The following is a 60,948-nucleotide window of genomic DNA, read 5'->3' on the forward strand; positions in this document are numbered from 1 at the left end:
CATAGTACAGAATGAACGGTAGCAAATGCTGCTAACTCATGTAAATGACATAGAGGGTGAATATATACTAGGGGAGAGTTTCGATATGAGAGGAGCGCCAAGGTAAGAGAGTGATGGCAATAACCAGCGGATTAACTGATGAATAACAGCCAAACTAAGCACACACAGGTTTTATCTGCCAATAGGAAATGTGTCGTTAGAGGTGCCTATATGACATGGCATATGGGGTATGCAACAACCACGGAGGAAGGGGCAGAGAAGAGAGATAATTGCTGTATATAGGCAATGTGCTATGGTTTTTAATATTCTTAAAAAACAATCAAGCATATGGCGACAGTTGCCATCTGCTTTACGTTAGACTTAACTAGAGATGTAGAGCAATAACATAGATCAAGCAAAGATAGAATAGTGATTTTCAAGGGTATTTCGATTAATAAAGGATCATTCATGCCAATCTTTCCCTAGAGATCTTGCGATGTTACCATAGTACATTACACATATCTATCGAAACTAACAATGGGCCGGGCACAAGGATGAAATGAAGACTCGAGTCGATGAAGAAAACGCATATCTAAAACTAAGAGAAGACATCATTATAAGTTCATCACTAAGAACGTACGTAAATGCTCCAGTCGACCTGTTTAGTTGTTTGTCAGTCATACATACCGTTTTTAAACTAACGGCCATGCCCAAAACACCTATTTAATCGACATAAAACAAGTCCATTTACTACGTATGATCGGAACGCTCGTGTCACTCTCGTCGCTGTTTTACATCGTCCATCTTTATGAAACTAATGTTTCCAGTCTTAGATTTCTTATGTTAGCCCTCATAATGTGACAATATATGTCATGCTAGGTCCTAGAACCTCGAAGAAGCACACCCGAAAGGAGCAATACACACGTAAACACACCAAACCAGTCACATCAACATGGCATGATTGCACGTGACAACAAGTATGATGCATGTAGTTCGGGACTTTTAATGAAGCCATGGCAATGGAAAGTGCAATCTAACACCACAAAAAAAATTACACGAGGGCTCAAATATTGCCAACGAGTTGGTATTGACCCGGATATACATTAAGGTTTAAGAAGCGCGGCCAATATAACTAGTGAAGTTATTTAAGAATTTCGATTGAATCGTGCTCTACTGCTAAGTCATCCTCGTTTTTATTGTACCCCTGGGTTAGACACCATAAAATAGACTCGAATCTATTCATGCCCTCCAAATATTTAATTTTTTGTTGATTTTTAACATGTATTCGAACACACGGGTGAAGGTAAAAAGAAAACATAAAACCATATCCCTAGCAAGTTAAAATCAGGCCGTCTGGGAACAATCGAACACCACAATTTCTGCAGAAAATCCGGTAAAATCCCTCCGATTCTAATGTTCATAAATTTTAGGTGTAAGTACTGTCTGCCCTAAACCCACAAAATTTTTATGATCTAGAAGTTTTTAAACAATTTCTTAATGCAAAGCAAGTACAAAACCATAAGATAAAACAAGCACTCAAACGGATCCAATATCATAACTAAATTCCAAAAATCCCACTTTTTTCTTCTACTTCTTTCCCCTTTGGTTCTAAATCCAGCTCACGCCATTTCATTTTGAGCATAATAATTGGAGGTTATATTAGATTTAGGGAGAGCTAAGCGGTTAATCGTAGTTTATGAGAATTAAGAGCATTTTTAGGGCCATGCATTAGAATATTGATGCCAAAATTTATAAAAGTTGTGCAAACAATATTATTAAGAGTTTTAAACATACAACGAGATGAAAGAGTGGCATAATTATGGAGCCGTAACAAACAATAACAAAATCATCTAGGAAATCACCTTCTTTTCATTTTATTTAAAGTTTTTACAGTATGATCAGAAAGATAGTGCTAGCATAGTATGAGAGATATGATATGTATGAACACCACATATTATGGAGGTTTTCTGTAAAACTGGCAAAACTCCGCTGGAGAAATTAGCGTCAAATCAGTGTTCGGGGAAGCATATAGAAAACGTCCACTCCAAGGGGAGTCTGAACGAACTTGTATCGAGCTGGGCTGCTCTACAAAAACACGCAGGTATTGTAACTCTGCCCAAAGGACCCAAAGCAATCCAGATCCCGCGAATGTAAAACACAGGCTTGTTAACATTAAAACCCCAGCCAGGACCAGTCCGCACTTGTTCTTGCACGATGTGTAACCACGTCAACGATATTGCCTGTACCGCACTGGGCCGCCTTCGGTGGGCCAATCCAGTTGGAACGCAAAACTGGACCTGAACCGACGTCCAGGCTGGCTATACATCAGTAAGCGGCACAGGGAGCCTGGCATGGAACTTGATAGACCGCCGCCGCCTTTCGCGCCAGTAACGGTGAAATCGGGCCATGAAGCGCGAGGGCGACGAGTCAACATACCGTCCGACCCGCAGACGTGCGCACTCGAGCCAGAAGAAGTTGTCAGCTGTCCGGTCTTGAAGCAGTAAGACGCCCAATGCGGCGGGGCCAAGCGCGTAGGCGACAAGCACACCAGAGACGACGCGGCAACCCGGCGCAGGAGAGGCAGAGTTCCCGGATCAGTCTTCGTGCACAGAGTGGGGGAGGAGGTTCAAACGCGGCGGAGGCTGGTCAGCACCAAAAGCTCTGGTGGCCCCGGAGGAATTGCGGGCGAGGAGCACCTCTGATCTGATCCAAACCAGCGAAGGAGGACAAGAAATCGGGAGGAAGAACAGAACGTCATCAGGGCACCGCGCGATCATCGTGGGGTCGCTCGACCGGGCACCATATGGGTGAGGTCGGGCTGATGGGCGGCTTGCTCTCTGTGGCTGGCGCGTATCCGGCGATATGACAGACCATTCGGGAAGTAAGAGGGAGGCATGGAGGAAAGGGACGGGACCTGCTGTTATCTATTGCACGGCGGTCCCCGCGTTCGTACTGGAAGAAAGCTCAAACCGATGCGAAACCGACGGACAAGGAGGCCAGGCGTTAATAAGGGCTAATACATCGGTGTGCCAGTACCAAAGCAGAGAAGGACCTATCAAAACATGACTACTCCGGAAATGCCCAAGACTGTAACTCAACGCTAAGGAGGAACGTGGCGGTCCCTGTAGTTACCTAGTATGTCGCTGATAAGGTGCGCGAGAGAATCCGGTCGGGTGCAGACGAAATCATTTGTTTGCGAGTTGTGAGCGATACGGAGTTAAAGTGATTTTTCTTACATTCGTTAACGCGAGATGGACTGGGGGTGTTCGTGTTGTTCTACGCGGCACCAGGTACGTAGGGTCAGAATAAAACATGGTGTCTTAAGGTCTATGGAGCGTTCTGGTTCATTAACCTGCCCCCTCGCCGTTACTTGCGGTGACCTTAGGCAATGACATATATCATAGTTATTATAACCATCTATACATTATCATAGATAGTAACTAGCGAGTGGATTTGTCAATTTGAGAGAGGACTGGTTGCATTGAAAAGATGAGGTCCAACCAATGTGGCCGTCAGGACACGTGTAGGTGTAGTTTTCAAACCATAAAATAAGCAAAAAACCCGTGTTTTCTATTAACTGTTTGGACGATTGCATACGTCAGCTAAGGCGCGACTACAACTTAAAACCAATGGCACAACAGCAAACCTGTTTCTTTAACTGGTTTGCTGTATAACCTGCTCTATGTTGATTTCAGTTTCAATTGAATAAACAGTTATGTTCTCATGTCATGCACATTACAAGTGTTGTTATTGCTCTATAGTTACCCACACTTATATTCTGTCTATTCTGCTTTGTCTTGAACAAATATTATTTGAACTGTGTCTCTATCTTGATTTGGCAACAAAAACTAGAATGGTATAGACCATAAAGTGACCATGGTACATAGATATATGTTTGTTTCATGCTGTTATCCTGTCCACTTTACTACTGAACTCATTTACCAAAATGAGTTTCATATACAACATGGTAAACATGTGATGTGTCTGCTTGTTTCTCTTTTAGAATGCGGACAAAATATTGGAGAACAGTACCGCGTTATCCAATGGTAAAGGAAGTAATGCAGATAAGGTTCAAGATAGTGAGACATCCCTGTTGGTCTCCAAGAAAGCTGATAAAAACTATCTTGACGACAGTGAGGGAACCCAAAAGTCCTGTCTTGATGTAGTGTTCGAGTTACTGGCCACTACTGCTGGCACAAGCTCTTCGAACTCACTGCCTGAATCAGTTCGTCTTCTTGAGTCTCAACTTCAAGTTGAAAGACATCGATCAGATGTGCTGTGACAGGAAGCTGAAGGACTGAGGAAGTCCTGCAGAATTCAGATGCATATTTTCTGGTGCAACAGCAAGCGCTGGAGGATTTAAGCGCAAACAAGAGAAAGTTAATAAGCTTGCTAAGCATCTTGCCAGCATTATGGGTACCCAGGATATTGTTTCTTGAGATCTTCTGAAGTGGTTTCAGTTCTGGATTTGTTTTGCTGCGGCGTTTATTTGCGCTGGTCGCCAACTTTGACAACCAGTGTATATGATATGCTGCTTTGTTCCCTATATTTGCACTGGTGGCGAACTTTGATGCCCAGTGGATGTAATATGTGTAATAGCCGTGATAGCCTAGCGTTAGTTGCTTGCTTATTTATTTCCTTGTTGTCTTGTTTATTTGTTTGCTTGTAGTCATTGCAGTTCTTTTTCCGCGGTTAGCTAGTGGCTGCAATAACCTATTTTTTAAAACTAGGCCACAATAACCATGGGCTAATATTTACTGTAGTGACACTGGGCCTCCTACTGGCCGTAGAAACAGTGGGCCTTCTACGGGCCGTAGAAACAATGGGCCTTCTGGGCCGTAGAAACAATGGGCCTTCTGCGGGCCGTATTCAATGGGCCTTATACGGGCCGTATAATCGATTGGCCAAACATGGGCCAACAGACCGCATTATGGCCGTAAACGGGCTAGAGTTGGAATCGTCCGTTCATGGGCCGACCATAACGGGCCATCGTTAATAGGCCGTATTTGATGACGCTATGAAAACGGCCCAACGTATTAACGGACCACAAACGGGCCGACTGTAACCACGGGCTGAATTTGGCCCACAAGCAGAAAATGACAGTAACGGGCCATAAGTAAACGAATGCTGGAAATGAGCCCAAGAATAAATGGGCTCTGAGAAGGCCGAAAGATAACATGGGCTGGAAACGGCCCAACGGATAATGGGCCGTTAATGGGTATAAAGTGATACACTGTTCATTACGGGCCAGTTTCACCACGGCCGTTAATGGGTGTAAAGTGATACACTGTTCATTACGGGCCAGTTTCACCACGGGCCGTTAATAGGCCAGAGTTACATAGGGCCTCATATGGGCCGAAAGACGTCATGGGTCATACATGGGCCAGAAGTGAAAACGGGCTGGAATCATATTGGATGGCCCAGATGACGCTACTGGGCCTAATTCGGATAGGGCGTAACGGGCCTTGGGTTAGCGGGCTGTAAATGGGCTATATGCGAACAGGCCGTTAACAGGCTTTCCATGGGCCGGCCCGCCAGCTTTTGACCAAGTCAAATGGGCCGGCCTTTTCACAGGAATGGGCCACTGTTGGGCCGTGCCACGTGTCGACGTATCATAGGCGCCTTCTGTCCAGTGAGTGGATGACATCTGTCCCAACGATGAGCCGACACGTGTTTCCTCCAGCCAATGATGATTTTACACGTGGAAAATCCCCATTGGTCGGGGCTGTTAACGGGTTATCGGATCCACCGACCCGATAGCTTAACGGCGTTCCGTTACGGTGGATGCCACGTGTCGGTCACCCTTGACGAAAGCACTTCTGTGACGCGCGATTTATCGTCATGGAAGTGGACACTTCCGTGATGATAATTTTGGTAATGTCATGGAACACTTCTACGACAGCACAGGTATGACTATCTTGATTCTGTCATAAAATTTGTCATGGATGTACATGCATGACAGAAAACGCGACCTACTGTGACAAACACGTATCATCACGGAAGTGTATTTTTTTGTAGTGCCATCAATAACAGTATATCACATATACCTTTGTTCACCTTGCCATCCTTCTTATCCGCCAAATACTTGGGGCAGTTCCGCTTCCAGTGACCAGTCTGCTTGCAGTAGAAGCACTCAGTCTCAGGCTTAGGTCCAGACTTGGGTTTCTTCTCCTGAGCAGCAACTTGTTTGCTGTTCTTCTTGAAGTTCCCCTTCTTCTTCCCTTTACGCCTTTTTCTTGAAACTGGTGGTCTTATTGACCATCAACACTTGATGCTCCTTCTTGATTTCTACCTCCGCTGCCTTTAGCATTGCGAAGAGCTCGGGAATTGTCTTATTCATCCCTTGCATATTATAGTTCATCACGAAGCTCTTGTAGCTTGGTGGCAGTGATTGTAGAACTCTGTCAATGACACTATCAACACGGAAGATTAACTCCCAGCTGAGTCAAGTGATTATGGTACCCAGACATTCTGAGTATATGTTCACTGACAGAACTATTCTCCTCCATCTTGCAGCTGTAGAACTTATTGGAGACTTCATATCTCTCAATCCGGGCATTTGCTTGAAATATTAACTTCAACTCCTGGAACATCTCATATGCTCCATGACGTTCAAAACGTCGTTGAAGTCCCTGGTTCTAAGCCGTAAAGCATGGCACACTGAACTATCGAGTAGTCATCAGCTTTGCTCTGCCAGACGTTCATAACATCTGGTAGTTGCATCCAGCAGCAGGCCTGGCACCCAAGCGGTGCATCAAGGACATAATTCTTCTGTGCAGCAATGAGGATAAACCTCAGATCACGGATCCAATCCGCATCATTGCTATAACACCTTTCAACTTAGTTTTCTCTAGGAACATATCAAAAATAAAATAGAGGAGCTAAACGCGAGCTATTGATCTACAACAGAGATATGCAAATACTATCAGGACTAAGTTCATGATAAATTAAAGTTCAATTAATCATATTACTTAAGAACTCCCACTTAGAAAGACATCCCTCTAATCTTCTAAGTGATCACGTGATCCAAATCAACTAAACCATAACTGATCATCACGTGAAATGGAGTAGTTTTCAATGGTGAACATCACTATGTTGATCATATCTACTATATGATTCACGCTCGACCTTTCGGTCTCAGTGTTCCGAGGCCATATCTGCATATGCTAGGCTCGTCAAGTTTAACCTGAGTATTCTGCGTGTGCAAAACTGGCTTGCACCCGTTGTAGATAGACGTAGAGCTTATCACACCCGATCATCACGTGGTGTCTAGGCACGACGAACTTTGGCAACGGTGCATACTCAGGGAGAACACTTTTATCTTGAAATTTAGTGAGAGATCATCTTATAATGCTACTGTCATAACTAAGCAAAGTAAGATGTATAAAAGATAAGCATCGCATGCAATCAAAATATGTGATATGATATGGCCATCATCATCTTGTGCCTTTGATCTCTATCTCCAAAGCACCGTCATGATCTCCATCGTCACCGGCATGACACCATGATCTCCATCATCTTGATCTATATCAATGTGTTGTCACATGGTCGTCTCGCCAACTATTGCTCTTGCAACTATTGCTATCGCATAGCGATAAAGTAAAGCAATTATTTGGCGCTTGCATCTTATGCAATAGAGAGACAACGATAAGGCTTTTGCCAGTTGCCGATAACTTCAACAAAACATGATCATCTCATACAACAACTTATATCTCATCACGTCTTGACCATATCACATCACAACATGCCCTGCAAAAACAAGTTAGACGTCCTCTACTTTGTTGTTGCAAGTTTTACGTGGCTGCTACTGGGCTTAGCAAGAACCGTTCTTACCTACGCATCAAAACCACAACGATAGTTTATCAAGTTGGTGTTGTTTTAACCTTCGCAAGGACCGGGCGTAGCCACACTCGGTTCAACTAAAGTTGGAGAAACTGACACCCGCTAGTCACCTGTGTGCATAGCACGGCGGTAAAACCAGTCTCGCGTAAGCGTACGCGTAATGTCGGTCCGGGCTGCTTCATCCAACAATACCGCCGAACCAAAGTGTGACATGCTGGTAAGCAGTATGACTTATGTCGCCCACAACTCACTTGTGTTCTACTCGTGCATATGACATCTACGCATAAAACCTGGCTCGGATGCCACTTTTGGGGAACGTAGTAATTTCAAAAATTTCCTACGCACACGCAAGATCATGGTGCTGCATAGCAACAAGAGGGGAGAGTGTTGTCTACGTACCCTCATAGACCGAAAGCGGAAGCGTTAGCACAACGCAGTTGATGTAGTCGTACGTCTTCATGATCCGACCGATCAAGTACTGAACGCACGGCACCTCCCAGTTCTGCACACGTTCAACTCGATGACGTCCCTCGAACTCCGATCCAGCTGAGTGTTGAGGAAGAGTTTGGTCAGCACGACGGCGTGGTGACGATGATGATGTTCTACCGACGCAGGGCTTCGCCTAAGCACCGCTACGATATGATCGAGGTGGATGATGGTGGAGGGGGGCACCGCACATGGCTAAGAGATCAAGAGATCAATTTGTTGTGTCTTTGGGGTGCCCCCTGCCCCCGTATATAAAGGAGTGGAGGAGGGGGAGGGCCGGCCCTCTCTATGGCGCACCCTAGGGGAGTCCTACTCCCACCAGGAGTAGGATTCCCCCTTTCCTAGTAGAACTAGGAACCCTTCCAAGTAGTAGGAGTAGGAGGGAAGGAAAGGGAAGGGAAAAGGAGAAGGAAGGAAGGGGGCGCCCCCCCCTCCCTAGTCCAATTCGGACCAGCCCATGGGGAGGGGTGCAGCCACCCTTTGAGGCCTTTCTCTCCTTTCCCGTATGGCCCATTAAGGCCCAATACGAATTCCTGTAACTCCCAGGTACTCCTGAAAATACCTGAATCACTCGGAACCTTTCCGATGTCCGAATATAGTCGTCCAATATATCGATCTTTACGTCTCGACCATTTCGAGACTCCTCATCATGTCCCCGATCTCATCCGGGACTTCGAACTCCTTCGGTATATCAAAACACATAAACTCATAATATAACCGTCATCGAACTTTAAGCATGCGGACCCTACGGGTTCAAGAACTATGTAGACATGACCGAGACACGTCTCCGATCAATAACCAATAGCGGAACCTGGATTCTCATATTGGCTCCTACATATTCTACGAATATCTTTATCGGTCAAACCGCATAACAACATATGTTGTTCCCTTTGTCATCGGTATGTTACTTGCCCGAGATTCGATCGTCGGTATCTCAATACCTAGTTTAATCTCGTTACCGGCAAGTCTCTTTACTCATTCCGTAATACATCATCTCGCAACTAACTCATTAGTTGAAATGCTTGCAAGGCTTATAGTGATGTGCATTACCGAGTGGGCCCAGAGATACCTCTCCGACAATCGGAGTGACAAATCCTAATCTCGAAATACGCCAACCCAACATGTACCTTTGGAGACACCTGTAGAGCTCCTTTATAATCACCCAGTTACGTTGTGACGTTTGGTAGCACACAAAGTGTTTGTAACACCCTCGATGCGACTATATCTCCCACGTGTCGAGGCACGACTTAGAGGCATAATCGCATTGAAGGCATATGTCGCAAATTAGGCAATCTTCACAACATTCCATGTAATATATAGATAATAAAAGGGGAGATAACATAGTTGGCTTACACTCGCCACATCAATCAAGGTACATAAATAACATTACATCATTCAAACACTCATGGCCCGACTACGGCGCCAAAATAAAAGATAACCCAACAAGCGACACGGTCCTGATCACCCCAACTGGGCACCACTACTGATCATCAGGAAAGGAAACATAATATCGTTGAGAGTCCTCGTCGAACTCCCACTTGACCTCAAGCGCGTCACCTGGAGTGGAATCATCAGGCCCTGCATCTGGTGTAATAGTAATATGTGAGCCACAGGGACTCAGCAATCTCGCACCCTCGCGATCAAGACTATTTAAGCTTATAGGTAAAGCAAGGAAATATGTGGAGCTGCAGCAAGCGACTAGCATATATGGTGGCTAAACTGTTCGCAAAAGAGAGCGGGAAGAGGAGGCAAATCGCGAGCGAGAAACTAGAGAGCAACCTGCGGAAGCATTACTCCAACACCGTGTTCACTTCCCGGACTCCGCTGAGAAGAGACCATCACGGTAACACACTCAGTTGATTCATTTTAATTAAGTTAAGGTTAAAGTTATCTACAACCGGACATTAACAAATTCCCATCTGCCCATAACCGCGGGCACGGTTTTCGAAAGTTCAAATCCCTGCAGGGGAGTCCCAACTTAGCCCATGACAAGCTCTCACGGTCAACAAAGGAATAGACCTCCTCCCGAGACGTTCCGATCAGACTCGGTATCTCGGTAAACGGGAGTTGCATAATCTCATAGTCATAGGAACATGTATAAGTCATGAAGAAAGCAATAGCAACAAACTAAACGATCAAGTGCTAAGCTAACGGAATGGGTCAAGTCAATCACATCATTCTCCTAATGATGTGATCCCATTAATCAAATGACAACTCATGTCTATGGTTAGGAAACATAACCATCTTTGATCAACGAGCTAGTCAAGTAGAGGCATACTAGTGACACTATGTTTGTCTATGTATTCACACATGTATTATGTTTCCGGTTAATACAATTCTAGCATGAATAATAAACATTTATCATGAAATAAGGAAATAAATAATAACTTTATTATTGCCTCTAGGGCATATTTCCTTCAAGAAGAGCGGGATCTGACGGGCAAAACGTACCCATGATTGAAGGCGAAGCAAAGGTGGTGACTACCGGTTACCAGCCCTCGATGTGGTGTTTCAACGAAGTGAGCATCTGACCCATTGGTTGTTGCAGTTGGCGATGTAGAGCGGCGCACCTCTAGGCCATGGTAGCAAAGGAGGAAGATCCGTCAGCCTGAACATGAGAACAGGGTTCCTCGCGATGAGATCCAGCTCCCATCGCACGTTACCAAGCTCCTGCTCCAGACCCGCGATCGACTTCTGCAGCGTCGACCTCCACTTCGCCAGATGGATCACCGCAGGTTGGATCTCCTCGAAGAGAGTCGTGAACTGCTACTTGTAAACTGCTTTGGGATTTTCCTCGAAGAGGAGGGGTGAAGCAGTACAATAGAGATAAGTATTTCCTTTAGTGAGAACCAAGGTTATCGAACCAATAGGAAAACCAAGAAAAATCCCTTCAACAGCACCTACACACACAAAAGCAAGTACTTGCACCCAACGCGGGCAATAGGGTTGTTAATCCCCTTGAACTCGTTACTTGCAAGGATCAAATCTTCTATGGGTAGATAGATAGATAGATAAATTGACAAAATAAAAGTAAATAAATTACAGCAAGGTATTTTTGGTTTTAGTAATATGATAAAAGTAGACCCGGGGGCCATAGTTTTCACTAGAGGCTTCTCTCTCTCAAACACATAGCATATAGTGGGTAAACAAATTACTGTTGGGCAACTGATGAAAAAGTGCATAGTTATGATGTAATCATGGCAATGATCATGTATATGGGCATCACGTCCGTGACAAGTAGACCGACTCCTGCCTGCATCTGCTACTATTAATCCACCAATCGACCGCTATCTAGTATGCATCTATGGTACTAAGTTCATGACAAACACAGTAACGCCTTAAGCAAGTTGACATGATGTAGACAAAGTAAACCCAATCAATATGAATAAACCCCGTTGTTTTACCCTTAATGGCAACAATACTATACGTGCCTCGCTACCCCTATTGTCACTGGGTGAGTACACAGCAAGATTGAACCCATTACAAAGCACCTCTCCCGCTGAAGATAAATCAATCTAGTTGGCCAAACCAAACAGATAGATCGAACAAAAATACAAAGCTATAACAATCATGCATAATAAAGTTCAGGAAAAAAACCCAATTACTTTCAATGAATAATCTGATCATAACCCACAATTCATCGGATCCCAACAAACACATCGCTAAACAAGATTACATCGGATATAAATCCAAGAAGATCGAGGAGAACATGGTATCGAAGATTAAAGAGAGAGAGAGAAGAAGAAGCCATCTAGCTACTAGCTATGGACCCATAAGTCTGTGGTAAACTCACGTATCATCAGAAGGCGGCAAGGATGATGTAGAAGCCTTCCTTGATCGATTCCCCCTCCGACAGAGTACCGGAAAAGGCCTTCAGATGGGATCGCAGAAGAACAGAAGCTTGCGGCGGCGGAAAAAGTGTTTCGGGTGGCTCTCTATTGGTTTGGGAATATTTGTGAATTTATAGAGTTGGAATTAGGTCAAGGGATCTACATAGGGCCCATGAGCTCAAGGGGCGCGCCCTGTGAGCTCGTGGCTCTCTCGTAGCCCTTCTGGACTTCTCCCGAACCTTATAGGGTCCCTCCTGGTCAGGAAAAAATCATCATAATGTTTCATCGTGTTTGGACTTCATTTGGTATTGAATTTCTGAAAAGCCAAAAACTAGCAGAAAACAACAACTGGCACTGGGTTAATAGGTTAGCCCTCAAAAATGATATAAAGTAGCATAAAATGCATATAAAGCATCCAAGATTGATAATATAACAGCATGAAACAATCATAAATTATAGATACGTTGGAGACGTATCATGGACACCTTCACCGCTTTCTGGATAGATGCACTCTGCTCTTGGATAGCCTTGAGCGCCGCCACCAAGTCGTCGACTCGATGCTCCACTTTGCCAGTGTGACGCTACTGGCCCGTGGTGAAGGTGGTTCTCTTGAGATAATCTGGCGGCTCTTATACCATATGTCATGTCCCTCTTCTCAATTTGCACAGGCATAGGTTGAGAACAAGGATTTGTGGTAGGGTTTGGAGGAAGATGGAGGAGGAGATTCAGACGAGAGAGAGGAGGTTTCGGGAAAAGTGTTTGCCATTTACATTGTCGTGACTGACCCGTAGGTCCCACTCGCTCATAAGTAGCTCCTCACATTTCACGTGTGGCCAGGCCAAAGAAGTAGTTGGGCTTCCTGCTTCTCTTGGGCCTTGATGGGCTGAGCTAGGGCTCCTTGTCGTCTGCGGGCTCGATAGGGGGTTGGTGGTCGTTCCATTAATGACACGTTTGGTTACCTGCTTCGTTTTTCAGCACTTTGCATACTTGACCCATCTGGGCCTGGTTGAGCTAATGTAGGCAAAAAATCAACATCTGCATTTTGATTGGTTGTTTGTGTTGCATCAAGTCCTGGCTTGTGACATGTTGTTTGGTTGCCTGCGTTTGTGCATCAGAGGTGAGAAGATGCAAAGTACAGCAGTTTGGATGTGTGCAAGTAGATATTATGCTCACCCCTTTTAAATGTGGTGGTTGGCCTTACCACCCCTTTTGCAGCACGCCACAACAGTAGAACAGATCACACAAAAACAACAAGAATAGCAAGAACAACACATAATAACAAGTAGTTCATAATAATACTACCTCCGTCCTGGTTTATTGGTCTCCATTGTATTTTGTGCCAAATTTTGACCATAAATTTAACTAACAAAATTTTCATGCATGTTATAAAAAAGTATATCATTGAAAACTATGTTCAAATACAAATCCAATGATATAATTTGTGTTGACATGCATTAGCATTTTGTTAGTTAAATCTTTGATCAAAATTTGGCATAAATTACAAAGGGGGCCAATAAACCAGAACGAAGGTAGTACTACGCTTAAGTTTAAAACAACGGGGCATCCTGTTGACACCAGATTTTGGCGCGGTTAAGAACTTGATTAAGATGGCCTCAAATAGAGAAGTGATCTACATGAAAAAGTTTCATATTGTCGATATGAACATCTTTGAAGTTTGGATTATCGCCATCGGACCTAATCTCAAGGGCCGAAACTATGCTCAAAAATTTTATGATTTTGTGTTCAGAGTATTGTTCGGCCAATTAGGCCTTCAAGACGACATCCTATGGGAAAAGTTCCTACATGGATTGTCTTCATCTCGTCGAGACGATCGATTTCGATATAAAAACGTCCAAATCGGAGTTCGTATGCAAAATTTAGAGCCAAAACAGTGTGTTGCATAAGTTTGCCCCGGAAGTTCCGGGCAAAACTTCCGGGGAGGTTCCGGGCTAAACCGAAAGTTTGCACGCGGTGCACCCCGAAAACTGAAATTTTAACATTGTTTGCAGATTTGCGGGGCCGATTTCGACATCAACATGACCTCGGATGAAAAAGTGATCAACTGAAGAGTTTTTCTCCATTGCAATATCTACAACTTTGCTTTTGGGACCATCGTCATCCGAAGTAGTATGCGGCCTGCAGATTCAGTGCAAGAGGTCTACTTGATATAATTTCAGTCCGGAAGTTCCGGGCCAGAGCGGAAGTTCCGGCCCTCGTAGTCCGAGTTAGGGTAACTTTTGATGATTTGGATGTGATTTGAGTCCTTTTCTTATACGGGAAGTCCATCCGCCTCATATATATGTAAGGGGTGAAGGCCGATTGAACAACACACAATCGCAAAACACATCTACTTTTTACCCTAGTTTTACATCCCTCCTTTGTTCTTTCTCTCTCGTTCTTCGTTCGTTCTTCGTGTTGAAGGGCAGCGATCCTCAAGGCTCTAGGGGCGGGCGAACCAACCTAGGGCAGCCCATAGCCGCCGCACGCCCAGACGGGGTCCCTCCCGGGCGTGTGGGGTTTCGGATCCTGAAAAGCACTCACCGGATTGCTTGCGTACCATGCTTCCGGACGGGTCTCCTTCGGCGTGAGCTGTGGTGCATCACCCTCGGCGTTGGAGGTACACGGTGACGTGTTCGTGTGCGAACACACTTTTTGGCGACTCCGCTGGGGACGAAAGATCAAGAATCATCATCAACCATGTCTAATCTCCCCAAGCCCTCAGAAGTTGACGCCGATAACATCATTAAGCCTGGTCTTGATGAACTATCGAATGAACATCGCCAAGCCTATGAAGCACGCAAGAAGCAGCGTGAAGAGGCTTTTGAGGCGCTCAAGAAGAAGCGCGAGGAGGAGGATTTGGAAGTGTTTCTTTCAAGTTTCAAGAAGGACCGTCAAGGCAACATCACTCCGGCTGGAAATGCCAATTTTCCTCCCCTCATCGATGAACAAGATGTGATCACTGTGAGTAAAGTTTTTTCTCCAGAGCAAGTTGCTGTGATTGAAAGTCTTGTTAGTAAGGGTAATGTGATGGCATAAAATTCTTTTGTGGCTAGTGCCAATGCTCAGAAAAATATGCCTCCATCATCTAATGGTATTGTTGGTATATCCGAAAACCTTAGTCCAATTTTACCTATTTCATCGGCACCATCTATGCAACAACAATATAATATGTCGTTGAATTTTTACCCTACACAAACCAACCAGCTTGTGGCTACACCTACATACCCTAATCCTATTATGAGTGTGCCCAATTCGGCGTCAACGCCGAATCACTTTGTCACACCACCCATAGGCGCAAGATGTTTGGTCTTCCGCCGAATTATGGTTCGGCGCCCATCTCACAAGTAGCACCAATAGCTAGTACTCAGGTTGCTCCTATGTCATTGCCACAAACATTGTCATCTACCTCGGATCCAATTTTAGCTAAATTAAGGGAGGATTTGCATAAGATGTTTCTAGAAACTTTCAGAAACGAGCCAAAAGTAAAGAGTCGTGTGTACCAAAAGCCTTATCCTGAACACTTCGATGCAATTTCTTACCCTCAAGGTTATAAGGTTCCTGATTTTGTTAAATTTAGTGGTGAGGGTACGAAAACGACTTGGGAGCATGTGAGTCAGTATCTAGCACAGTTGGGTGAAGCGGGTTCCATAGAAGAGTTGAAAGTGCGTTTATTTCCCCTGTCTTTAACTGGCACCGCATTTTCATGGTTTGCTGCTTTACCACATGGTTCAATTCTCTTATGGTCGCAATTAGAGCAAAAGTTTCATGATCACTTTTATAGCGGCGATAATGAGCTTAAGTTGTCACATCTTACATCGGTTAGGCAAAAACATGATGAGTCGGTCACCGATTATGTCAAGAGATTTAGAGATATAAAAAACCGATGTTATAGCTTAGTGATAACTGAGAGAGACTTGGCGGATCTTGTTCTTAATGGTTTGAAAACTCACATTAAAGAGAGGCTAGAAAGTTATGAGTTTTTGAGCATTAATCAAGTCTTACAAAAAGCTTTGGCCCAAGAGAGTCGAAGTAAAGAGGTCCATAGGTCAACAACCGATCGTCCTAGAATGCATATGATTGAACACAATGATGATAATTAGGACGATGAGGTTGATGTCTATACTACTGAATTTGTTTGGTCTTCAAAGGCCAAACCCTATATGTGCAATGCTCTTAAGCCGATTCGCAAGAATCGTGATGAGGAGATGAGGTTTACTTTTGATATATCAAAGTGTGATAAAATATTTGATGCTCTCTTGCAAGATAAGATGATTAGAATATCACACACCACCGCCGTTTGAAGAGCTAAAACGGCGTGCTTATTGCAAGTACCATAATTCATTTTCTCATGCTACTGACGATTGCAATGTTTTTCGACGACAGATACAATCAGCCATTAATGACGGACGATTGAATTTTGCTGAGATGCAAGTTGATAAGCAGCCCTTCCCCATAAACACCATAGACTTGGAAGGGAAGCAAATGTTAATTCGGCCTAACATAGCCGAATCCGCTAATAAAGATAATGTTGTTATTGGTGAACCCAGGAATAGCAAGGAGGGCGACAAGGTCTTGGGAAGAAAGATTGTGCTTGAGAAGCAACCCGATGGTAAGGAAGTGTTGAAGATCACTATAAAAATGCTACACTCAAGGGGCAACCACAAGTACAAGAGGATGCTCATGTTAAATTGATCAAGCCCAAGAATTCAGAAGTTGGCAAGTGGAAAAATAATGAAACTAAGAACAAGAGAATCAAGCCAACTTTTAATATGTTGCTATCCAAATATGCAAGTCAAGCGGCCGGTTCTAGCTCTAATCGGCCATCACATTCAAAGTGTTCAAGATTGCCTCCGGAGCAAGAGTTTCGACGATATACAAGGCCATATGGGTCATGGGCACCGACACCATGGATGTCACAACCCTCCTATGCGCCATATTACATGAGAGGCTTCAGTGGAGGATGGGGGCAGCCCCCAATGTCTCCTTATGCTTTCCATATGGGGTGGGCAGCACCTAGAAGGCCTACTTGCGAGAGGCTTTATTATCCCACACAAGGCCATTTGAGCTATGGTGCTAATCGGCCAACAAAAATTTCTCCAAGTAAGGCCAATAAAAAAGTGTGGCGTGTTAAGTCATCTAATGCGGAAATTTCAGAATGCGACAAGCAAAAGGAGATCGAAAAGTCGGCTGTTGGTAATCTGGCTACTTCTAATGGTGATATTGTTATTGTTCAGCAGGGTTCCATGGTTAGTGATCATGAGGCGAGCACAAGCAAGGCCAAACCAAGGGATCCCAAATATACTCAACCTAAGTGGTGTCCTCCCGGTTTAACCAAGACCATGAAAAGGAGATTACAACGCATGAGGAACCACGAGAAAGTAGAGCACAAAGAGGAGAGGCAAAGGGACGAATTGTTAAGTGAAATTCGGCCCATGGCACTCACAAAACAAGTGTGGAGGCCTAAACAAAAACAAAACACGGATTCTTCTACATTAGCTGCAGCAACACCTTCACCACCATAAGAGGATGATGTGACCCCTATTACATCATCCACACCACCTGAAAAATCCCTTTCAATTGAGGAAACTTTGAGCCCAATATACACGTTGGGGATGAAGATGAGATGGTGGATTACGACTCTACGCCGGTTCGGGAAGGTATGGATATTAATATGGTGTATTACTTACCTGTCGAGTTTCGTGCTATAGGTGAAGAAGGGGAGGTGGCTCAACTAGATTTTGGTCCAAAGAACGCTATCTTCGAGAAGCCAAAAGAACCGGTGAAACACTTGAAGCCATTGTACCTCAAAGGTCATATTAACGGATCGCCGGTTGCTAGGATGCTCATTGATGGTGGTGTTGTGGTAAATCTTATGCCCTACTCGGTCTTCAAGAAGTTGGGATTAGATAATGATGCATTGATGAAGACCAATATGGTACTTAATGGATTTGAGGGTAAAGAAAAGACAGAGGCCAAAGGTGTGATGTGCATGGAACTCACCGTGGGAAGCAAAACTTTGGCCACCACATTCTTCATCGCCGAGGTGCAAGGTAACTATAATGTTATATTAGGCCGCGATTGGGTTCATGCTAACCAATGTGTGCCATCTACCATGCATCAATTCTTAATACAGTGGGTCGATGATGAGGTAGAAGTCATTCACGCGGATAATTCGGCTTGTGTTGCTTTGGCCGATGCATCGGTGGATTGGAATCATCTGGATGTTACTTGCTTAACAGGGCGTGACCTCTCAGAGTTTGATTTCCTTAGTGCTACGAGGAACGGGTTCATTCCCATCTCTTTAAAGCCGATTGGTGGTAATCGGTTCCAGGGTATGATGTAAACAAGAAGTTAAACATGGCCGATATAGAAATTATCGCCCTAAGCACATAAAATGGCCGATGGAGTGTTGACATCGTCCTTAGGAAAAGCATCGTGCAAGTTATTTTTCGGCACGCAAGTTTTGCCAAAAACAGGGGGGCATGTGTTGACACCAGATTTTGGCGCGGTTAAGAACTTGATTAAGATGGCCTCAAATACAGAAGTGTTCTACATGAAAAAGTTTCATATTGTCGATCTGAACATCTTTGAAGTTTGGGTTATTGCCATCCGACCTCATCTCAAGGCCGAAATTATGCTCAAAAATTTTATGATTTTGTGTTCAGAGTATTGTTCGGCCAATTAGGCCTTCAAGACGACGTCCTATTGGAAAAGTTCCTACACGGATTGTCTTCGTCTCGTCGAGACGATCGATATCGATATAAAAAACGTCCAAATCAGAGTTCGTATGCAAAAGTTAGAGCCAAAACAGTGTGTTGCATAAGTTTGCCCCGGAAGTTCCGGGCAAAACTTCCGGGGAGGTTCCGGGCTAAACCGAAAGTTTGCACGCGGTGCGTCCCGAAAACTGAAATTTTAACATTGTTTGCAGATTTGCGGGGCCGATTTCGACATCAAGATGACCTCGGATGAAAAAGTGATCAACTGAAGAGTTTTTCTCCATTGCAAGATCTACAACTTTACTTTTGGGACCATCGTCATCCGAAGTAGTATGCGGCCTGCATATTCAGTGCAAGGGGGCTACTTGATATAATTTCAGCCCGGAAGTTCCGGGCCAGACCGGAAGTTCTGGCCCTCGTTCTAACGCCCTCGATGCGGCTATATCTCCCACGTGTCGAAGCACGACTTAGAGGCATAACCGCATTGAAAGCAATGTCGCAAGTGAGGTAATCTTCGCAAACAACCCATGTGATACAATAGGGGAAAAGATACATAGTTGGCTTACACTCGCCACTTCACGCAATTACATGAATAAAGCATTACATCATCCAAATACAATCAAGGCCCGACTGCGGAGCCAAAATGAAAGAAGAACCCCAAATGCGACAAAGGTCCCCGATCGACCCCAACTGGGCTCCACTACTGATCAACTAGAACGAAACAACACAAAGGACAAGATCTTCATCGAGCTCCTCCTTGAGCTTGGTTGCGTCGGCTGCACGGACTCATCGGCACCTGCAAGCTGGTTTTGGAAGTATCTGTGAATCACGGGGACTCAGCAATCTCGCACCCTCGCGATCAAGACTATTTAAGCTCATAGGTAAGGCAAGATATGAGGTGGAGCTGCAGCAAGCGACTAGCATATATGGTGGCTAAACATACGCAAATGAGAGCGAGAAGAGAAGGCAAAGCACGGTCGATAAAAGTATGATCAAGAAGTGATCCTATAGCAACCTACGTCAAGCATAACTCCAACACCGTGTTCACTTCCTGGACTCCGCCGGAAAGAGACCATCACGGTTACACACGCAGTTGATGCATTTTAATTAAGGTCAACTTCAGGTTTTCTACAACCGGACATTAACAAATTCCCATCTGCCCATAACCGCGGGCACGGCTTTCGAAAGTTCAAATCCCTGCAGGGGTGTCCCAACTTAGCCCATGACAAGCTCTCACGGTCAACGAAGGAATAGACCTCCTCCCGAGACGTTCCGATCAGACTCGGTATCCCGGTACAACAAGACATTTCGACAGGGTAAAACTAAACCAGCAACACCGCCCGAATGTGCCGACAAATCCCGATAGGAGCTGCACATATCTCTTTCTCAGGGCACACCGGATTGTCTAAACTTCCGGTAGGCCAGCCCAGAGTTGCCCCTGGTGGCCACCGGCGGCTGACAAGTTGGACCAACACTCAGAGGAGCACTGGCCCGGGGGGGTTAAAATAATGATGAACCTCAGGAGCGCGACTCCCAAGGGAAAAGAAAAGGCTAGGTGGCAAATGGTAAAACCAATGTTGGGCATTGCTGGAAGAGCTTTACTTAAGGCGAACTGTCAAGGGGTTCCCATAATAGCCCAACCGCGTAAGGAACGCAAAATCCGGGAACATAACACCGATATGACGGAAACTAGGGCGGCAAGAGTGGAACAAAACACCAGGCATAAGGCCGAGCCTTCCACCCTTTACCAAGTATATAGATGCATTAATTAAATAAGATATATAGTGATATCCCAACAAGTAAACATGTTCCAACAAGGAACAACATCTCCATGTTCCAACAAGGAACAAACTTCAATCTTCACCTGCAACTAACAACGCTATAAGAGGGGCTGAGCAAAGCGGTAACATAGCCAAACAACGGTTTGGTAGGACAAGGTGGGTTAGAGGCTTGGTTCAACAATATGGGAGGCATGATAAGCAAGTGGTAGGTATCGCAGCATAGGCATAGCAAAAGAGCGAGCAACTAAGCAGACAAAGATAGAAGTGATTTCGAGGGTATGATCATCTTGCCTGAAATCCCGCAAGGAAGAAGAACGAGTCCATGAAGAAGACAAACAGACGTAGTCGAACGGTTCCTCACAAACGCGACGTTAACGGAACCAACCCGAAGAAGCAACACCGGAAAGAAGCACACAACATAGTAAACAACCAACACATAAGCATGGCATGATGCACAATCAAGTATGATGCATGTCCGATTTAATTAGGCATGGCATGGCAAAGTGCACAAGCAATCCTACAAATTAAGTGGAGCTCAATATGCAACGAGTTGCATATTGACGAAACACCACATGACTTATTTAGTTCTCTCTCGTTTAGGTACTCAAAAATATTCAATGTTGTTTAGCATGGCAAGGGGTGAAGCAAAACAAAACTACCTATCTAGGCAAGTTTAAATGAGGCCGGAAACAACGAACAACAATTCCGGTAAATCCCCATATGCATATTTTAGAGTTGGTGTTGTTCTGACCTAAACCATATTTTAGAGTTGTTAAACATGCAAAGCAATGTCACCATGTTAAACTAGGCATTTTTATACCTCATTTACATATAAAGTTTATTAGGTTTGGAGCTACGGTTATTTAGTTATGAATTAAACCATTTAAGCATGACATAGGAGAAAATTTAAACAAACAGCATTTTAAACATTTTAAACATGATTGAAAGTTGGATATAATTAACCTACACATAAATCTAAGCATTTTTCATATATAAGTTATTTACATGTAATGCACGGTTTGAGAGTTACAATATGCATGGAGCTTAGGGGTTAATCTGTAAAACTGCCAACTCTGGAATAAATAGGAAAATCGTCTTGTGGAAAAAAAAGGTGATATGGGCCAGAACAGCTAGCCTAGCCCAAATGGAGGGGGGAAGAAGGGGCGCAGGGCAACCCACCATGGGCCAAGGCCCAGTTGATGAAGCAGCAAGCCGCAGCAAGGAAGCTGGGCCGGCTTGAGTCAGTGCGCTGGCCCAGGCGAGAGGAGGCAGGGCGCGGAGGAGACTGGGCCTCTCCAGATCGAGGCGAGGCACTGGCGGATCGAGCAGTCTGTCGCGGTCAACACATGCGGCTGGACCGGGCGAGCTCCTCTGCTCGTCTCTGAAGAAAGACGGCAACGACAGGTACCGAGCGACAGAATTGGCGGCGGGAACGGCGGGGAGCAGAGCTCCGGCGAGCGGGCGAAGGGGCGGCGAGGTACATGGCGTTCGGATCTGGCTGGAAACAGGATTGGACGGCACCGGGCTTGAGGAGCTCAGCATCCATGGCGGCATCCATGACCGAGCGGCGCTGTTCGGAGCTCAGTTACCTGCGAGGACGGCCACGGCGGGAATTAGAGAGAGAGAGGGAGGAGATGACGACAGGGTGAAGGAAGAAGGAGAGGGGCGCGAGGGGCTGGCCTGTCGACGGCTTGCTCCGGTGGCCTCTGTCATGGCCACGTCGGCCGGTGGGGTTGAGGAGAAGCTCGGTAAGCTCCTCTTCTTCTGGAGCGAGAGGGTGCAGGCCTCAGGAGCGCGAGGCCCTTGCTCAGGAGGAGCCAGAGGCGCGGCGGATGAGTGATGCTCGCGAGGTGGATCGAGGAGGGGATGGATTCGAAGGAAGCCATGGGAGGCTCTGGTTGGTGGGGATCTATGGATTGGGCAGGGGAGAATGAGAGGATCCCGAGGTAGCTTGTGAGTTGGTGGCGGCGGCGGACACGGAATGGATGGGACAAGCGGCCTACCTACAACATAAAAACACCGCACGCCAACTTTCATCCCATTTCGAGAACATTTTCCGGCCACTTATAAAATAATATTTCGGACATGCCGCGGGCGCGTGCAAGTGTGTTTGGGCTCAGAACGGACAACGGAGAGAACGAGGAGGCCGGGACGGATGCAAGTTTTGAAAACATGAAGATGCAATGCACATGATGACATGACAAGATGCAACACGCAAGCGAATGACATGGCAAAGACAGCGAATAACTGGAAGACACCTGGCACATCGGTCTCGGGGCGTTACACTCGTAGTCCGAGTTAGGGTAACTTTTGATGATTTGGACGTGATTTGAGTCCTTTTCTTGTACGGGAAGTCCATCCGCCTCATATATATGTAAGGGGTAAAGGCCGATTGAACAACACACAATCGCAAAACACATCTACTTTTTACCCTAGTTTTACATCCCTCCTTTGTTCTTTCTCTCTCGTTCTTCGTTCGTTCTTCATGTTAAAGGGCAGCGATCCTCGAGGCTCTAGGGGCGGGCGAACCGACCTAGGGCAGCCCATAGCCGCCGCACGTCCAGACGGGGTCCCTCCCGGGCGCGTGGGGTTTCGGGTCCTGAAAAGCACCCGCCGGATTGCTTGCGTACCGCGCTTCCAGACGGGTCTCCTTCGGCGTGAGCTGCGGTGCATCACCCTTGGCGTTGGAGGTACACGGTGACGTGTTCATGTGAGAACACATCCCTGCTGGATCTCAGGGTGATCCCTGAGCAAAATATAGACAGGTTTTGCAGCAAAAGAGACGGCAGACTTAAGTTCAGATTTCAGACGATCTACAAAGAGAACCTAAAGGGCATGGCTGATGTCGCCGACACAGCTCTGCTTCGAGCATCGGACCTTGCAGATGTTCAAGGTGCTGGAGTTATAGATCCGCACCTTCATGCCGAGTCCGGAGAGCTATAGGAAGAGTAGGTCGTTGGGGACGATCCTGTGATGCCGGCAGAAGTACTCCTAGCCCCTCCCAAGCACCATCTGCACCTGGACCCATAACACGCATCACTTGTTGGCAGAGAGGCTGGCGACGTGATGAGGGGTGACGACCAGCCATTTCTTCATCACCGGCCTGAAGGCGGCCGGGATGACCAGCATGGCGGTGTCCTCATGGTCCTTGATCTGCACGTAGAACTTGATCGGCTCCCGTGCACCCTCCTTGTGGTTGATCCTCGGCCTCCTGCTAGCGCCTAGTGGCACTCTCATGGCGGCCACCCTGCCCGTAACCTCCACCCTCTTCAGCCAACGGTTTGTGGGGATGAGGTGTTCGGCATCCTCGACGCCGACGAAGACATGTGCTCCTTGGCTGGTCGTGTTCCACTTCATAATCTTGTCAGTTAAGTGGACGACAGTAAGCAAAGTAGTGATGATGATTGGCCGTTGCACTGATCATTTGCAACCGCTGCTGATTAGTGGCAATGATCAGTGCTACCATCAGATCTTGACAATGCACAACCTCAAATTTGTCCGGACAAGCGTACTGGTTGATAGCTTGGGGGTCCTTGCCCCAGCCAATGCTCGGGGGCTGATGTGATTAACACCCCCTATGTTTTTTTAGACAAGCTAACACCCACCTATGTAGGACACCATCAACTGGCTCGCAAAAAATGACCAATTCGACCGTTTCCCTGGGTACAGACCCAGAACAGCTTTAAGCTTTGTGTGGGCCGAGAAACATATGCAGTCCAGACAACCAAACAGGTCGAAAGCATCCTGCGCGGGCTTGGCCGATGGTAATGCAGCCTACCAAACGGGTCATAAACTTATTCGCCAGAATCACATACGCCGCCAAGCAGACGAATTTGCATACATTTTTGACGGGGAACGGAGAATACGGTACGATACACACGTAGGAACTTGCTAGCAGTAATCATCGGGTCTGTACTGTACCACAAAATGTTGGAGTTGTGTCGAATATAGTGTACAAGGTAGGTTACAGTTGGACTATGAGTTGTATTGTGTTTACATAGGGTGTGGAGTCGTGTTCAATTATGACACTTGTATCCTAGGCCTCTCATATATAGCGGGGTAGACACACGATGTAACCTATGCCAACATAATAGCACGGGCACGCGGGGGAGCCGGCGGCGTGTGCCGGTGCCCGGGCGGCCAGAGTGCGGTATTGTAGCGGTGTCATGGGGAGGAGCGCCCGTAGTCAGGCCCCGGGGACGTAGCCACGATGGCGAACCTCGTTAACAAATCTCGATGTCATGCTTGAGTGATTGTTTGGTCCTCGGTAGATCGACGGATGGCCTCGGATTTAATTCTAACAAGTGGTATCATGAGCTAGGTTGTCCAGAGGTGGATCGTTGATTGGAGCCGGAAGGTATCGTCTGCAGGGAGTGATCGCAGTTGTTAGAGCGGGAATCGACTTGAGGCGATCTAAGAAGCAGAATCAGCGGTTGTAATCTTCTTGAGGCGATCAGAGAGGCAGCGCATGCAGTGGCGGATCGGTTCGGCGGCGGCAGGCAGGCAGCAACGTGCAACATTCGAAATCAATTCGGTCTCGGTGAGATCGATCGTGATTGATGGAACGTATAGCAGACGCAGATTGGAGGCCCATCCGGCGAGCTGAGCTGAGCGGAAGCCGGCCGTGTGAAAGCCCAATCAGGCTGCAAGGTGAGCAACGGACGAGGCCATGGCAGGGGCGGCTGGGCCGAAGCCTGGTGAGGCCAACATGCGGGGCATGCTGTGCATGGAAGCATGGACAAGTGTGTGCAGGAAGCTGCAGAGCTGCAAAAGTAAGGACAAGTGATTTGTTTGAGACAAAAAGAAAGGCTACCAGGACCACGTGTGTGTGCACGAGAGCAGTTTGTGGGTGGGCCAAGTTCGGTCTTGTTCTGCTAAGGATGCAGGGGCGCGCGGACAAGCGCGTCATAAGGATCATGCAAACACATGGCGTCCAAGACATACACAGATGTGCGAGCGGTCATGGTGCAGGGGGGAGCACGGTTGCAGTCGAACGAGTTCGGCTGGGTCGGACTAGACAGTCTGACGGATCGACTTGGATGTCGGTTGGTACAGAAGACGGTGGTGGAATCAGCGGCGGCGACATAGGAGCGTGATGCTAATGGTGAACGACTTCTGGGGCGTGGAAACACGTGGCACAAGCCCGAGGCTTGTGTGACTTTGACAAGACTATGGCGCGGGGTTGATTCAAGACGGTGCACATGAGAGCTTTGAGTCGACGGGGCGCGGGGTGGCACGTACAACCACCATGGAGTCATGTTGAAGGTGGAGCTGAGGTCGGATGGAAGACTTCACTTGGTGCTGATTGAGGGGCTACGGCGTAAGAGCTCAGAGAGTCGAAGCCTATTCAGCGGAGAAAAGCGAGTGACACGTAGTTCGGACTGGAGCCCAGTGGTCTGATGGAAGCGTGAAACTCGTCACTGGTCGGTGATGATCGGTGGTACTCTGCAGTGGGGGTTGAGTGGTGTGGGTTCGCGACCCTTGAGACTCGACCGGGACAGCGGAGCCTCGACGCGGTAATAGCGGCGAGGCGTGCGGTATGCACGGGGCATGGAGACGGGCTAGGGCTCTGGTGGTCATACATGTGGTGAGACAACTGCGAATTTGACTCAGGATGACGACAAGGAACGGTGAAATTCCTTCAAGTTTCAGACAGGTGGTCAAGAAAGGAGCGGTGATGTTGAGTTCAGGTAACTCTTATGTGTGACACCCAATATGTGAGTTGTTCATTTTCACGCAGGTCAGTGATCAGTGTGTGATGGCGTTGGACGGATACTCTGAAAGTTGGAAGCACAAACTAGAGTAACAAGAAACTTAATTTTGCTCGAGTGTTGAATGTGGTCAAGAAAAGGAGGGACTACAAAGTTGCAGGTGGAGTCATATGGAGTCTTTGGAGTAGCAGCGGTACTCATGGGATAAACTTAAGTCCAATGTACATGGAAGTTTGACACATTGACGAATTCAAGGTGGTGGAGAATATTCGCCAAGATGGAGTTTGTTGGAGTTGTGTCGAATATAGTGTACAAGGTAGGTTACAGTTGGACTATGAGTTGTATTGTGTTTACATAGGGTGTGGAGTCGTGTTCAATTATGACACTTGTATCCTATGCCTCTCATATATAGCGGGGGTAGACACACAATGTAACCTATGCCAACATAATAGCACGGGCACGCGAGGGAGCCGGCGGCGTGTGCCGGCGCCCGGGCGACCGGAGTGCGGTATTGTAGCGGTGTCATGGGGAGGAGCGCCCGTAGTCAGGCCCCGGGGACGTAGCCACGATGGCGAACCTCGTTAACAAATCACGGTATCATGCTTGAGCGATTGTTTGATTCTCGATAGATCGACGGATGGCCTCGGATTTAATTCTAACACAAAAAGAGGTCCAGGAATCGAAGAAGGCGATGTCCGACCAGTCGGCCAGGCTTGCCATGGGTCACGGTTTGGCACGACGGCTCCGAGGACACCACCGAAGCAGAGCATCGAACAAAACCTAGTGCACGTTCACGGCCGCTTTTCGAGGTTTTAGTCGGGAACCTTGAGCCCCCTGGAAGAAGGCGTGACCGCCCAGGGCCACGTGCACTGCGTTTCCGTTCACCAACCAGCGCTGCGAAGTGGGCGTCGATTGGCTTCGTTTCGGCGCACCCAAAGGCGAGTCTCCTCTCCTCTCGTCTCCGCCACATGCTGCCCACCAGTGCGAGGGCGCGCTGTACAGATCACAGAGCCAGCGGCCTCTCTCTCGTGTGCATCGGATGAGGTGCGTTGCGCCAACTGCTCGCCCCGCAGTGGCCAGGCCGTTCCTTCACCCAAACAAAAGCCTTTCCACAACAATAATTAATTAATATCATCATGCGTGAAGAAACCAGCTTTGGACCGCTACTCGCCGCGGTCGAAAAGAAAAGGATAAAACCGCCCGAGGCAGCATATCCAAGCATCGGCCCGCAGCTGGAGGCGTCGCCGTCCCGAACCCAAAGACGGCAATAAAAGCGCCTGTGAGTGAGTGAATTATTGCCCTACGCCACGCTAAACGAGTGGAGCGTGATCCAGCCTAGCCATATCCTATCCGGTCGCAGTGTCACCACACAAACAATGGTTTATCTCTTAGTATCAACTCACCAAACCATGTTTTCCTAAACTAAAATAAATAAATAAACGGATGGCCGATGCCGATGCCGATGACGCCGACGGATAATACCTGGATACTCGCGCAGCTGTGCCACACGGCACGGCCTCGTGGGCGACACAGTGGTGGGCGCAGCACGGGCAACATCGGACCGCCTCTCGCGACTCCGCCAGAGACCCAAGCGTCTGACGCGGGGGGCCCGCGGGTCACGTCTCCACCCAAACTTCTTCCGTCCGGTGGTGCGGAGCGAGCATGTGGCTGGGAAGGCTCCGGTCGACCGCGCGCGGCGCCAACCCGAGCATGTGGAGGAGGATCGCCCAAGCCCATCCGAGGAGCGAAAAGCGCGACCAGGCAGCGGGGTTCCACGTGGGGAGGCGTCACCAGCGACGCCCTCCCTCGGCCAGCTTGCCTGCCTTGACGTGTCCAAAAAGCGAGTGGCGGGCCCCGCCGCCCCTGCGCTTTTCTATCCATCCGTCCATCCATCCGTCCGTCCCGGCTGGCGATATTTCAAAGCGGGCAAGACGCGTGTGCACTGTTTCGAGAAAATTACGGTTTGGGGGGAATCAGTCGGGGAGGTGGACGGGCGGGGTCAGGTCAGAGATTGCAGCAGTCCCGTGCGGTCCGTCCCAACACGAGATATTTCCTCTTTCCCTTCCCACATCGAGCGAGCAGTCCCGTGTAGTACTATCCAGAGATATTTCCTCCTGTAGCTGGTAGCTACGAGAGATATTCTAGGCTACGCTACGCTTTTGGGTTTTTGCTCGCGCTTTTGCCGGATCCAGCTGCGAGATATTTGGTGAGGAGGCCTGCCGGACATTCATGGTTGCCCTTTTGCATTTCGCCTGCTCGGGGCGTGAAGCCTCTCGCACTCTTCTCCGTCGACAAAACAATTGGGAAATATCTGATCGCCGTGTGCAGAAGAATAAAAGTTTCGGGAACACTTTATTATAAGATTTATTTTTTTGACTAGTACTATAGGAAAATTAGTTCTTTCTAAGGTGGTGTTTTGCATTTATGAAATGCAACTTAGGCAAAAATGTTGGGTTTTTTATTTTAGTTTAATGATAATATTATCGGTTTCACTTTTGGTTTTTTGTTTGTTCACACCAAGATGGAGTTCTTGATACTTTTGGAGCAAAATTGTTAGATATTTTGGTTTTGCTGGTTTGAGGTGTGATGATGATATTTCAGTCTCTCACACTTTTTCTTTATGACAAAACAACATGCAAATATCTAATAGGTACGTGGATAGAAGAACAAAACTTTAGGGGTATAAGGTTTGGGAAAAATAATTATTTCTAAGACCCTAGCTTGCCCGACGAGATTCTTTTGTCTAATTTAGTGATTATTTAATTAATTTTATCTTCTTTTTTCTACGACGAATTATAAAGTATATGGTCATTCTTTGCCAACATCGAGCTACAGTATATTTGTTGAGGAGAGCTGCTAGATATTCATGGTTGCGCTTTTGCATTTTGCTTCATCTACGTGTGGAGTGGATATTTAGGTCTTTCCCACTTTTTTCTGTCGACAAACAAGAGGGAAATATCTCATGACCATGTGCGGAAGAACAAAACTTTAGGGAGTATATGAGTATAAGAAAAATGATTATTTCTAAGGTTGTGTTTAACATTTATGATAATTTCACTTCTCCAGATATTTTTGGAGGCGAGTTGGTTACGCTTTTGGGTTTTGCATACTCTTTTGCCAAATCGAAGCTCCAGGATATTTTTGGAGAACACTTAGATATTTTGGATTTTGCTTGTTCGACGTGTGAAGATGATATTCCAGTCACTTGCACTTTTTCTTTCCACAAAATCAAGCGGTAAATATCTACTAATCAAGAAGATTAGTTATTTCTAAGGCCCCGTTTTTTCTATATGACATTTCAACTTAACAAACCATTATAGCCTTTTTTTAGTGTTCATTTAACCAACTTATCTTTAGTTTTTTTTGCCCTTTTTTAGAATACAATAGTAGGTTATAAAATTTGGATTAGAATTAATGAAGCCTCATCTAATTGACACAATCGAAGAGGAAACTGGCATATGATTCCTATTAGACGATATGATTCTTCATATACTTAGCTTGGCCGACTATGATCCTTATGCAGCTGAGTAGCATAGCTCTTCCAAAAAAGGAAACTAGGATTCACATAACTTTACTATCATCACGCATTTTTTTTGCGAGAACTATCATCACACTTTTTGCAAAAAGCAAGCTTGATTCATTACCAACAACACTGCATATTTTCACAGTGTAATACCTGAGCATGTTTGAAACCAAACGGTTTCAGAATTTTTCTCTCCTTTTCAATTTTCTAAAAAAAAACTAATTCAGGTGCTGCAATGGGACCTGACTCCTGAGACCCATTTGCTATTTCCACAAAACAAGAGGCAAATATCTAATAGCTACGTGTAGATGAATAAAGGTATCTCATTATGAGAAAAATGATTATCTCTAATGCCCTAGCTTGCACGACAAGGTTTTTGGTCGATTTAGTGATTATTTAATTAGCCATATCGCTTTCCACAATAGATTATAAAACTATATGGTCGTTCTTTGCCAGATCGAGACGCAAGATATTTGTCGAGGAGAGCAGCTAGATATTCATGGCTACCCTTTTGTATTTTGCTTCATCCACGTGTGGAGCTGATATTTGTACTTCGGCATCTCACACTTTTTTCTTTCAACCAAACAAGAGGGAAATATATGATCACCATGTGAAGAAGAAAAAACGTTAGCGAGTACCTGATTATAAGAAAAATGATTATTTCAATGTTGTGTTTAGCATTTATGACAATGCAGGTTTTCTAGATATTTCTGGAGGCAAGATGCTAGGTATCCTTTCGCTACACTTTTGGTTTTTGCATGTGATATTTCAACTTAATGGACCGTTCTAACCTTTATTTTAGTGTTTATTTAACCAACTTATATTTAGTTTTTTCGCCATTTTTTAGAATACAGCAGTAGGTTATAAAATTTGTATTAGAATTAATGAAGCCTCATCTAACTGACACAATCGAAGATGAAAAAAGGATATGATTCTTACTAGACGGATATGATTCTTCATGTACGTAGCTTGGCCGACTATGATCCTTAGACAGCTGAGTAGCATATCTCTTCCAAAAAAGGAAACTAGGATGCGCAAAACTTTACTATCATCACACTTCTATGCAAAAATGCTTGATTCATTACCAAGAATACTTAAAACTAGCATATTTTCACAGTGTAATACCTGAGCATGTTTGAAACCAAACGGTTTCAGAATTTTTCTCTCCTTTTGAATTTTCTAAAAAAAATCTAATTCAGGTGCTGAAATGGGACCTGACTCCTGAGACCCATTTGCTATTTCCACAAAACAAGAGGCAAATATCTAATAGCTACGTGTAGATGAATAAGCGTATTTGATTATGATAAAAATGATTAACTCTAATGCCCCAGCTTGCCCGACAAGGTTTTTGGTCGATTTAGTGATTGTTTAATTAGCCATATCGCTTTCCACAACAGATTATAAAAGTATATGGTCGTTCCTTGCTAGATCGAGACGCAAGATATTTGTCGAGGAGAGCAGCTAGATATTCATGGCTACCCTTTTGCATTTTGCTTCATCCACGTGTGGAGCTGATATTTGTATTTCGGCATCTCACACTTTTTTCTTTCAACCAAACAAGAGGGAAATATATGATCACCATGTGAAGAAGAAATAAAACTTTAGCAAGTACCTGATTATAAGAAAAATGATTATTTCAATGATTGTGTTTATCATTTATGACAATGCAGGTTTTCTAGATATTTCTGGAGGCAAGATGCTAGGTATTCTTTGGCTACGCTTTTGGGTTTTGCATGCTCTTTTGCCGATCAAAACTCCAAGATATTTGTGTAGGGGAACACTTAGATATTTTGGATTTTGCTTGTTCAACGTGTGAAGATGGTATTCCAGTCTCTTGCGCTTTTTCGTCCCACAAATCAAGCGGTAAATACCTACTAATCGACAACTTTAGGGAGTATGTGATTATAAGAAAATCGGTTATTTCTAAGGCCCCGTTTTTCGTATATGATATTTCAACTTAATGGACCGTTCTAGCCTTTATTTTAGTGTTTATTTAACCAACTTATATTTAGTTTTTTCGCCATTTTTTAGAATACAGCAGTAGGTTATAAATTTTGTATTAGAATTAATGAAGCCTCATCTAACTGACACAATCGAAGATGAAAAAACATGTAGAAGAACAAAACTTTAGGGAGTATGTGATTATAAGAAAATCGGTTATTTCTAAGGCCCCGTTTTTCGTATATGATATTTCAACTTAATGGACCGTTCTAGCCTTTATTTTAGTGTTTATTTAACCAACTTATATTTAGTTTTTTCGCCATTTTTTAGAATACAGCAGTAGGTTATAAATTTTGTATTAGAATTAATGAAGCCTCATCTAACTGACACAATCGAAGATGAAAAAAGGATATGATTCTTACTAGACGGATATGATTCTTCATGTACGTAGCTTGGCCGACTATGATCCTTAGACAGCTGAGTAGCATATCTCTTCCAAAAAAAGGAAACTAGGATGCGCAAAACTTTACTATCATCACACTTCTATGCAAAAATGCTTGATTCATTACCAAGAATACTTAAAACTAGCATATTTTCACAGTGTAATACCTGAGCATGTTTGAAACCAAACGGTTTCAGAATTTTTCTCTCCTTTTGAATTTTCTAAAAAAAAATCTAATTCAGGTGCTGCAATGGGACCTGACTCCTGAGACCCATTTGCTATTTCCACAAAACAAGAGGCAAATATCTAATAGCTACGTGTAGATGAATAAGCGTATTTGATTATGATAAAAATGATTATCTTCTTTCAACCAAAGAAGAGGGAAATATATGATCACCATGTGTAGAAGAAATAAAACTTTAGCAAGTACCTGATTATAAGAAAAATGATTATTTCAATGATTGTGTTTATCATTTATGACAATGCAGGTTTTCTAGATATTTCTGGAGGCAAGATGCTAGGTATCCTTTGGCTACGCTTTTGGGTTTTGCATGCTCTTTTGCCGATCGAAACTCCAAGATATTTGTGTAGGGGAACACTTAAATATTTTGGATTTTGCTTGTTCAACGTGTGAAGATGGTATTCCAGTCTCTTGCGCTTTTTCGTCCCACAAATCAAGCGGTAAATATCTACTAATCGCTACGTGTAGAAGAAGACAACTTCAGAGAGTATGTGATTATAAGAAAATCGGTTATTTCTAGGGCCCCGTTTTTCATATATGGTATTTCAACTTAATTAATGAACTGTTCTAGCCTCTCTTTTTAGTGTTCATTTGCCTAACTTATCTTTAGTTTCGTTATCCTTTTCGTAATACTAAAGTCTCACTTAACCGATCGGCCGACTATGATTCTTGATGTATGTAACCTGGCCGACTACGATTCTCATGTCTCTTCCAAAAAGGAAAACCTAGCATGCCCGAAACCTCACCAACGCTTTTTCTCAGAAAAGAAAGCCTGATCTGATCAATCACCAGGAACACTAGTCGAAATTCTTTATGTGCCAATACCCTCACTGACCGGCGAAATTTCGGCCTAACAAAACACATCCATCAAAAGTGTCGGTAAAACACGCGCGCACCACAGCTGAAATCTTGCGGAAAAGAAGAAAAAAGGGTGAAAAAAAGAGGCGATGGATAGACAGTCACCCAACGGGTAGGACGAAGACGCATCCATTTCGTGCAGTCCCACCCCACGGGCGGGGAGCACAGCACATGGATGAACCACACCACACACGGGCGCCACGTACCGTCGTGGAGACGTGACCTCGCTCGCTTGGTGCCAGTAGTCCTCCACTACCCAACAAACCGTGGGAGGGAGGGAGGGAGGGAGCGGTGGCAGGTGAAGGAAAGGCAGCGAGAGCCACAAGAATCGAGCGGCCTCCCGAATTTGGGCGCTAGGATATTTGCGCGAGTCAGAAAAGCGCACCGGGGAAAAGCGCAAAGCGACCAAAAATCCCGTCCGAGGTGGCACCCCTGGCCGAGCCCTTTTTCTCCCCCCTCCCCTCCCTCCCCGTCGCAGCACACGCCTCCTCATTTTCCTCATCTCCTCTCCTCTCCTCTCCTGCTCTGCTCTCCTTTGGAGCGAGAAGCAACAACAAAGATTAGGAGCTGCTGATTTCGCCTCTGTTCTTCGTCGTGGTCGTCGCAGCGAGATTTGGCTTTGCCGGCGCTTTGATCTTGAAGGATCTGGAGAGAGATATGGCGCGTTTTCAGGTAATAATCGCTCGATCTTTGCTCAGATGTGATTTTAGTTGGAGTTGAACATGTTGATGAAAGATCCACGGCCGCCAGAACTGTTTTTCTTTTGTTTTCAAACGAAAAAAGATGCTAGATATTTGTTGGTTGGAAAATATCTTTTATTTCTGCAGTAGAATTTAGTTTGGTGAAACAAAAATCCAAAGCAGAAAATTCAACGTTTACCCTTCGAATCGAGTCTAACAAAATCCTCTCCTTTCTTCCTCCTGAAGGAAACCAAGCCGGATCTGCTGAATTCCGGCAGCGATACGCGGATGATGGCCGAGGCCCGAGCCCCCAAGGCGCGGAAGCCGTACATGATAACCAAGCAGCGCGAGAAATGGGCCGAGGAGGAGCACAAGCTCTTCCTGGAGGCCATGCAGCTCCATGGCCGCGCCTGGCGCCGAATTCAAGGTACCTTTCCTCCCCAAGAATTTCTCCGTGTCTGATGATACCTTATCATCCGAGTAAAAATGACAAAAAATCCTCATGATCTGACAAATGGTTTCTTCCACTCCGCAGAGCACATAGGCACCAAGACGGCCGTGCAGATCAGGAGCCATGCGCAGAAGTTCTTCTCCAAGGTCACCCGGGACTCGTCCGGCGACAGCGGCGGCAGCAGCCCCGGCGGTGCCGGGCCGCCGATCCAGATCCCGCCGCCGCGGCCCAAGAGGAAGTCGGTGCACCCGTACCCGTGCAACCAGAGGAGCGCGCAGCCGGGGAAGCACGCCCACGCCGCGCTCCTCCGGGTCGACAAGCCTCAGCTGTCCATGTGTGAGCAGGGGAATGGCTCGCCGACATCCGTGGTGACCACCTCGCAGATAGGCTTGGGCGGCTCCGAGAGCTTCGACAGCGACACCTCGACCATCGACGTTGAAGAGCGATGCCCCACGCCGAGCACGGGGACCGCCGAGGTCGCTGTGCAAGCGCCACCAACCAATGATTCCAAGGTATACTCCCAGCAAAATCATAGTAATATCTTGCAAGAGTAGCTATCCGGTCTTAACATGTCCACAAAATATCAAAACACCAGCAGATATTTCATTATTATTACTGAATGCAATGAAATTCTTCAATCTTTCCAATTCTGATGAATTTTCTTGATTGTGTGTTTCAGAAATCCAAGGGCAGTAGTGGTACTTCAGAAGAAGTGGTGTGTGACAACACGTCCGATGCTCCGGTCCTGAAGCTGTTTGGAAAGACAGTTGTTGTGAATGAATCACATCAGCTGCCAAACCCTGGCACTTGCAACCTGCAAACTGCCGCGGATATGGAACTGGATACTTCGGCCGAGACACCCACCAGTGCACCAGAGGCGAACACATGGAGCCCATGGCTGGCAAACTCGCAGCAGTTCATGTACTATGTTCCTCAAGGGGCAGTTTTCTTCGGCTACAACAATGGAAGTGTGCCGTACCCCGTGTCATCAAGCCCCAAGGCAGATCAACAGCACCAGCAACATGCTTCCGAAGCCGCCGCCGAGCTTAGGCGGAGGGAAGCGTCGTCGAACACGGCCTCCAGCAGTGTGGCTGAAACAACAGCCCGGAATTCTGCAGAGTCATGCACGGGAGCGGTTGGCGGCGACGACGAAATGGTGCATGCTGCAGGTTTGAGAGAGCGTGCGAGCCCGGCCTTCGTCCAGCAGCGAGGTTTCATGCCGTACAAGAGGTGCGCGGCCGAGAGCAAGGCGATGCAGCCCCAGGCTCCCAGGGAGGAGGCGGATAGAGAGATGACGAGGCTCTGCTTGTAAACCATGGAAGGCCTGAGGTACAGAGTGTTCATTGGGCGTCTGTGATCTCGCCCCATTGGCGGAGGTTCAGAGGTCGACGTTTGACCTATATAATTTTGGCGTAGTTGTAGTAGGATCGATCGCCCTGATGTAAATTAACTATTGCACAGCTCTCATCAATGGCATGGCAGGAGAATGCCGCAAGGCCTTCTTAGTTGTACTATGCTTTTGACAGATGAACCGAACACCGACGCCCTACTTGCAAAATGTTTAAGCATGGCAAATGAACTGAATACTTCATAAGTACCACTGTACTATAGTTGTTATACTAGATGATGTGTTGTGCTGGGTGAATATAATTAGATGAGGACTGGCTGTTTAAGCCTTCTTCTGTAGACGTCCTCACGGAAGAACTTCCAGAATTACGGATCATGTTATATGTGTTTTACCCACCCACAGGTGTGAACTTGAATCAGAAGAATCAGACACTAGCAGATGAAAACCAACCTACAAATAGGTAACCTTGAAGGTATTCTATGACCCTCTTTCGCTCAACAACTAAATCAACAAAAAAGTCAGGAAGATGTCTCACAACTTCTGAAATTTTACTTTGTTTAGTTCAAATAAATAGGGTGAGGGTCACAAATTTGCATCCCTAACGCTACTACTTTTTCGGCTAAAAAACACCCTACTACCTTTTACCTTCCAATGCACCCCCTCAGTGTACTTCAAGATCCGTGCTGACGAACAATAAGATTTTGTGTCTGTAGTTCTTCGTGCGGGAATCCAGATTAGTTGTCTTCGTATCCTCAACGGTTGCAAGGAATAGGGTCGAGAAGCCTATCGCTGATCTATAGCCTAGCGACGCCTTGTGGTGTGAGGAAGCAGGCGGCGTCCGCTTTAGATGCAAGAAAAGATGTGGAAAGGGCATTTGGGATTAACTGCCACCGTGATCTTGCACAACAAGACCACTAACAATAAGTGTGGCCAAGATTTGGATTACTACTACGAATTCATGTAAGAATATGGTGTGTCCAATTAGAAGAAAAGACCACATCCGACTCTTTCCAAGTTCAATACGAAATTCGAGATGCGGAAACTCACTAACATCTTCAAAGATACCTCATCGTGGAGTGATGGACGTGGACGTGGAATGGGCAACAAGACCACTGGTTATATATATATATATGTGTGTGTGTGTGTGTGTGTGTGTGTGTGTGTGTGTGTGTGTGTGTGTGTGTTCATGTCATGTGTGTTGAACTTCGTGTTATGTTTGATGAGCAATTGTGTTGAATTTTAGCTTGTGGGTTGATGAGCGATGTAATAATTATGTACTAGAATGTTGTTTATTGTTGGATAATGCGGCAAATAAGCCATGCAATGGCCAAAAAAATGTTGACCCAAATGTGCAACAAACAGATGAGGTTCTTAGTGCTGCAAAGCTAAAGAAAAAAGAAGTTCAACCAAAAGAAATGAGGAGAAAGAAAACTCGGCTTGCTAAGTTACTCAAAGGGAAGCGCCAGCCAACTAAAATTGTTGCATCCAAAAAACAAAAGAGCAAAGATATGTAGCAATATGTGATATCTTGTTACCATTCATTCCTAAACTACTTACTAGAATTTTTATTGCATCAGCAAAAGAAACATGATGGTGTAGAGCCTCAAGTAGGAGTGGAGAAGGATGGCCGCGATAGAGGAGCAGATATGGAGTTTCAAGAGTGCAACACGATCATGAGTGACACGCAACTCTTGACAGCTACCACTTGTGATGAAGATATGTTCTTGCATGTATGAGCTTGTTAGATACTAGTATTGTGGGCAGTCTTGACTAGTATTTTGGACAGGGTTGACTACAGTCTTTTGTGGACTAAGTGTACAAGTAAAAGGGCCAAATCTACGTACTTGAATGAATTTATGTAAGAACAATTTTCAATGTTAAGTACTTCAAAAATTAGTTTGTTCAGACCTACAAAAGAATCTGTAATGTGTTAAACTTTCTGTTGTTGTTTCCCTGAACCTGTTAACTGAATGCCCATGTATTAAAAGTGCACGGGTGGTAGTATTGAGACCTGTACCTGTACATAAGTATGACTCAGGTTTTCCTTTTTGCTTGATGTTCGCTAAACTGAACTGAAGTGGTGGTGTTTGCTAAACTGAACTGAACTGAACTGAACTAAACTGTGTTGTGTCGTTTACAGCCTTGTAATACTGCCGTTTGCCGATCTGCTGCTGTTTTGCCGAGCTGCTGCTGTTTCGATGAACTGAACTGTATTATCTAGTACTCCCTCCGTTCCAAATTACTCATCGTGGTTTTAGTTTTAGTTCTTGAACTAAAACCACGACGAGTAATTTGGAACGGAGGGAGTATTATGTTACCTGAACCGATGTTCTGCTCTGTTCTCTGCCTGAAGAAATTGGGCTCTGTTCTTTGTTCTCTGAGTCGCGACGGCTGAACCCATGTTCTACTCTGAACCATTGCTGGGCTCGTAGCTACCGGCGGTAAAGAAGCCCACTTTATTGAGGTGTCAGATGGGGTCGTCGGAGGGGGCAGAGGAGGCTGTCAAAGGGGGCCGTCGGTGGGGCGAGTGAGCCGTCGAATTCGGGGCGGAGGGAGTAGCCGGAGGTGGTGGAGAGGGCCTTCGAGGCCGTTTTCTCCATCGCACGCCGCCGGACTGAGATCACCCTAGAGGTGCAGCCGGCGCTGCTGGCCGTAGGATTGATTTGGACGGTGGATGGTTGGGGGGCAATGCGCGCGGAGACTTGAGACCACAGCAAGGCACTGGATCTCGGCCCGAGCGGCGGCGGGCGGCGAAGACGGCGCGGGCGCTCGCCATTGCTGCGGCCCGTGGGAGGATGAAGCTTTCGAGGGGTTTGTATTAAGCTCGTCCTCCGTCGGAACAGAAATCATATACTGATCATCAAGGTTCGATTCAGAACTGATGCGGCATCAGCTTTGTTTTTCTTCATCAATGACACATTGACATTCCAATCAGGAACACGACAGGAGACCATATTGGTCGCAACCATGTGTTCCCATCTCATCAGCATCAAACCTATGTGCAACTAAATCCACATAGGTTGATAGATACCGTCGCGCCAATTCCTACCGGAAGCATATCTACAGTAGTACTCAGGTCAAATGGTAGATCAGATCTATGGGAGTAAGTCTTGACTGCCCTCCATTGTACAAAGCAAATGGTAGATCAGATCACTTGGTATCAGCTTACAAAATTCCATCAGCTTCATGCACAAGTAGGCCTACTTGCTGAAGACTGTTCAGTTTGGTCAGTTAACATTGGTAGCACCGGTTACCTCTGTACAATCATGTTACCGGTCGTCGCCATTAAGCGCGGTTCGGGTGTGGTGTTGCCACTTGCTCAACGCTGCTATAATTTGCATATACCCTGCTCTTGTTCTCTTCCCACCAGCACTGAGCTGCCTTCTCGCCAAAATGCTTCCGACTGCAGACCGAGATTATCACATAAGTATAGTGGCAGCTAAATAATAATCATCAACGGTAACAGGTAAGGCTTCATAGTTTTCACCTGAATCTTATCCGCCTTATGTCTTTCCTTCCACCAGGGGATACGGCAAGTGTGACATACACCCCTCGCTCAATCTGCTCTATAACACCCTCAACAGGAGTGTCCACGGAGTCTGCTTCGGTGGTGTAGCCATCACGGTCGAATGTTCTGGCGATATTTCGATGACTTAAAGATCCATCTGTGGCACCTGGTGACGGTGCTTGTTCCGGGATGCTATTAGGTGTCATCTTTGAGTTCTCTGGTTGCTGGCCAACTGAAAGTTTCGCTGACAAGGCATTACACTGCACAGTTTACAACGGCCGAACAGGTCATATATCAAGGGGGAGCAATGAGTGATCCATCATGCAGCATATGAGTTATCTGTTACCGGAAAAGAAACTACCAATACCGTGTAATGAGGTTACATGGAGATCATACCTGATTAGTCAGAACCTTTATGATATCTTTGGCAGCTTTACACTTTGCAGCCTCATCCCTAACAATGAGCCATGTTTCATCAAGTCTTTGTTTGTACACTTGGACTACAAGATTTTTCTGTTGGCATTGCTCTGCAAGAGCCGTGACCTGGTTGAACAACAATAATAATATCAGCGTTCTTCAGTTCTCAAAGGGGGGAACAATTAATTTGCTCAGCAATGGAAAAAGAATTACCTGTGAGCGCAACTGCTTTACTTCGTCCGTGAGTATTCTTTCCATCATACTCATTTCATCTCTCTGGCTATCAGTAGACTGTCGCAAAGGGTTTCCAGCCTTCAGCCCTACAGCATCATGCATTCTTTGGGAAAAAGAGACGCCAGACATCTGATTATTTGGTACCAGCTGATGTCTGAAATTATCTTGTGCTGATATAAATTTGGTGGGACACTCAACTTGCCCCCATCTTTCAGTTTTCACTTGGATTGGAACGGCAGAGTCCACATTTCTTTGATTGGGACCTTGTACTGAAGCCATCTTTTCGACAATGAGGTTTGCTTCCTTGAATAAACGTGACAACTTAGGCGTGTATGCCATTATTTCTGCTTTAAACATTTCTCCTTTGCTGATCTTTGGCTGTGGCTTGACTTCGCCAGAGTACAAGGCTTTCTCTAGTTGACAGAAACACACATCGCAGACACGATACCTTCTGTTCCTGTCTGGCGCAAGTGCTGCGTTTGCGGTCTTGTTACTGCTGCAGGAGTTGCAGAACATGGAACCACAGTTGTAACAGTTGTGTTTCTTTCTAGTAAAATTAAAAACCATCTGACATCTGCTGCATATGGGTTGGTCCTTCACTGAGATACCCTTATGCAAACAGATTGCAGCACTAAAATTAGAGCCACAAGCTATACTCTGAACTTGTCTACCTTCTAATGCCTCTACTAAAGTAGGAGAGCTCCTATTGGCATAGTCACCTAAACCAAGTTGTCCGTCCGCACCTTTACCCCAGGTGAAAACCTTTCCGTTCATAGTCAGCACGGCTACGTGGGAAGAACCAGATGATATCTCTGTCACAAACTCATTCTTAAGTACTCCTCCAACAGTGCAAACAGATTGACCATCTGCCTGTGGGTTCCCTAGTTGCCCATGTTTGGAACTTCCGATAGTAAATACCACCCCATTAGAAGTAAGCACAACAGTCAGAGCCATCCCGCATGAAACCTGAAGAAAATCATGACTGATGAGTGAATTGACGCATGTTGGTACAAGCTTCATCTTCTTGTCAGCATGACCCAGCTTCTCCTTATCTGCATCTCCCCATGTGAACAGGTTACCAATTGGAGCGTTGCACTTGACACTGCTCATTCCTTCAACAATGGCAGCTGTGTGCCATGGCCCGCATGCCACGGATTTCACCCGTAACCCTTTCAAGGACTCTACTTCTTTTGGCCTAGCAATTCCTTGTCTATCCCCATGACCAAGAACACCAAATGTTCCATCCCCATATGTGAATAGCTGACCAGAAGATGTTATAATAGCTGTGTGCCAGTCGCCACAGGCAATTTTCGACACAGAAATGTTGTCCATAGGGCCAAACAGTTTATGGGGTAACCATTGGTTCCTTCCATGCCAGTTATTCAACAGACCCAAGCCATGAGCTCCTTCACCCCATTCAAAAAGTTCGCCAGAAACTGTGACTGCACAGGTGTGCTTTGAACCAAATGCAACAGCCTTCACATGTACAGAGGCAAGGGACTCGACCATTTTAGGACACTGGGCGCTGTCATTTACCTTGTGTCCCAGTTTCCTGCCACTCTCCTTGCCCCAGGAGAAGACCTCCCCTTGCTTGGTTATTATGGCTGCATGATTCTCCCCGCAAGCAATGCTCTGTACATCGAGCATTTTGGTTGATCCCACTAACCTCGGAAGTGCCTTTGGAATATCTTCACTGTCTAATGCACTGCCAACAACATCACCCCAGAGAAAAACATCCTTCAGAGAATCCAGTCTGCATGCTGCACGGGGCCCTTCAAATGCTTTCACTTTAGGTGTTCGACTAATGGTCTGTGTCTTATGTTTGTTGTTAGCAACCAAAATGTCCTTCAAACTATGTCTAACTGGATTTGCCACCTTGGGACTAAGCCTCTCCAGGTAAGAGTCTACATCAGAAAATGTTCGCTGTCTTTGGTAAAATAATGCTTCCGAGCAATCAAGGTAACCACCAAATAAATCTTTCTGTGTCATCCTAGGACTCCCATAAGATGGATATACCTTCAAGAAGAAATTCATTAACGAAGAATCAATCCACAGAGGACACTACAAAATGACAGAGAACATCCAGCAAAATATCTACACACTTAAGCATTAACGACTCTTAAGATGCCACTCCTTTTGAAAAAATACAGTTCAGTGGTAAGTGCAATAATTTATATGCGGATATTTATTGATACCAATTGCACTTATCATGCTAACTGGAGAGAGAATGGTTTGTTGAAATTGACACACCTCAGTAGTAGAACCTAAGAATGTTGTGTTTGTCCATTGGACCATGCCCTGAATCCAAAGTTTAGATAGACCTAGTTGACCACATGAATCTTTCTGAAACGAAAATAAAGTTCACTTAGATATCACCATGTAAGTGCTGGAACTAACCTGCTTGTGCCTGGGTGTGTCGTGCACAGCTGATAGCTTGCTCTTTCGCTGGATATAACTGCGGGGAGTACTTGTGCAACTGGTCATCTGCCTGCTGCTCTTTGACCCAACTGATGAAAATGGACTAGAAGGACCCGATATTAAGGCTGTCAGACCAAGATGCCAGCACTCAGCTTGATCTCTGTCTCTGCAGATCTGGGTCAGCATGGTTTTTAGAAGATGTGATAGTAGTGATGATCAATGGACACTAACATCCTACAAATGAACTGATGTAATATCTGGCAAGGGATATACCAAGTCGAGTGAGCACTCGCCATTTCTGTATACGAGTGACAAGGATTGATGTTCCTTCTCAGGCCAACGCTGACGATAAAAGTTTGTCTGCAAAATTCTGAGATCCTTAGAACTAGTGGTATATTATATGATACATAGATAACACAATAACTTGTTCAGGGTAAGGAATTACGTACAGTCTTCTGGCCAAGGATTACAGTTGACACAGAATTTAAGCTCAGGTGTTTCTCCCTGTCTTTCGAGTACCACACCAGTGTCTTCTCATCCTGCAAGAAGAAGAAGAATACTTTGTCATGACCGGAAGATGGATTTTAGTTGCATAGCGGTTCACCCTGCTACAGATTTATAGGTCATAGTGATAAACTAAAAGGAAAAGACCAAGCTGTATACTTCAGTTTGATTAGACCCATTTATTTACTGTCGAAACTTTAACAGCTAGTAGGTTAGTGACACCGATCGCGGTTGGGCATTTACAAAGAATAGAAATGCAAAACACTAGCTAGTAGGTGCAGATTAGTATATCAACCATAACTTTATTGCCTGCGAAACTCAGGAAAATCCCCATGACAGTGACAGATCTGTGTACTTGAGACAGTTTGAGCTGCGAAGTCCGCAGTCAAAATAGTAAAATGTATAATGATTGCGCTTGACATGCGAGTGACTGCAGAGGTCCAGAGGATGAGGGTAGCTTGTCTGCAGTAACTTAAATAATTTACATCCTATGCTCCCTGATTTAAATCCTCAGCTTTATACTACTCCTACATCAGCAGGAGGCAGAAAAATAGGAGTACTCACAGAAGACAGCCTGAAAGGGCAGAACTTGGGCTTCCCTCTCTTGCCACACTTGAGGAGATGCGCGCCCTTCTTGAGAGCAACAATGGCCTGGATAATAAGAGGAAGAACCAATCTGTCAGAATCAGATCACATTCTTGGCTCATCTAACCCGGGAATAATATGGAATCTGCAAATCTGACCAGTTTTGAAGTAAACAGAGAATGGTCAAGTCAAAGTAAAAAAAAGCATATCAGGCCTTTTAATAATCCACACAGTCTAAATCAGCCAAGAAATCTAAGAAATGGGTCCAAACAGATTCACGAGGGGATGGGAGGCCAGAAGGAAAATCGAGAAGGAAGAAGAACTTTTTACCCACCTGCTCAACACCCCTGGTTGGCATCCTCCCGTCGAAGCTCCCCGCCATTGCAAGCAGAAAAGGGGCAGATCAAGCAAGCAGATGGCAAGAAGTGGGATTGGGCCGTCGAATAACCAGCATTCGCCCGCACACCGCAGGTGACAGTCCTATGCCAAAGATTGATTGCAGTGAAGCGACTGAAAGAGAAGGTGGAGAACTAGCAGCGGGCGGGCGGGCGAGGAGGATGAATGAAAGGAAGAAAAAGGTGGAAAAATATGGGGCAATGGTTAGAAAAAGGAGATGGGTGTCTCTTGCAGCTGCAGGCGGAGCTGCTGCTGCAAAGGTGAGACGTTGGGGCATCGGCAGTTGGGCTTTTTGTCAGGGACACACGAGGCGTGCGGAGGCGTATACCGAGGAAAGGCGCGTCCGTGTCTTGTTTGGGGCAAGGCCGCAAGGGGACGTGGAGGAGCCGGCAAAACGTGAGCCGGAGACAGACCAATAATGTAATGTAGTCGTCCAAGAGTGAAAGAATCCATTACAAGTTACGAAAACGCTTGGATTAGTAGCAGGTCTCCGGTGGAATGGAATGGCTCACGAGACGCACACCGCCGCGTTGGAGGACGCGGCGGTTTTGGCCGGGTGTGCGTTAACAAATCGCCTCTCTTTAGTTAACGGTTGGCGATGTACGTAGATTCTATACGAGTGGACGGGAATGAGTTGAGTGTGGTGAGATAAAAAGTTTCCTTTCCACGGGGGATCCGATCCTGCTCCGCCGCACCGATGGCACCGGCGGTGGGCCGGCGACGGACGGCTCGTCGGCGTCGGTTGGGAGTAGTAGTGGTTGTGAGCTCGCCGCGGAGGAGAGCGCAGTGGATTCAGCTGAACGAAATGGCGAGCGCGGGCGGCCGGCAGCATGATGCCCAGGGGGCCGAGGCGGAAAAGGCACTAGCCTGGACTGGACTGGACCGGACCGTACGGCCTCGCGCGCAACACATGACCCCCTGTCTCCTTTTCGTCCGAACCAAACCAAAGCGAACCGAGCCGTCGCTTTGCGTGCCGCGCCACCGTCGCCCGTTCAATACTCGCTCCTCCGACCAATACGTTACTGCTGCTGCCGCCTAGCCCCGGCAGTAGGCTCGTTTCTTTGTCTGAAAGATGGGCGGGTGGATGGATCTCTGCGCTGCGCAGCGCACATTCTTTCTCGTGTCCTGATATTCCTGTAGGCGTGAATGCGCCGAGCTATGGCGAGTCTGTTCCTGTTGCTAATAACTGGAGTTGCACGGAAACTGGACCATGGATGCAATGGCCAACTGGGTACAAAACGGTGGTGCGTGTGAGGGGCGCGCCCATGTGACCGGGGGTTCTCCCCTCTCCTCCTCCGCTGTCCGTCCAGTCCGCGGAGTGGGTGGACGACATGTTCCCCTGTCGAACCGGTTTTTGGCAGGGCGCGGGCATCAATTAAATGTTAACTAGCGGATGGATACTCACGCTACGGTCGCCGGTGCTGTGCTACGATGCTACTACCACTAGTGAGTACCCCCGCGGCCTAGCCATGTGCCACGATTCTGTAGGCTCTAGTATACACACACGCACATATATTTCTTCCGGTCTTTTTTACTCTGCATATTAGGTTTGACTGAAGTCAATCTCATCCAACTTTGATCAAGTTTATACAAAAAAATATTAACATTCGCATAACAACACAATATTATTAGATCCATCTTGAAATATATTTTCATATTATATTTATTAGATGTTATAAATGTTAATATGTTCTAATATAAATTTGATCAAACTTAATAAACTTTAACATTAGGCAAAGCTAATGTGCGGAGTAAAAAGGACCGGAGAGAGTACTACTCAATCAGAGATACTGGTTTGAGTTCCTTGTTGACTTTGGTGGATGCGCTAACATGCAACCTCATCGCAACCACCTCTTGCTTTGGCGTGGTTAGCTAGCTTTGGGGCCGTCTTGCTCGTGTGGTGCACTGGTGCTGGGCAATCCATGGGGGGGGGGGGGGGGGATTACGGGAAGGGGATGATGTACGCGCCGCTCTCATGCGTACGCCTGCAGCAGTGGAGTAACTGGCGGACAATTGGCGTATGCGCGTAAAAATGATACTCCTAGATCGCCAAATATCGGTGCACTGCACGTAGACCATGGCCCGAGACCGACTGGACTGTACTGACGAGCCAGATTCGCGACATCGACCGCCGACGACGGACGGACGGAGATACATGCCGCCCGGGCGGGCTTGTTGAACTGCGCGGGAGTGGCGGCACGCGCTAGCTGACACATATAAGCTGCGACGCGACCGGCACGCCCCGAGCCCATGGCACTGTTCGTGCCCCTCGGGCGCACCCACTATAGGCACCACTAGGCACGGCCCTCGTACGCCGACAACTCGGGCTGCGTGTGCTGCACCACCCACCGGGGCTGCCAGTAGTACTACTTCTGTGTTCCTGGAGGCCGGCGCACGTTTGCATTACTAGCTCAGAGCGAGCGCGCTGTTAGGATTAAATTAATAGATTAATTAAAAAGATAATCCTCCCATTGTAATTTGTACTTCGGTTGCATTGGCAACCGTCGCACCTCTCCCCTTGCACCTCTACGAACAATCGCATCTCTCGATCGTGTCTGTTCCCCTTGTATATATACCGAGAATCATTCAATGGAATCGAGAGTTGATTCATTCGATCCTCTCTCTCGATCTCGATTCGAAACACGCGCGACACCAAACTCTAGCGGCTCCATATCGCCCTGATCTCCGCAATAATCATCATTACTATTGCACTAATTAGTTCTCAAAAGGGTCATTCTCAGAAGATTTGGCTTGGTGATATAGTGCGTCCTCCATCCACTAAAATATTAGACACCACATACATTTGTTACCTTCCACCACCGTCCACATACCCGTGCCACCTCCAAAGATCAGACGGCTGTGATTTGGCCTCTGTCGGCCCCGCTGAGCTGTTCACGGACCTCCCACGCTTCGCCGTAGCCAGGTGCCTTCTTCCTGTGCCATCCGGTCGCGCCACCCCTTCTGCCGCGCTGCCTCAAGGTGTCCAATGACTTACTCGGATGTAAATTTTCACGACCTTTTATTGTATGTTTTGTTTAGCGGATTCATGCATAAGACATAAAATCTACATTATGTGTGGATGGATTAGATGGCAGAACTATTGTTTTTTTATTCATAGTCGGATCCAAGTTACGAGTCTAGCTAAGAGTGAAATCATGGATGCCGAAGAAGACGAGGCAATATTGATGGTCGATTAAGGGATAGCCTCATCCAGAACGAAGAAGAGGCGTTCGGGGTCGCATGTTGGTCATCCGACATTTTGCCGGAACAAAATCAAAGACCACGAGCGACTAATGCTCGACTACTTTGTGTTAGGTTCTACATTCCCGCCATATGTGTTTCGGTGACGCTTTCACTGACCGAGCGGCTATTTTATAGAATCATCAATGACATGGAAGCCAATGAACCTTTCTTCAAACAACACAGAAATGCAGTCGGTCTCCTGGGTATTCCCCTTTTTAGAAGGTGACCGCGGTACTTCAGAGGATTGTCCATGGCTCTCATGCAGATTAATGGGATGCGTTTTCAAATGGCCAAATATACAATCATCATGAAAGTGTTCGCTAACATTGTGGTGCGGTTTTATGGAGAGAAGTATGTGCGAGCACCCAATATTGAGGACACAGCTAGGCTTTTAGCGATACATGAAGCAAAAGGGGTGACCTGGGATGCTAAGGAGTGTTGACCGTGTGCGTTGGAAATAGAAGAATTTCCATGCATCTTTGCATGGCTAATTCATCCTGAATGCAAGGATCCAACCATAATTTTGGAAGCTTTTGCCTTTGAAGGTTTGTGGATGGTGTTGGAATATGCCCTAGAAGCAATAATAAATTGGTTATTATTATATTTCCTTGTTCATGATAATCATTTATTATCCATGCTAGAATTGTATTGATAGGAAACTCAGATACATGTGTGGATACATAGACAACACCATGTCCCTAGTAAGCCTCTAGTTGACTAGCTCGTTGATCAATAAATGGTTACGGTTTCCTGACCATGGACATTGGATGTCGTTGATAACGGGATCACATCATTAGAAGAATGATGTGATGGACAAGACCCAATCCTAAGCCTAGCACAAGATCGTGTAGTTCGTTTGCTAAAGCTTTTCTAATGTCAAGTATCATTTTCTTAGACCATGAGATTGTGCAACTCCCGGATACCATAGGAGTGCTTTGGGTGTGACAAACGTCACAACGTAACTGGGTGGCTATAAAGGTTCACTACAGGTATCTCCGAAAGTGTCTGTTGGGTTGGCACGAATCGAGACTGGGATTTGTCACTCCGTGTAACGGAGAGGTATCTCTGGGCCCACTTGGTAGGACATCATCATAATGTGCACAATGTGACCAAGGAGTTGATCACGGGATGATGTGTTATGGAACGAGTAAAGAGACTTGCCGGTAACGAGATTGAACAAGGTATCGGGATACCGACGATCGAATCTCGGGCAAGTACAATACCGCTGGACAAAGGGAATTGAATACGGGATTGATTGAATCCTCGACATCGTGGTTCATCCGATGAGATCATCGTCGAACATGTGGGAGCCAACATGGGTATCCAGATCCCGCTGTTGGTTATTGGCCGGAGAGTTGTCTCGGTCATGTCTGCATGGTTCCCGAACCCGTAGGGTCTACACACTTAAGGTTCAATGACGCTAGGGTTATTAGGAAGACTTGTATGTGATTACCGAATGTTGTTCGGAGTCCCGGATGAGATCCCGGACGTCAGGAGGAGTTCCGGAATGGTCCGGAGGTAAAGATTTATACATGGAAAGTTGTTGTTCGGGTTCCGGGAAAAGTTCGGTTTTTTCCGGTATTGTACCGGGAAGCTTCCGGAAGGTTCCGGAGGATTCCGGAGGGGTCCGGAGGTCCGGAAAATGTTCCACCACGTCCAATATAGCAGCATGGGCTGTAGGGGGGCGCCCTAACCTTAATGGGCCAAGGGCACCAGCCTCCCCAAGGCCCATGCGCATGGGAGAGGGGAAACCCTAAAGGGGAGGGCCTCCACTTGACTTGGGAGGCACTCCTTCCCCCCTTGGCCGCCGCTCCCAACCCTAGATGGGATCTAAGGGGGGCCGGCCCCCTCTCTCCCCACCTATAAATAGTGGAGGGGTGGGAGGGCGGCCACACCCTTGAACCTGGCGCAGCCCCTCTGTTGGGTTTCGTAGTAATTTCAAAAAATTCCTACGCACATGCAAGATCATGGTGATGCATAGCAACGAGAGGGGAGAGTGTGATCTACGTACCCTTGTAGATCGACAACGGAAGCGTTTTGGTTGATGTAGTCGTACGTCTCCAGGCCCGACCGATCAAGCACCGAAACTACGGCACCTCCGAGTTCTAGCACACGTTCAGCTCGATGACGATCCCCGGACTCCGATCCAGCAAAGTGTCGGGGAAGAGTTCCGTCAGCACGATGGCGTGGTGACGATCTTGATGTACTACTGTCGCAGGGCTTCGCCTAAGCACCGCTACAATATTATCGAGGATTATGGTGGAAGGGGGCACCGCACACGGCTAAGAATATGATCACGTGGATCAACTTGTGTCTATAGGGGTGCCCCTGCCTCCGTATATAAAGGATCCAAGGGGGGGTGCGGCCCTAGTAGGAGGGCGCGCAGGAGGAGTCCTACTCCTACCGGGAGTAGGACTCCCCTCCCTTTCCTTGTCCAAGTAGGAGAGGGGGAAGGAGAGAAAAAAGGGGGGGCGCCGCCCCTCCCTCCTTGTCCAATTCGGACTAGGGGGAGAGGGGGCGCGCGGCCTGCCCTGGCAGCCCCTCCTCTTCTCCACTTTAGGCCCATGAGGCCCATTAACCCCCCGGGGGGTTCCGGTAACCCCCCGGTGCTCCGGTTTTATCCGAAACTTCCCCGGAACACTTCCGGTGTCCGAATATAGCCGTCCAATATATCAATCTTTATGTCTCGACCATTTTGAGACTCCTCGTCATGTCCGTGATCACATCCGGGACTCCGAACTAACTTCGGTACATCAAAACTCATAAAACTCATAATATAACCGTCATCGTAACGTTAAGCGTGTGGACCCTACGCGTTCGAGAACTATGTAGAAATGACCGAGACATGTCTCCGGTCAATAACCAATAGCGGAACCTGGATGCTCATATTGGCTCCCACATATTCTACGAAGATCTTTATCGGTCAGACCGTATAACAACATACGTTGTTCCCTTTGTCATCGGTATGTTACTTGCCCGAGATTCGATCGTCGGTATCTCAATACCTAGTTCAATCTCGTTACCGGCAAGGATCTTTACTCGTTCCGTAATACATCATCCCGCAACTAACTCATTAGTTGCAATGCTTGCAAGGCTTAAGTGATGTGCATTACCGAGAGGGCCCAGAGATACCTCTCCGACAATCGGAGTGACAAATCCTAATCTCGAAATACGCCAACCCAACATGTACCTTTGGAGACACCTGTAGAGCACCTTTATAATGACCCAGTTACATTGTGACATTTGGTAGCACACAAAGTGTTCCTCCGGTAAACGGGAGTTGCATAATCTCATAGTCATAGGAACATGTATAAGTCATGAAGAAAGCAATAGCAACATACTAAACGATCGGGTGCTAAGCTAATGGAATGGGTCATGTCAATCAGATCATTCACCTAATGATGTGATCCGTTAATCAAATAACAACTCTTTGTTTATGGTTAGGAAACATAACCATCTTTGATTAACGAGCTAGTCAAGTAGAGGCATACTAGTGACACTCTGTTTGTCTATGTATTCACACATGTATTATGTTTCCGGTTAATACAATTCTAGCATGAATAATAAACATTTATCATGATATAAGGAAATAAATAATAACTTTATTATTGCCTCTAGGGCATATTTCCTTCAGTCTCCCACTTGCACTAGAGTCAATAATCTAGATTACACAGTAATGATTCTAACACCCATGGAGCCTTGGTGCTGATCATGTTTTGCTGTGAAGAGGCTTAGTCAACGGGTCTGCAACATTCAGATCCGTATGTATCTTGCAAATCTCTATGTCTCCCACCTGGACTAGATCCCGGATGGAATTGAAGCGTCTCTTGATGTGCTTGGTTCTCTTGTGAAATCTGGATTCCTTTGCCAAGGCAATTGCACCAGTATTGTCACAAAAGATTTTCATTGGACCCGATGCACTAGGTATGACACCTAGATCGGATATGAACTCCTTCATCCAGACTCCTTCATTTGCTGCTTCCGAAGCAGCTATGTACTCCGCTTCACATGTAGATCCCGCTACAACGCTTTGTTAGAACTGCACCAACTGACAGCCCCACCGTTTAATGTAAACACGTATCCGGTTTGCGATTTAGAATCGTCCGGATCAGTGTCAAAGCTTGCATCAACGTAACCTTTTACGATGAGCTCTTTGTCACCTCCATATATGAGAAACATACCCTTAGTACTTTTCAGGTATTTCAGGATGTACTTGACCGCTGTCCAGTGATCCACTCCTGGATCACTTTGGTACCTCTCTGCTAGACTTATAGCAAGGCACACATCAGGTCTGGTACACAACATTGCATACATGATAGAGCCTATGGCTGAAGCATAGGGAACATCTTTCATTTTCTCTCTATCTTCTGCAGTGGTCGGGCATTGAGTCTTACTCAACTTCACACCTTGTAACACAGGCAAGAACCCTTTCTTTGCTTGATTCATTTTGAACTTCTTCAAAACTTTGTCAAGGTATGTGCTTTGTGAAAGTCCAATTAAGCGTCTTGATCTATCTCTATAGATCTTAATGCCTAATATGTAAGCAGCTTCACCGAGGTCTTTCATTGAAAAACTCTTATTCAAGTATCCCTTTATGCTATCCAGAAATTCTATATCATTTCCAATTAGTAATATGTCATCCACATATAATATCAGAAATGCTACAGAGCTCCCACTCACTTTCTTGTAAATACAGGCTTCTCCAAAAGTCTGTATAAAACAAAATGCTTTGATCACACTATCAAAGCGTTTATTCCAACTCCGAGAGGCTTGCACCAGTCCATAAATGGATCGCTGGAGTTTGCACACTTTGTTAGCTCCCTTTGGATCGACAAAACCTTCTGGTTGCATCATATACAACTCTTCTTCCAGAAATCCATTCAGGAATGCAGTTTTGACATCCATCTGCCAAATTTCATAATCATAAAATGCGGCAATTGCTAACATGATTTGGACAGACTTAAGCATCGCTACGGGTGAGAAGGTCTCATCGTAGTCAATCCCTTGAACTTGCCGAAAACCTTTTGCGACAAGTCGAGCTTTGTAGACAGTAATATTACCGTCAGCGTCAGTCTTCTTCTTGAAGATCCATTTATTCTCAATTGCTTGCCGATCATCGGGCAAGTCAACCAAAGTCCATACTTTGTTCTCATACATGGATCCCATCTCAGATTTCATGGCTTCAAGCCATTTTGCGGAATCTGGGCTCACCATCGCTTCTTCATAGTTCGTAGGTTCATCATGATCTAGTAGCATGACTTCCAGAACAGGATTACCGTACCACTCTGGCGCGGATCTCACTCTGGTTGATCTACGAGGTTCAGTAGTATCTTGTTCTGAAGTTTCATGATCATCATCATTAGCTTCCTCACTAACTGGTGTAGGTGTCACTGAAACAGTTTTCTGTGATGCACTACTTTCCAATAAGGGAGTAGGTACAGTTACCTCGTCAAGTTCTACTTTCCTCCCACTCACTTCTTTCGAGAGAAACTCCTTCTCCAGAAAGTTTCCGAATTTAGCAACAAAAGTCTTGCCTTCGGATCTGTGATAGAAGGTTTATCCAATAGTTTCCTTTGGATATCCTATGAAGACACATTTCTCCGATTTGGATTCGAGCTTATCAGGTTGAAGCTTTTTCACATAAGCATCGTAGCCCCAAACTTTCAGAAACGACAACTTTGGTTTCTTGCCAAACCACAGTTCATAAGGCGTCGTCTCAACGGATTTTGATGGTGCCCTATTTAACGTGAATGCGGCTGTCTCTAGAGCACAACCCCAAAATGATAGCGGTAATTCAGTAAGAGACATCATAGATCGCACCATATCTAGTAAAGTACGATTACGATGTTCGGACACACCATTACGCTGTGGTGTTCCGGGTGGCGTGTGCTGCGAAACTATTCCACAATTTTTCAAATGTACACCAAACTCGTAACTCAAATATTCTCCTCCACGATCAGATCGTAGAAATTTTATTTTCTTGTTACGATGATTTTCTACTTCACTCTGAAATTCTTTGAACTTTTCAAATGTTTCAGACTTGTGTTTCATTAAGTAGATATACCCATATCTGCTTAAGTCATCTGTGAAGATGAGAAAATAACGATATCCGCCACGAGCCTCAATATTCATCGGACCACATACATCTGTATGTATGATTTCCAACAAATTTGTTTCTCTCTCCATAGTACCGGAGAACGGTGTTTTGGTCATCTTGCCCATGAGGCACGGTTCGCAAGTACCAAGTGATTCATAATCAAGTGGTTCCAAAAGTCCATCAGTATGGAGTTTCTTCATGCGCTTTACACCGATATGACCTAAACGGCAGTACCACAAATAAGTTGCACTATCATTATCAACTCTGCATCTTTTGGCTTCAACACTATGAATATGTGTGTCACTACTATCGAGATTCAATAAAAATAGACCACTCTTTAAGGGTGCATGACCATAAAAGATATTACTCATATAAATAAAACAACCATTATTCTCAGATTTAAATGAATAACCGTCTCGCATCAAACAAGATCCAGATATAATGTTCATGCTTAACGCTGGCACCAAATAACAATTATTTAGGTCTAATATTAATCCCGAAGGTAGATGTAGAGGTAGCGTGCTGACTGCGATCACATCGACTTTGGAACCATTTCCCACGCGCATCGTCACCTCGTCCTTAGCCAATCTTCGGTTAATCCGTAGTCCCTGTTTCGAGTTGCAAATATTAGTAACAGAACCAGTATCAAATACCCAGGTGCTACTGCGAGCATTAGTAAGGTACACATCAATAACATGTATATCACATATACCTTTGTTCACCTTGCCATCCTTCTTATTCGCCAAATACTTGGGGCAGTTCCGCTTCCAGTGACCAGTCTGCTTGCAGTAGAAGCACTCAGTTTCAGGCTTAGGTCCAGGTTTGGGTTTCTTCTCTTGAGTAGCAACTTGCTTGCTGTTCTTTTTGAAGTTCCCCTTCTTCTTCCCTTTGCCCTTTTTCTTGAAACTAGTGGTCTTGTTGACCATCAACACTTGATGCTCCTTCTTGATTTCTACCTCCGCAGCTTTCAGCATTGCGAAGAGCTCGGGAATAGTTTTATTCATCCCTTGCATATTATAGTTCATCACGAAACTCTTGTAGCTTGGTGGCAGTGATTGGAGAATTCTGTCAATGACGCAATCATCTGGAAGATTAACTCCCAATTGAATCAAGTGATTATTATACCCAGACATTTTGAGTATATGCTCACTGACATAACTGTTCTCCTCCATCTTGCAGCTATAGAACTTATTGGAGACTTCATATCTCTCAATCCGAGCATTTGCTTGAAATATTAACTTCAACTCCTGGAAGATCTCATATGCTCCATGACGTTCAAAACGTCGTTGAAGTCCCGATTCTAAGCCGTAAAGCATGGCACACTGAACTATCGAGTAGTCATCAGCTTTGCTCTGCCAGACGTTCATAACATCTGGTGTTGCTCCAGCAGCAGGCCTGGCACCCAGCGGTGCTTCCAGGACGTAATTCTTCTGTGCAGCAATGAGGATAATCCTCAAGTTACGGACCCAGTCCATGTAATTGCTACCATCATCTTTCAACTTTGCTTTCTCAAGGAACGCATTAAAATTCAACGGAACAACAGCACGAGCCATCTATCTACAATCAAGCAAAAACAAGCAAGATATTAAGTTTCATGATAAATTTAGGTTCAATTAATTTACTTAAAGAACTCCCACTTAGATAGACATCCCTCTAATCCTCTAAGTGATTACGTGATCCAAATCAACTAAACCATGTCCGATCATCACGTGAGATGGAGTAGTTTCATTGGTGAACATCACTATGTTGATCATATCTACTATATGATTCACGCTCGACCTTTCAGTCTCCGTGTTCCGAGGCCATATCTGTATATGCTTGGCTCGTCAAGTATAACCTGAGTATTCCGCGTGTGCAACTGTTTTTCACCCGTTGTATTTGAACGTAGAGCCTATCACACCCGATCATCACGTGGTGTCTCAGCACGAAGAACTTTCGCAACGGTGCATACTCAGGGAGAACACTTCTTGATAATTAGTGAGAGATCATCTTATAATGCTACCGTCAATCAAAGCAAGATAAGATGCATAAAAGATAAACATCACATGCAATCAATATAAGTGATATGATATGGCCATCATCATCTTGTGCTTGTGAACTCCATCTTTGAAGCACCATCGTGATCACCATCGTCACCGGCGCGACACCTTGATCTCCATCGTAGCATCGTTGTCGTCTCACCAATCTTATGCTTCCACGACTATCGCTACCGCTTAGTGATAAAGTAAAGCATTACAGCGCGATTGCATTGCATACAATAAAGCGACAACCATATGGCTCCTGCCAGTTGCCGATAACTCGGTTACAAAACATGATCATCTCATACAATAAAATTTAGCATCATGTCTTGACCATATCACATCACAACATGCCCTGCAAAAACAAGTTAGACGTCCTCTACTTTGTTGTTGCAAGTTTTACGTGGCTGCTACGGGCTTAAGCAAGAACCAATCTTACCTACGCATCAAAACCACAACGATAGTTTGTCAAGTTGGTGATGTTTTAACCTTCGCAAGGACCGGGCGTAGCCACACTCGGTTCAACTAAAGTTGGAGAAACTGTCACCCGCAAGCCACCTATGTGCAAAGCACGTCGGGAGAACCGGTCTCGCGTAAGCGTACGCGTAATGTCGGTCCGGGCTGCTTCGTCCAACAATACCGCCGAACCAAAGTATGACATGCTAGTAAGCAGTATGACTTATATCGCCCACAACTCACTTGTGTTCTACTCATGCATATAACATCAACATATAAAACCTAGCTCGGATGCCACTGTTGGGTTTCGTAGTAATTTCAAAAAATTTCCTACGCACACGCAAGATCATGGTGATGCATAGCAACGAGAGGGGGAGAGTGTGATCTACGTACCCTTGTAGATTGACAATGGAAGCGTTAACTTGGTTGATGTAGTCATACGTCTTCACGGCCCGACCGATCAAGCACCGAAACTACGGCACCTCCGAGTTCTAGCACACGTTCAGCTTGATGACGATCCCCGGACTCCGATCCAGCAAAGTGTCGGGGAAGAGTTCCGTCAGCACGACGGCGTGGTGATGATCTTGATGTACTACTGTCGCAGGGCTTCGCCTAAGCACCGCTACAATATTATCGAGGACTATGGTGGAAGGAGGCACCGCACACGGCTAAGAATATGATCACGTGGATCAACTTGTGTGTCTAGGGGTGCCCCTTGCCTCCGTATATAAAGGATCCAAGGGGGGGTGCGGGGCCCTAGTAGGAGGCGCGCAGGAGGAGTCCTACTCCTACTGGGAGTAGGACTCCCCTCCCTTTCCTTGTCCAAGTAGGAGAGGGGGAATGAGAGAAGAAAAAGGGGGGCGCCGCCCCTCCCTCCTTGTCCAATTCGGACTAGGGGGAGAGGGGGCGCGCGGCCTGCCCTGGCAGCCCCTCCTCTTCTCCACTTTAGGCCCATGAGGCCCATTAACCCCCCGGGGGGTTCCGGTAACCCCCCGGTGCTTCGGTTTTATCCGAAACTTCCCCGGAACACTTCCGGTGTCCGAATATAGCCGTCCAATATATCAATCTTTATGTCTCGACCATTTCGAGACTCCTCGTCATGTCCGTGATCACATCCGGGACTCCGAACTAACTTTGGTACATCAAAACTCATAATATAACTGTCATCGAAACCTTAAGCGTGCGGACCCTACGGGTTCGAGAATAATGTAGACATGACCGAGACACGTCTCCGGTCAATAACAAATAGCGGAACCTGGATGCTCATATTGGCTCCTACATATTCTACGAAGATCTTTTATCGGTCAGACCGCATAACAACATACGTTGTTCCCTTTGTCATCGGTATGTTACTTGCCCGAGATTCGATCGTCGGTATCCCATACCTAGTTCAATCTCGTTACCGGCAAGTCTCTTTACTCGTTCCGTAATACATCATCTCACAACTAACTCATTAGTTGCAATGCTTGCAAGGCTTATGTGATGTGTATTACCGAGAGGGCCCAGAGATACCTCTCCGACAATCGGAGTGACAAATCCTAATCTCGAAATACGCCAACCCAACATGTACCTTTGGAGACACCTGTAGAGCACCTTTATAATCACTCATTTACGTTGTGACGTTTGGTAGCACACAAAGTGTTCCTCCGGCAAACGGGAGTTGCATAATCTCATAGTCAGAGGAACATGTATAAGTCATGAAGAAAGCAGGATGCTCATATTGGCTCCTACATATTCTACGAAGATCTTTTATCGGTCAGACCGCATAACAACATACGTTGTTCCCTTTGTCATCGGTATGTTACTTGCCCGAGATTCGATCGTCGGTATCCCATACCTAGTTCAATCTCGTTACCGGCAAGTCTCTTTACTCGTTCCGTAATACATCATCTCACAACTAACTCATTAGTTGCAATGCTTGCAAGGCTTATGTGATGTGTATTACCGAGAGGGCCCAGAGATACCTCTCCGACAATCGGAGTGACAAATCCTAATCTCGAAATACGCCAACCCAACATGTACCTTTGGAGACACCTGTAGAGCACCTTTATAATCACTCATTTACGTTGTGACGTTTGGTAGCACACAAAGTGTTCCTCCGGCAAACGGGAGTTGCATAATCTCATAGTCATAGGAACATGTATAAGTCATGAAGAAAGCAATAGCAACATACTAAACGATCGGGTGCTAAGCTAATGGAATGGGTCATGTCAATCAGATCATTCACCTAATGATGTGATCCCGTTAATCAAATAACAACTCTTTGTTTATGGTTAGGAAACATAACCATCTTTGATTAACGAGCTAGTCAAGTAGAGGCATACTAGTGACACTCTGTTTGTCTATGTATTCACACATGTATTATGTTTCCGGTTAATACAATTCTAGCATGAATAATAAACATTTATCATGAAATAAGGAAATAAATAATAACTTTATTATTGCCTCTAGGGCATATTTCCTTCACCCTCCCCTCCAATACCTCTCCTCCTCCGCATGAGCTTGGCGAAGCCCTGCCGGAGAACTGCCACACCATCACCACCATGCCGTCGTGCTGCTGTTGGACTCTCTTCCTCAACCTCTCCCTCCTCCTTGCTGGATCAAGCCGTGGGAGACGTCTCCGTTCCGTACGTGTTTTGAATGCGGAGGTGCCGTCCGTTCGGCGCTAGGATCATCGGTAATTTGGATCACGACGAGTACGACTCCATCAACCCCGTTCACTTGAACGCTTCCGCTAAGCGATCTACAAGGGTATGTAGATGCACTCCCCTTCCCCTCGTTGCTAGATTACTCCATAGATTGATCTTGGTGATGCGTAGAAAATTTTAAATTTCTGCTACGATCCCCAACAGTGGTATCATGAGCTAGGTCTATGCGTAGTTTCTATGCACGAGTAGAACACAAAACAGTTGTGGGCGTCGATATTGTCAATTTACTTGCCGTTACTAGTCTTATCTTGATTCGGCGGCATCGTGGGATGAAGCGGCCCGGAATGACCTTACACGTACTCTTACGTGAGACTGGTTCCACCGATTGACATGCACTAGTTGCATAAGGTGGCTAACGGGTGTCTGTCTCTCCCACTTTAGTCAGATCGGATTCGATGAAAAGGGTCCTTATGAAGGGTAAATAGAAATTGGCATATCACGTTGTGGTTTTCGCGTAGCTAAGCAACGTTCTTGCTAGAAACCTATAGCAGCCACGTAAAAACTTGCAACAACAATTAGAGGACGTCTAACTTGTTTTTGCAGCATATGCCGTGTGATGTGATATGGCCAAAAGGATGTGATGAATGATATATGTGATGTATGAGATTGATCATGTTCTTGTAATAGGAATCACGACTTGCATGTCGATGAGTATGACAACCAGCAGAAGCCATAGGAGTTGTCTTAATTTATTTATGACCTGCGTGTCAACTTAAACGTCATGTAATTACTTTACTTTATTGCTAAAGTGTTAGCCATAGTAGTAGAAGTAATAGATGACGAGACAACTTCAAGAAGACACGATGATGGATATCATGATGATGGAGATCATGGTGTCATGCCGGTGACAACGATGATCATGGAGCCCCGAAGATGGAGATCAAAAGGAGCAAAATGATATTGGCCATATCATGTTACTATTTGATTGCATGTGATGTTTATCATGTTTTACATCTTATTTGCTTAGAACGACGGTAGCTTAAATAAGATGATCCCTCACTAAAATTTCAAGAAAAGTGTTCCCCCTAACTGTGCACCGTTGCGAAGGTTCGTTGTTTCGAAGCACCACGTGATGATCGGGTGTGATAGATTCTAACGTTCGAATACAACGGGTGTTGACGAGCCTAGCATGTACAGACATGGCCTCGGGACACATGCGGAACACTTAAGTTGACTTGACGAGCCTAGCATGTACAGACATGGCCTTGGAACACGGAAGACCGAATGGTCGAACATGAGTCGTATAGAAGATACGATCAACACGAGATGTTCATCGTTGATGACTAGTCCGTCTCACGTGATGGTCGGACACGGCCTAGTCGATTCGGATCATGTTTCACTTAGATGACTAGAGGGATGTCTATCTGAGTGGGAGTTCATTAAATAATTTGATTAGATGAACTCAATTATCATGAACATAGTCTAAATTGTCTTTGCAAATATGTTGTAGATAAATAGCTCACGTTGTAGCTCCCTGTTTCAATACGCTCCTAGAGAAAGATTAAGTTGAAAGATATTATAAGCAATGATGCAGACTAGGTCCGTAGTCCGAGGAGTGTCCTCACTGCTACACAGAAGGCTTACGCCTTTGATGCACCGCTCGATGTGCAAACCCCTACAACGTCGTGTGTGGATGTTGTGAACACCTGACAGACACATCCTGATGACTACTTGATAGTTTAGTGCACCATACTTTACGGCTTAGAATCGGGATTCCAATGACGTTTTGAACGTCATAAGACATATGAGATGTTCCAAGAGCTGAAATTGGGATTTCAGGCTCATGCCCGTGTTGAGAGGTATGAGACCTCTGACAAGTTCTTTTTCCAACAAGATGGAGGAGAATAGCTCAGCTAATGGGCATGTGCTCAGAATGTCTGGGTGCTACAATCACTTAAATCAAGTGGGAGTTAAACTTCCATATAAGATAGTGATTGATAGAGTTCTCTAGCCACTATCACTAAGCTACTAGATCTTCGTGATGAACTATGACATGCAAGGGATGGAGTTGATCCCGAAGCTGTTCGCGGTGCTTAAGACCGCAAAAGGTAGAAATCAAGAAGGAGCATCAAGTGTTGATGGTTTAACAAGACCACTGGTTTCAAGAAGGGCAAGGGCTAGAAGGGAAACTTCATGGATGGCAAACCAGTTGCCGCTTCAGTGAAGGAACCCAAGGTTGAACCTAAACCCGAGACTAAGTGCTTCTATTGTAAAGGGAACGGTCACTGGTAGCGGAATTACCCCAAATGCATGGTAGATAAGAAGGCTAGCAACTTCAACAAAATTTATACGTGTTATTAATGTGTACCTCACTAGTACTCCTGGTAGCACCTGGGTATTGGATACCGGTTCAGTTACTATTATTGGTGACTTGAAGCAAAAGCTACGAACTAAAGGGAGACTGGCTAAGGGCGAGGTGACGATGTGTGTTGGAAGTGTTTCCAAAGTTGATGAGATCACCATCGCACGCTCCATCTGCCTTCGGGATTAGTATTGAACCTAGATAAATGTTATCATGTGTCTACGTTGAGCATG

The 60,948-nt window shown here is 45.8% G+C and overlaps 2 protein-coding genes across 3 annotated transcripts; one reads left to right on the forward strand and one right to left on the reverse strand.

Annotated features, from left to right (window-relative positions):
* Window positions 1-33,834: 33,834 nt before the first annotated feature.
* Window positions 33,835-36,075, forward strand: LOC125539692 (protein REVEILLE 7-like). The gene is made up of 4 exons (XM_048703201.1): window positions 33,835-34,022; window positions 34,277-34,457; window positions 34,566-34,993; window positions 35,161-36,075. Exons 1-4 carry the CDS (start codon window positions 34,008-34,010, stop codon window positions 35,791-35,793), a joined length of 1,257 nt encoding a protein of 418 aa, XP_048559158.1. The 5' UTR covers window positions 33,835-34,007; the 3' UTR covers window positions 35,794-36,075.
* A 2,815-nt stretch (window positions 36,076-38,890) lies between these two features.
* On the reverse strand, window positions 38,891-44,260 carry LOC125539693 (PH, RCC1 and FYVE domains-containing protein 1-like). 2 transcript variants are annotated; one of them, XM_048703202.1, is made up of 10 exons: window positions 43,830-44,260; window positions 43,475-43,561; window positions 42,856-42,945; window positions 42,680-42,766; window positions 42,386-42,580; window positions 42,239-42,286; window positions 39,968-42,004; window positions 39,734-39,880; window positions 39,317-39,597; window positions 38,891-39,232 (listed from the first exon to the last, which is right to left on the reverse strand). In XM_048703202.1, the coding sequence occupies exons 1-10, from the start codon at window positions 43,875-43,877 to the stop codon at window positions 39,115-39,117; spliced, it is 3,138 nt and encodes a 1,045-aa protein (XP_048559159.1). In that variant the 5' UTR covers window positions 43,878-44,260; the 3' UTR covers window positions 38,891-39,114. The 2 variants fall into 2 exon arrangements, with proteins under 2 accessions (XP_048559159.1, XP_048559160.1); XM_048703203.1 differs by lacking the exon at window positions 42,239-42,286 and having other exon boundaries at window positions 43,830-44,257.
* Window positions 44,261-60,948: the final 16,688 nt, after the last annotated feature.

The sequence above is a fragment of the Triticum urartu genome, chromosome 2, assembly GCF_003073215.2.
Source record: "Triticum urartu cultivar G1812 chromosome 2, Tu2.1, whole genome shotgun sequence".
Taxonomy (NCBI): domain Eukaryota; kingdom Viridiplantae; phylum Streptophyta; class Magnoliopsida; order Poales; family Poaceae; genus Triticum; species Triticum urartu.

Excerpts from the sequence above, each read along its gene's own strand:
- LOC125539692 (XM_048703201.1), top strand. Across the intron at positions 34,458-34,565 it reads CGCCTGGCGCCGAATTCAAG|AGCACATAGGCACCAAGACG; the intron begins GTACCTTTCCTC and ends TCCACTCCGCAG. Across the intron at positions 34,994-35,160 it reads CACCAACCAATGATTCCAAG|AAATCCAAGGGCAGTAGTGG; the intron begins GTATACTCCCAG and ends TGTGTGTTTCAG.
- LOC125539693 (XM_048703202.1), bottom strand. The coding sequence starts at position 43,877 with ATGGCGGGGAGCTTCGACGGGAGGATGCCAACCAGGGGTGTTGAGCAG. Across the intron at positions 43,562-43,829 it reads CAACCAGGGGTGTTGAGCAG|GCCATTGTTGCTCTCAAGAA; the intron begins GTGGGTAAAAAG and ends CTTATTATCCAG. Across the intron at positions 39,233-39,316 it reads ATAAGGCGGATAAGATTCAG|TCGGAAGCATTTTGGCGAGA; the intron begins GTGAAAACTATG and ends CTCGGTCTGCAG.